At 48.9% G+C, this 70,707-nt stretch overlaps 1 protein-coding gene across 1 annotated transcript; it reads left to right on the top strand.

The window, feature by feature from the left end:
- Positions 1-42,795: 42,795 nt before the first annotated feature.
- Positions 42,796-48,419, top strand: CDKN1B (cyclin dependent kinase inhibitor 1B). Its single transcript, XM_074589788.1, has 3 exons — positions 42,796-45,291; positions 45,907-46,037; positions 47,442-48,419. Exons 1-2 carry the CDS (start codon positions 44,817-44,819, stop codon positions 46,026-46,028), a joined length of 597 nt encoding a protein of 198 aa, XP_074445889.1. The 5' UTR covers positions 42,796-44,816; the 3' UTR covers positions 46,029-46,037; positions 47,442-48,419.
- Positions 48,420-70,707: the final 22,288 nt, after the last annotated feature.

The raw sequence follows: 70,707 nt of genomic DNA, 5'->3' as shown, positions 1-70,707 counted from the left end.
TGTGATCCTACTTTTTGACCAAAGGTACTGTGTGTCTATGTTGCCTTATCGTTTCTTACATATTACTCTTCAGCCCTTCTTACAATGCTCCTGTCTGATTGGGATCTCCCCTGACTTGATCTTGGCTTCAAAAAAACACCATACTGAAAGCTGCTGAGGTTTCAAAATAAACAGCAAAAGGGAGGAGTTAATCTCTGAGCGGCAAAATTTGCCATTGGGTTTTGGTTATCTTGGAATGGGTCATCCCTGCTGCTGGTTAGCACCACCATAGTTTTCCATGTTTTCCCCTACGTTGCCAGGCTTCTCCCTGCTCTGCATCCTCCCTCATTTTCTTGTATTTTCTGCCCTCCCTGGCTCCCTTTCGGTCACCAAGGTGTGAGCAGGCGGTGCCACCCGGTCGTGACAGCAGGCTGGAAGCTGGGCAGGAGTGGGTCAGGGGAGAGGAGGGTGCTGAGATCTGGTGTTGCTTGCTCAGCCCATCCAAGGGGTTGCAGTACATTAGGGGAGCCAAGTCCTGTCTGTTTTCATGCCTGTGCTCCCCTCGCACTGGCCGGGCTGTATTTGGGGTATGGAAGCCTATATAGCTGTGTTCATGCTGCACTGTGCCCCAGGGACGGCTTGCTTGGCCTGGTGTTAGCTCACTAAATCCCTGCAGAGCACTGCTGGGGTGTCTGCGTCCTTTTGGTTTTTCGTTGCCCCCTCCCTGGATGTTTGCAGCTCTTGTAGGCTTGGTATAACCATGGCTTTCCCTTTTCCAGGTTTTTATTTATGGAAAGATTTCATAAAGTGGCTCAACCGTTGCCTTTATCCCCTCTTTGGGTGACAGACGCGTGCTATTTATGATAGGAGGGTGGTGGCCCCACTGTGAAGGTGTTTCTCTTCAGCCTCACCACAGCACCGCGTTAGCTCCACTGTACCCTTTCATTGCCCGCGTGATTGAGTGGGGACTGTGTCGCAGGGGTGAAGGCGCTCATGGTCGCCTGAAATGGGGCATATTGTAAGGGGAAAGAGGGACAGAAAACCAGCGGTACTTACCTCCTCACCCTGCTAAGCCATGACACCACAAAATACTCAGCAGGAAATTCCCCATTAAACACTTGCAATCACGCAGGGATTTATGCAGTTGTTGCAGGAAATGAATGGCAGAGGAGCGTGTCTCAGCAGGATACCCGGCTGGTTGGTGTAATGTAAGGACAGAACACAAAGAGGAGTCCCAGCCCTCACCGATTTCTCCTTAGAAATATGCCCAGGAGGGAAAACCAGCCATCCCCGTGGTGCGGCTTTTTCGCTGTAGAATTCCTTTCTCCTCCTTTGAGGTGTCTGCTTAGCAATCACAGTATGTTTGAGCACGCGCAACTTGGTATTTCCAAACCAAGTCTCTCGTGTTAGGCTCTGAAATCCATCCCTCAACACTTGTGAAAAAAGTCATCTCCTTTCTGCCTGCAGTTTGGGAACAGATAGGGCAGGGGTGGAAGGAGAGGTAATTCAATACCTCAATTCAATAAGTTTGTTGTGTTTTTTTTTTTTAATTTACGGTATTTTAAAGGTATTTTTAGAAATGCAGATTTCTACATCCCTGCACGTATGGCTTTGCCCAGTCCCGGCTTCCCTGTGAGCTGCTGGTTGGCTGTGCCTGTGGCGCCTGGCGTCCCTCCCTGTGCCGTGCACGCGCTGTGGGTATCTCCAGGTGTCCTGGGGTAGAGCCCTTTCCACTTGTGGTAACAGCCCAAGGACAGGCTCATCTGCTTGGCCATGCAAAACCTCCTCCTTCCCTGGCCCGGGAGAGGTTATTTCAGGCTGCTGCAGGTGCTGGAGTGCTTTGGAGGCAGGGCGGTCGCCCGGGGAAGACAGGGAGCTGTGCCTGGACCTTGTCCACATGATGCCCGGCAGAGCAGGCAAGCGTGTGGCAGCACACAGCTAGCTGGTGCGCCAGCCTGCCTGCATGCCCACTGCCTGTGCCAGTTCTGGATCCTTCCTGCGGTTAACCAGTTCCTCACCAGTGACGCCAAACCGCTGCTGGATCCCCTCATCTCCTGTCCTCCTACCCAGGACAAGACTTGGTGCCAGGTTACTCTGCGTGTGCATTAGAAACTTGGATATGAATGTGCATATGGACAGGAATTACCTGTATCTTCAGAGGCTCATATGAATCTTATTGTAAGCACAAAATTAGTCAAGATAAAAAGCAGTTAACCTCCAAGAAATAAATGGGGCTTCCGAACGTCACATTACTTTGGCCATAAGCCTGCAATAAATTGGCTGCTAGTTTAGGACTTGTTCCTGAAGGAGTATGTAATTTCTCTGTAGCCCATGTGGCTTCCCTAGAAAGACAGCTGACTTCTACAGCATACCAGCAAGGCAACAGCAGCTGGCTTTTCTCTCCCTTCTGTGTAGCAAAAAACAATAAAACAGCCCTGTCCCTCCCCCAGCTCCCAACGGGTGAGCACTAGGAATTGGTACAAAAGCCTCTGGGCTTGTTATTTGGCAAGGCCATCCCTCTGCTCCTTTAGGTTTTGTGGGAATGGGAAGGAGGAGGGAGGCTTTGCTGATTTTGCTGAGACGGGTCCCTGAGGACGGGTGCCTGCCGTGCACCCCGTGGCACTCAGCTCCGAGAGGTCTGGTGCCCCAAGCGCCCAGCTACCCCGTCACATCTAGCAGAGCCCCAACCTTGCAAAGCATTCCTACAAATACGTCGACTGGGTAGTCCCCCTGACTTTGAGGAGACTGTGCACGTTTAAACACAGGCAAGCTGCTAACGTGCCGGATGGTGTTGGGGCCCAAACAGTAAGCTGTGTCCTGCAGGACACTGTGCGGTGGTGACTCCCGCTGGAGCCAGGGGCATTTGAGGGAGCTTAGCGCTCTGGAGGACGCGGTCTCTTTTCCTGTGGAAAGTCTAGAGGTTGCTTCCCCACTGCTGGCTTCACTCGAGAGACCCTGTTCAGACCCACTTCCACTTCCCTGAAGCCCATAGGCTTACACCGCACTGACCGTCCAGCCTAGCTGGAGCAACGCAATGGGGACTCATGGCCAGGGTCTACAAAGCAATGGGAAGTCCCTACGTATTTTGGCTCTAAGCACCAATTACTATACCATCATTAGGGATACATTATGGTAAGCTGAAGCCTTTACATGACTCAGTGGTAAAACATTTATGATCCGATGCCTTGGGAAAAGAAGGAAGACAATTTCAAAGTCTGAAAAGAAAGCTAACTTTTTATTAACACCCATTTTCAGGCTAGAATTGTATTTATTATCATTTTATACTACTGTGTACTACTGTAGCTGCCTAGAAATAGCTTTAAAGAAAAAAGGAGAATGAGTTGCACGCCCAAGGTATAAATGTTCAGCCATCAGAAATCATCTTTCCTACGTGGAAGCCCATTGAGTTCAACACTTTTACATCTGCTGACCTTCTGACTGTCTAAATTCACAGGCAGAGAATTAAATCATAACAATACATTAGAATACTTAGCAGATATTCAGCTACACTTTAATTATTGTTAGAAATCTGTGGTGGAAAGTGGTCTAGAACCAGACCCTGTTGCCTGAAATTGGTATGGCAGCTTTGGTTGCCAACAAGGTTTTTGAGATTTAGGCACTCAGCTGTAATTCCGTGTGGTCTGTGCCTCTGGCTCCCAGGATTTGTGGGCTTTAAATATTTCATGTGTTATGTAGTGAAGCTATAACAGCATTTGAATTCTAGGGACTACACTTTAATGGCCAGCAGCAAGTACAATCACAGCAATGGTGAGAACTTTAATAGACCTGCAAAGATAAGTGCATATTATTCACTAGAGACACATTATACACGGATGTACTATTTTATTGCTATGGGGATTTTAAGAAAAAGAAAAGTATATTGGCATAACTTTTTCCATTGAAGTCCGGAGACTGTTTTCCGGGACATGGAAGAGAGCAGCTTTTGGCCAGTGCCGATTGCTGCTGAAAATCCTACCAAAGAAAACACTTGTGCACACCCGTGTCCAGCCACCCGTCTTTGTACGGGTACCGAAGGCTTCGCTCCGCACGAGGCCGTCGCAGCTGCAGCAAGAGCGTACCACGTGCCGCTCCGGAGTTACCCGATGGGTGACAGAAGTTAATGGGGGTTTCAGCACAGCGCCCGCTCGGCTGCAATTGCATGCATGACTTTAAAAAAAGCACCGAGGGGCTTTGAAGTTGCAGGAATTGGCTTTTTATGCAACGTGGCTGGATTTCCTCACGCTCAGTCGAAAAAGAGAGGAGAGCACAGTGGATAGATGCACAGGCTGGTTTCCTCTTCAATCCTGATTTTGAGAAAATCTAATTTCTTCTCGAAATTAGACCATCTCATTCGGTATATCAGATGGTTTCATAGTGCCTGGTAACTGTTCCGTGCTAGGGGCTGACCCATGCTTATCATTTAACACTTCAGTTCTATCTGAGCCCTATTCTTTAGCAGTCTGAGTTTGTCTTTTAAGCTCTGCTGCATAAACAGCGAGCTTTGCAGGTAGGGACAGAAGGTCTAAATTTGCTGCAGTTGTTGGTGGGGAGCCCGTGGAGGAAGCCACTGTGGGTTATATCCTCTCAGCTCTACAGAAAAGGGCCCAAATTCGTCAGCCATGTTAGTGATGCTGAGGGGAGTGGTGTGCAGGTGCCAGATCAAGATGCTCCCCGTACTGGCACAGAAGATGGTGGTTTAGGGATAGCTCTTCTGCTCTTGCAACAACAGAGACGAGGCTGAATTTTGTATGTGCTATGGAAGACGCATTTGAAAAATGGAGGAAAAGCAGGGAGGAGGAATCTGTTAGCTCCTGGATAATGAATTTGCATGACAGAGAAGGGGTTGGGGTAGTCAGCTGCAATGGAGAGAGGAGGGAGAATAAAGACAGGAGGGTTTCAGAGGAATGAAAACATGTTTGGTCTTAGCTATATTAAACCTGATTTGTCAAGGGAAAGCGTACGAAGGGCAGGTGGAGGCACGGGGCTGTCACTGAGGGATAGAGATGGGATGGGGAGACCCGTGCATCTGTGGCCCATCAGCACCCGGAGGGCAGTTAAAGCTGGGAGAGTGAGGGGGGCCGAGGGCAGATCTGTGCTCTTCCAATTGTCCTTCTCCAGCCCTCCTCTTTCTACCCCTGTGTCCATCCCCTCCAGCCGGGGGAAGCAGGGGGGGAAGTTCACTCCTGGTGCCCTCTCCACAGCATTTGGCTGGGTCTCTACCACCTCTGCCTGCTGCCCTCCCCACCACCGATGGGGCTGGAGGCGTTTGCCCCGCAGGCAGTGATGCTTTTCAGAGGACTCTGCTGCCGCATGAGGGTTCAGATCCTGGAAGCGGCCAGGCGTCTAATTCCTTGGGGGGTGCCAGGAGCTCAAATCCCTTTGAGGGTGCTGGGCCTCCCCATTTGGATGGACTACGGGTAAAGGAGAACAGCCTAGAGCAGCCTGAGTGATTTGTTCAAAATCTCTCCCAATCTGAAATTGAATTAGCAGGAGATCTGCGTTTTGTTTTGGTTCTTAAGTAGAAACAGCTGGGGCGAAGGGATTGGGGGGGGGGTGGGAATAAAAAGAAGCTGTTTAATCAGCCTTACTTTCGGGCAACTGCTTGGAGATCTCCCCGCAGGGCTGGGTTCCTGCTTCTCATACGCATCTACTAGCGTGTCTTCCCGGAGTTTTTATTTTTCAGTTTGAAAATGTAGGTCAGTGACAGAGCGTAAGTCACAGCACGCTGGAGTATGTAGGTCAGGCAAACTGTACCAAAAAAAGAAAAAAGGAAAAAAAAAAAAAAGAAAGAAATTTTACAACTGCTTCCAGCAGGAAAAGGCCACACTGGGAACAGGGCTTTTGAATGGGATATCCTCTCCCGATCCAAGTACCCGGCTGGGACGCCCAGAAGTTTGCGGCCAAGAATAACAGGAGGATCAGAGAAGGGGAAGGGGGGAGAAGGGGAGGGCAGGGGGTCTGACCAGCTCATATGACCCTCCATTAGAGACTTATAAAAAGGGCTGGTACGAGCTCATTTTTCATGAGTTTTAATCCCTCCTGCTTATGATGCTGAGCCAAGGGTTTTTCTGGAGAATCTGAGTCACAAGGCTTGCAGCTGGAAGGAGAGGATTGATAGCGGCGGCTCAGCAGGCACAACCACGTCTGGAGAGCTGGGAGGGGAGCAGCAAAGCCACCGGTTTTCAACACCACCACAGTTGCCTTTGAAGGAACGGGGGAAGAGTGGGAGGAACACACCAAAAGAGATTATAAAGGGGAAGACGGTGGTTGTCCTTTTGTCACTGTTTCTGCTGCTGCTCTCGGGAGCTCCTGGAGTAGAGGATTTTTATAAACAGGGTTGTGCATGTGTGCCTGCGTGTAGGGGAAGCCCACTTTGTGATTTCACGGTAGGCTTAGCTGGAGGCATGTTTGGGAACAAGGAGATCTCTTATGAAGTTTGGTGTCCCAGCTTGTGTTTGCCTGTCTTTGGTTTTACTTGGAAATTGAGGGAAATAAGAGGGCTTTTTTTCTTAAAAAAAAAAAAAAGTGTTATCTCCCTTATTCCCTTAAAAAAAAAGTATTTATGAAGGATGGAGTAAAGAAAGAGATTTGGGGGAGAAGAGGACTTGCCAACCACCGAGGCAGACGAGCTTCTCTCCTCATCTCCAGACCACACAGTATTTTATAGAGAGAGGTTTTTTTGCTGAAGCTTGACTGGAGTCCTGTCCCTTGTGCTGCCAAGTCTGATATCTGAGCAGGAGAAGGGAGAAGCAGGACGGATGCTTTTGCTCTGGCTCAGCCTCAGTGCATTCCCTCACGGTATGGGCTGGGCTTACTATAGGCAGGAGAGCATTAAAGCCGTTTGGTATAAAACACAAGGCTCTCTCCCTGTTCCAGTTGGGTTTTCACGTCTGTCAGTCAGCACTTCATTAGCATGTTTCGTAGCAGATGCTGATGAGGGACGAGAGGTGCCTATGTACTGTTACATCCCTCTGCCGGCTCTTTCTGTCCGACAGTCCAAAGCTTTTTTTTCTATTATCCTTTCTCCAGGATAGGTGGCTGGCAAAGGCTATTGGCATATTGAAATCTTTTTTACTCTTAACGGGAGTCTCCTGCTCTGTGAATGGGAAGAACATCTCCTTGGATGTTAAACAGAATGTGTCTCTCCTCAGTCCTCACTGCCGATTCCTTTCTAATTCATTTTTAATTAAGGGATCTGGTGAGGGATATCTCACGCTGTGCTGGGAAAGGGCAGTTGCGCACAGGCACAGGCATTTCTAGAGCCATCTTTCTGATGAGCATTGCTTACAGTAAATGAGTCCCTGACAGGTACAGCACTTGGCTCCCCTGGTCATGGTTGCAGTACTGTTACCTGAGCAGAGGAATGTACCCAGTTTAGACAGAAAGAGGAAAGCACTGGCTGCAGCTCTGTTCGAACATTTTCTGGCTGCTGCGTTCTTTTCTGCCACTTGAAGGAATTTGAATTCATGTGGAGGAAGGAATTTATCTGTCTACGCCATTGTAGCTGGTTAAACAGGGTAAAGCCCAGGCTGCAGCCTGCCTTCATTTCAGGGCAGGACCTGGGAACGCCTGTCAGTGCTTCTTGCACCCTGCTCTCCAAGCAAAGGATGCCTGGGCTGGAGGGTGCTGCTGCCTCCTCCAGGAGGTCCAGGCTGACTGAACACCTGAATGGCCAGGACTGCGAAACAGCAAGCGTCTGTGCTGCAGTGTAGACACAGTCATAATGGCTGGACTGTACATGACAGTCTCTAGGCTCTTCCCATGAGCTTGGCTTCTGCCCCTCAGCTCCTTGACATCCCATGCCTCCCTGAAGAACCCTCAGTCCTGCAATTCAGCTGTGGTGCTGTTCTTATCCTAGATCTTACTCCCCATCCATACCTTACTGTCACCTCTGAGCTTCCCTTGTAACACTCCCAGCTCTGCCCTGTAGCCTGCCCCCCCTTCCTTTTCTGTGCTTTGCATGCTGTCCCTCTCCTTCCTACTCTTCTTCCCAGCCATCCCAGTCCCGGGTTCTTCACCCGGGTTGGTCCATATCCCCAACCTGAGACCCATGCTGCTCTCCTTCCCGCACTCTCCCTGAACCCCCGCGGAGCTCTGTGTGACCCTGCAGCCCTCTTGCACACCCCGTTTTGAGCCCCCACCCCCCACCCCATCTACTAGCACCCCTCAGCCCTCACCTGCATGACATCTCCCTTGCTGTTCCCATCGGGGCTGCCCCCATGACTTGTTCAGCACAATTCATGTCCTGTCTGCTGTTACTGCCTCTTGGTTAGGTCAACACTGGGACACTATAGTTTGCCTCCCTGGCAGAGTTTCGTGGGGTAGGGAACCAGGTAGTGTTCAGATGAAGAGTGTTTTCCCAGGAGGGGAATAGTCGATGTGCTCCAGCTAGAGCTGCCAGAGCTGTTACTTGGGCTTTCCCGCTCCTTGGTTGACCTGTAGTTCCCAGTGCTAGAAAGGATAAAGCAGTATTTTTGCCAGTCTTGGAGCTTTTAAAAGCTTCAGTTGTATCCCACTCAGGATGCTGAACCAGCAGCTTGGTTCCTTTGCTCCTGGCTCCTCCTGAACCAGGAGCAAAGGCAGTTGTGGAGCTTATTGATGCATGGTTTAGACTAGCTGTCCCAAATATCAAGTCTCAAGAGCTCAAGCAGAGCTTTTACTCCTAGTTGTATCCTTACATAATTAAATCCCTTTAAAATGTGGACCCAAATCACTTCTGAAAGTAGGACACAGGCAGCTAAATCACTGAGAGATTACTTGGAAATGTTTACTTGTGGTCTTTGTTAGGAGTCTGCAGATAAGTGAATCTAAGATATGCAGACCTGATTCTCCTCTCAAGTCTGTTTTGCAAGTCAGGGGGAAAAGTGACCTGAAGGTGGTGGACTGATACTGGTGTAAAGCTGAGGTAAAATGGAGTGAATGTCCAAGCCTGCATCAATTTGCCTTGAGAGCCTGGCTTTGCATTAAGAGGCATAACAAGCAAAATATCATGGAGAAAAGAGATGCAGATTCTTAAACTCTGAAGCAGCTAAAGGCAATATGAAGGAAAAAGCCCCAAGCGCTATTATCTGAATATCCTAAAAATGCATTAAAATTGAAGCCACGATCACCAAGTAGTTTGGTGTTGTGCACATGCATTTGCATATTCGTCTGCACATACATTCCTTTCAATGCTGAGTGTGAAATGATGGTGTTGCACTGAGGCTGGACTGTCATGATACTCCCACCACTTTATTGGCAGATCATTCTGAAAGGCCTGATTTTGAACTCTTAATTTTACCCAAGTGTCTTATGAATTTCAGTGGAACCAATCATGTGCTTATAATTTAATCACAAATATATGTAAGTCTTGGCAAGCTTGGGTCTGGTCATTTACCATAAGGAATGAAATTGGTCAGGGGAATTACATTCAAACCAGAATTAATAACAAGGAACATCTATTTTACATCTGCTTCATACAAAGGTAGAAAAGTCCTACAATGCAAAGCTGTGGAGGATCAAGCTGACTTGATTTTCCTGTGTTTCACTAAATCAGACTTAAAGAATTGTAGAATCATAGAATCATAGAACGGTTAGAGTTGGAAGGGACCCTGAAGACCATCTAGTTCCAAGCCCCCTGCCCTGGCCAGGCGTACCTTCCATTAGATTAGTTTGCTCAAAGCCCCATCCAACCTGGCCTTCAACAACTCCAGGGATGGGGCATCCACAACTTCTCTGGGCGACCTGTTATGGTGCCTCACCACCATCAGAATATAGAGTTTCTTCCTATATAATGTAAATCTCCCCTCTTTCAGTTTAAAACCGTTACCCCTCATCCTATCACTGCACCCCCTGATAGAGTCCCTCCCCATCTTTCCTGTAGGACCCCTTCAGGTACTGAAAGGCTACTTACTATGAGGTCTGCCCAGAGCCTTCGCTCATCCAGGCTGAACAACCCCAACTCTCTCAGCCTGTCTTCATAGGAGAGGTGCTCCTCATCTGGACTCGCTCTAACAGGTCCACGTCCTTCTTATGTTGAGGGTCCCAGAGATGAATGCATTATTCCAGGTGGAGTCTCACCTCCTTTGACCTGCTGGCCACGCTTCTTTTGATGCAGCCCAGGATGCGGTTGGCTTTCTGGGCTGTGAGCACACATTGCTGGCTCATGTTGAGCTTCTCATCAACCAACATCCCTAAGTCCTTCTCCTCAGGGCTGCTCTCAATCCATTCTTTACCTAGCCTGTATTTGTGCTTGGGATTGCCCCGACCCAGGTGCAGGACCTTGCACTTGCCCTGGTTGAACTTCATGAGGTTTGCACAGGCCCACCTCTCAAGCCTGTCCAGGTCTCTCTGCATGGCATCCCTTCCCTCCAGCGTGTCGATTGCACCACACAGCTTGGTGTCATCGGCAAACTTGCTGAGGGTGCACTCAATCCCACTGTCCATGTCACTGACAAAGACGTTAAAAACACTTCTGAGGTATCTTCAAGTGCAGCGAGGAAATACCTACCATAAGATCACATGGCAGAGGATGTCTGGTGCCTCCAGCTGTGTGATACAAGCAGTGATGCGTCGTTAGCTGGGGATCCTACCTTCTGGTATGGCTCTTTCCAGCCCTATCTATAGCACCACCTATATGTAGTGCCGTTGTCATCCGCAGTTCATACCCGCTATAACGGTGTGGAAAGCCCCTGTCGTGCTACACTGCCTGAATGTACAAGCCGTGTCCCTGGCTGTTGGGGAACGTGTGCCAACGGGTGAATGTCATGTCTGGGATCCTGTGCGCTGTACCTAACCTCATATCCTTCAAGTGCAGTAAATACTGATTTATACCGCTGTAAAAGTGTGAAGAATTCGTTTGCTCATCTAAGGGCTGAAAATTTTAAGAAAACACGGTAATTGCAGTCAGCCTGGAAACACCATGATACAGACTTTCCTATAACATTCTAGCGTTTATAAGCGAGTTTCCAGTTTATCAGTGCAAATGGCTCTAACCTCTGTGGGTTTAAAAACAGCTTCGTTTAGCAGAGTTTAGATCAGAGGCCTGCTATTTTACACCAAGCGCTGAGGTAACTGTAAAAGTAGTAACTTTTTTCCAAATGCCAAAGAAATTCAGGTTTGGTTGGAGTCCTGAACAAAGCTTTGGGTTGATTTGACATAAACCAGGTTAACTGAAATGGTCTAAACAGCGAGTCTTTCCTGGTCCTTCTCCTTCAGGCTGGAATGCGTTTGGAACTACTCATGCCGACAGATAATCAGGCAGACCTGGGGGGCTGGCAGCTTTGGCAGGGGACTGAAGAGCAGCTGTGGACAGGCTGTCGTAATCTCTTTAACAAGCATGGCTGCAGCTACAAGAGATTGTGTGTACGCAGCCTAAGGGCTGCAGTTATTTAAGTATCCAAATACGTAGACGACAGCATTGCTATACATCTGGCTGGCCTCTTCGGATGACTAAACGATGTCAGAAAAGCGGTCTGAAATTACTCCCGACATCCGTAGGTAAGGTGCAAGTCATGCTTATTTCTGCAGACACACAGTTAGACTCCTCGGGAGGTGTTTGTGAGAAGGCAGATGTCAAGTGAGGAGAAACTTCTTCAGTGGTTTGCAACATGGTAGTTTGTAGCCTTCACCAAGAGGTCATGGAGAACCAAAAGCTAAGCCAGAGGGTGATGCTACAGCCATGAGCTGCTCTCACCAGGCTGAGGGAGAGTCAAGAGGGAGCCCACTTCTCTCTGGTTTTTTTGCCTCTTAGTACAGAGGAAACCTCAAAATAATAATATTTCCTCAAAGCAGCAGCCCATAGCCTCCCTCTCTGCGCTGCTAGGCATACCCTCTCTCTTAAACCTCTGCTGAAATTGTCTGTCAGAGGCCTTAAATCTTAACTCGTTCCTAACTCATTCACACATGAATTGTTCCATAGTAAGAATATCCTGACCCTTTTCACACTTTTTGGGGGGCTGCCCAGCCCTTCCCTTCCTGACTTTCCCAGGAGTCCTGTTACCGCCAGTCGCCTCTGTCCTGCTCCCCCTTCCTTGGGATAAACATTAATGAAAGTGGCCTCATACCTCTGTGTGAAGACCTTTGCAGAGCTCGGAGGGGCTTAGGCTAATGTGAGTCCCAAGTCTGCAGAATCAGCAATGCCATGCCATGGGAAAGACATAAAAGTGTCCTGTTATAACACCTTGCACGCCTCCCTCTCTTGTCTTCACTCCCCTCCAGGCCACGCAGTGGTCTGTGGTACAGCTAAAGTGAGAAGATAACGTGAGGTGTGTGATAGCAGCTGCCTCCTGGCTTCTGTGAATGCTCTGTTGTTAGAAACCACAGGCCAGCGTTGTGGAAGGAGTGATGCACTTCACTCATAAGAAAGAAGCTGCAATATGCTTTATTGATCTAAAACAGTGAGTTAACAAAATTCAGTGGTAAATGTGACAGTGTTTTAACAAGATTTGATGGCAAGGTACACCTGGTTATTTACTGCATAGAGGACAGGGTCAGACAAAACTGTCAGGGAGACCCTCCCATTGCTTCATGAGGTCCAGAAGGGGCCCCCTTGCTTTCTAAACTCCTTCCCAGAGGGGAGTCTAGATGCGGCTGGATGCAGTCCTAGTCCTAGACTTAGTCAATGGTTTATATCTAAAGGACTGTATGTGCACAACCCTAGTGAAGCTTCAGAGTTTAGCATGCTGTTAGTCACTTACTGAGGATCTGTTGCGGCAAGGAATCTCTGAATCTCAAGGAGTAACCTTGAGCGACGTCCCTACTCAAGGGGAGATCCTGATCTACAGCCCGCTGCCATTCAGGAGAGCTCAAAGGGCTCTTGGGCTGTTCACTATTTATGGGGGTAAGATGATTGACATACAGTCATCTTTGCATATTGACCACATATTGCTCAAGTTAGCCCTTGGCTATTGTGTTGTTATCTGTCTCCCTGAAACCACCTGTGAGCCCTGGGTGCTGCCATCATGACTAGATGCACCCATTGTGACCACCGCGGGTGGTTATCGCTTGGGCAGGGTTACAGGTGATAAAGGTCAGGTGGCAGGGAGCACACCGTCACAGCCAGTGGTGCCATCCTTCTTTGCATTTCTCTGCACTTACCTCAGTTGGATTCTTCTGATTTGGTCAGTGCTGAGTATTTCCCCACCAGGAGCTCCTGGGGGTCTAACCAGCAGCTGGAAAAGGGATTGAGCATCTGTTAGCACAGGATGCAAAGCAAAAAATTACACCCTCAACAGTGATAAGCGGAGTAGGAAAAAATACTTATTTTAGGCTTCTCATCCTGCAATGGGCTCAAGTTTGACCTTGTAAAGAGTATGTCTCTACAAACACTTTTTTTGACAACAGGAAGGCATGAGAACTCAAATTCATTTGTTGTCAGCTCTCAGACAAGGAATTTCTTTATTTCCTTCTATTTTCCCAACTCTGAAAGGAGTGAGCTTGCTGAGAAGATACAGACCCAGCTGCCTGCAGTGGAAGAGGGCTGCAATGTAGGTGAGAATGGCCTGAAGCAATCTGCATGACTTCAGCTTGCATTTCTAGCCAGGGAGGTGGGGTAAAGTCTCCTTTCATGTTACTGCGATGAGATCAGTGGGTATGCAGGGTGTTCATTAACAGCCACCTTAAACAATTTTGACATTTTTCCTTTATAGGGCAACAGTCTTGAGACCTCATGGGTCTAATATTTCTCATTAGCATGAAAATTAGCTAAAAATGGGCATCTATTTTTTCTCTGCTGGCAGGTGGAATAACAGGTGGAAAGTGTAGCTGACAGGATGATGCCTAAATATCACTGCAAACCAAATTTTCCTTGGAAGTGAGTTCAGGCTGTTATGCATGAGATTTTTTAGTACTGTCCTATGGGAAACAGCCTAACCCCATTTCAGGGAGAGTGGGGCAGTAAGGTGATGAAAGGATGTCCCCAGCAAACATGCTAGTGCCCCGGGAAGCTGGGAGCTGGGTGGGGAACCCAGCTGGGAAATGAGTCTTTGGATTAGAGCTAAGCCGTCCTCTGTTTGCCTAAAGGAGCTTGGAGGAAGATCCGGCCCTTCCATGTTATGTGTAAATTCAGTAATCGGCAGCTTGTTTGGGAGTTGAAGGGATTTCTTGGTACCAGTGAAGGAAGTTATTACATGGTATTTCGTATTTTCAAAACAATTACCCGTCCTCTTTGCACTCACAATTTGTAATATATATTGTGTTGTTTACAGCTCATCATTCAAAAGAGAGCAAGTCCCTGAGGGATGGAAGCAGAGGCGGAAGGAAAGAGGAGAACGATGTAAATAACTAAGTATCTGCTTATTCCCAATATCTAGAAGGATAATCCTGAACTACTTGGGGTAGGGATCCCATGAAGCGAGGGGGAGTTTTGCTTCAGCAAAGAAAAGAGAGTTCGGATCTTTGATTTTGTGTAAATAAATATATGGGGAAACTTCCAGAATCAGCAGTAGCGGGCATTGTGGAGCTGAGCAATTTTCTCAGTTAGGAAGATAATATCTAAATGGTCTAATTATAGCTACAGTTCAGCATACAAGGGAAATCCCCACCATTACTCTTTAGTAGCTCCTGCTGCAGAGTTTCAGGGTCTGAACCATGACCTGCTTGTTAATTTATGTTTACTACAAGCCTGTCAACCTACGAACTTTTCTGTTGGTGAAAAAAATCCTCCTTTGCTGACCCATCCCTTCTCTATCTCATATTGAGAAAAGTCGGCATTAGGAGCAGACGGAAGCTAGCCATTTCCAGGAGCACACCGATGGCCTCGGGAAGCTAAGGATCACAGAAATACTGATGATTTTGTTTGTCCGCTTGACATATGGAAATCCTTGAGCGCTTCTTGGGGCACACTGACTTCTAGGCCACGTGTATGGCAACCCATTCAATGCCTCCATCGATCTTTTCTTGCCTTCCTCAGCTCGTCTTCCATGGACGGGTCACTTCAGTGGTAATGCCTGAGAAGTTCCAAAGTGGGGTGAGCCACCTTACAAAGATGCCCAACTGCATCTTTCCTTCTCATACAAAAGAACGAGCAGAAGCTGGGACGTAGGGCATGAGGGCAGCCAAGACACTGAGTTAAGCCTGGGAGAGGCTGTGGCTGTGGCTGAATGCATAACTCTGCCAAAACCATGACCCAGGAGGTGCAGCCCAGCCCAGCTACCCCATCTCCTGCATCTGGCCTCCACCAGGTCTTTCTGCTGCTCTTCAGGATCTGCCTTTGGCACCTGTGCCGGAGGTGGCTGACTCACTGTTGAAAAAGAGCCTTGGTTTCAGATAGTTTGCAAATAGGGCCTCTTCAGCTGACTTCAGTGGGGTGCTGGTTGTGTCTGGAAGGTTAATTCTCTTCTTCCTGTTGCTGTTCCTGTTTGGTGGATACCACAACACTGGAGTTAGAGTGAGCACCATAGGACTAGAATGTGAACTTCATATGCAATATGTGTATATGAAGCATGGTGTCCTGGTAAATCATCAAAGTAGGTTCTGCTGCTGTCCTGTAATCACATGGGATGGGTTCCTAGCTAACCAGGTCCTTAGCAATAGGTCTGATGCAACTTAGGACATCCATTTAGAAGCCATGTTCGTCTTGTAGAGAAGTCTTGTTACAAAAGAATTAACCATTTGGCTGGTCTAGCAAAGAAAACAAATGTCACTTTTTGGTCACACATATAAACCCTTACCAAGGGCTTTAAATGAAGTGAATTGATTCCTTCCCCCAGTTGAGAAGTTTGCATGGAAAGGATTACAAAACTGGGAAAGGAAATACGTGCCAGACCCCCAAATGGTTTAGGAGATTGTTCATGCATACAATTCAATTTCTTATATCTTTGATTTTGATCTAAACTCCTCCACCCTATAGCCATCTTGTCCTGGATGCAAACATCTTTATTTGTTCAGCAAATACAGGTATTGCTTGTCCACCTTTCCCCAGAAATGCCCTCCTTTTGCAGCTGAAACACTTCCTTAGATGAAATCTGAGGACTTTGGACTAAAATCTCCAGATGCCTCTGAGCTTGGTTGGAGCTGTTTGCTGCGCCTCTGCTGGTCATTTGCGTGGTGCATATTCAGGCAGTGTGTCAGAGATCTTCTGGGTGTGCTGCTCACAATACGTGCACACATATCTCTCAGCACAAATGTCCGAAAGCTCCCTAAGCGCTTGCCTTAATCTGAGCTGCTTAATGGCTAACTCCTGCCCGAGCTCCAGCAGATCCAAACATGAAGCAGAGTGGCATGGATATCTCACAAAATACAGTACACCTTGATTTCAAGCCCATCACCAATGAGAGCCTCCTCCGATAGTTCAGTGATCAGTACACTGGACACCAAACTAGTTCAGATTTGCCTTAAGTCCAGAGAAACATTAAGTTTCAGGAGGACAACCTCTTGTTAGAGCGATGCTACTGTGCACCAGAGGATGCCAGATTCCTGCAGAGAGAAAAAGAACAGGTAGAGCTGGTTTCTGTAGCCTAATCCTCAGGGGAGTTGCTGGGGAGGGAAAGCCCTTGATCTGGTCTCTGCTCCTGTGTGTGACTTCTACTCTACCCCTTATGTACTTTCCAATATGTTTTTGGTGGATAAAAATCAGTGATAAGCTTGGTGCTGGGACAAAGAGCATAGGATTCACCAGTCACTACCCCAGAGCACTATTTCAATTCTTGGCTCTTTGATGGTTAAGTGAACGTTTTGTGTTGACACGGCTGTTTCAGAGAGGAGAAGATGCATGTCCGGAAAAGCCTACAGAGGCTGGTGATTAGAGCATTTCTGAGGGTGCAATAGTTTTATCTAGCAATGATATCTGGGAAGTGCTCCTACCACTCATGTTAAGGTCTACTATCCTCCCTGTTAGAAAAGGCAGTGGTGGCAGATGCCACACTGAGTGGGGATCCCAACCTCGTGTGCGGGCGTCACGTCCCCGCTGAGCAGTTGCGGCAGGTCAGCCTTCCAGCCCAGGCTCTGGAGCTTGGCTGGAGTTCAGGCAGGCTCAGACGCCTGTCAGGTCCTGGGATCTCCACATCCCAGCCAGAGCCAGAAATGTAGATCGCTGAGTAGCTCAGCTGGTAGATAGCGGGGTTGGGCAAAGGGAGGATTCAGTGTTTGAAAGTCCCAGTGCCTAAATTCTGTAAGCATTTTGGGCTACCTTGTCTTTTCTGGTATAGAGATTCTACCATAGCTTTCATCTATAGCATAGGCAATGTAGAATATTTCCTGTACGAATTATTGTATGTCATTTCAAAGTACTTGTCCTACTTATTTGTTCTAGGTTCATTTATCAAATGCCTTGTCTAAGCATATATATGCATATGCATGTACAAAGATGCATACAGCCATGCATATATATATTTGCATGTACATTAGTGCAAACACATGTGTGTATATATATTTGCATGTACATTAGTGCCAACACGCATGCATGTACACATGTCCATGCACGTTTACCTATACAGGAATAACTAGGAGTTACCGATTTAGGTTGAAGCTTTTATTACTCATGAGTGGCTGATAAGCGCAGACTGAAGGCTGGGGATCTCCTCAGCTGGAGACTCAGCTTTCTGACAACAGAAATTCCCTGCACGCTGACAAACGCGATTTCCCTGGAAAGTGTCCTGCATTTTTCACCCCAGCAATCAATAACCTGTGGCCTGCTCCCACGGAGCACGTAACCATATCAGGGTTTTGTGCTTCAGTTGCATTTGTATCTCCATTGGATTTAAAGTTTGCATGACCATGTGTAATATCCCAGCAAAGACAAAAGTTAATGGTATAAGCCCCACCTGGCCAGATTCAATATTCAATGCCTGTGCGAATAATGGCATTATTGTGTCAAGCGGAGTGTACAATGGAAATTCAGACTGGCTACAGGTGGTTTGAAATCAAACAAAGGAAAGTCCGTTTACTCAGCGAGCTTACTAAAACACGGTTGCAATTCAGTATCAGCTGATGATCGGTTCTATTAGATAAGCAGCCATCTGTCACCCACCATGTGCTTTCAGTAAATAAGAGTCCTCTGTGGGCAGCCCGTGTGCCTTGGGATTCTCCCTGGACGTCTGCACTGCTCTTCTCTTGAGGTTTGGCTGGTAGGTAGGCTGCCGTTGTGCCCCTGCTTTCAGGCTTCCCGGAGAAGACCCCCACAACACGTGCTGTGTGAGGAGTCAAGAGGATGGGGACTCCCTGACCGAATTGCGTCAGTAGTGGAGAAGAAATTATTTGACACGGTTGATGCAGGACTCCCTGCCCTCGTTTCACTGGTATACGAGTATCTACACTCCTGCACAGCAAAAGCACAGCGTGGTTTATCAGACATGTATACATCGGACCTAAACATCAGAACTAGAGCTCCTTCTTCAAACCATGACCTGGTCGTGATGCGCTGTTGCGACTTCATGCGGGTGCGATGGCTCAGGATCTTCAGCCAAGTCCACACTGCTGTGCCGCTGCTGAGCCATGCCCACCGCCCCGGACACGGTGGTGGAGGACCTTTAGCTAGAGGCAGCAGCAGTGCCTGTGGCAGTGCCTTGACTCAAAGCGAAAGTGACAGCAATATGAGGAGCTGCTGATACCGCTGCAGTATGCCTGATAAGGAGCAGGGCTGTGCTCTGCAAGGCACATGTTGGGGCAGTGTGCTGCCCAGCTCCTCCAAGCCTTTTCCTCCAGCCCTGCCCCCTCTCTGCAGGTCCCAGCTCTCTACAAGTCTTCTCTGTGTCAGTGCCGGCAGAGGGGGTAAGCCTGGAGACAAGCCATGCTCCCCTTGCTGCCCCCCTGCCTGGCAATGTTCTTCGCTCCCTCTCTCCACCTAACGAGGTGCCAAAGTGGGGCAGACCTGGGGGCACAAAGTGCTGGGGGCTGGGTATGACCAGCAGTTCGAGGGTGGTGATTCTACCCCTCTGCTCCACTCTGGTGAGACCCCACCTGGAGTACCGTGTCCAGCTCTGGAGTCCTCAGCACAAGAGGGACATGGACCTGTTGGAGTGGGTCCAGAGAGGGGCCACAAAGATGATCAGAGGGCGGGAGCACCTGTGCTATGAGGACAGGCTGAGAGAGTTGGGGTTGTTCAGCCTGGAGAAGAGAAGGCTCCAGGGAGACCTTATAGCAGCCTTCCAGTACCTAAAGGGGACCTACAGGAAAGATGGGGAGGGACTCTTTATCAGGGAAAAGAGCAATAGGACGAGGGGTAATAGTTTTAAACTGAAAGAGGGGAGATTTAGGTTAGATATTAGGAAGAAATTCTTTACTGTGAGGGTGGTGAGGCACTGGAACAGGTTGCCCAGAGAAGTTGTGGATGCCCCATCCCTGGAAGTGCTCAAGGCCAGGCTGGATGGGGCTTTGAGCAACCTGGTCTAGTGGGAGGTGTCCCTGCCCATGGTAGGGGCGTTCAAACTAGACGATTTGATCCCTTCCAACCCAAACCATTCTATGATTCTATGATTCTATGTTGTGGGGCTGGCAAAGTACTTGTTTGTCCGAGAGATTATTCAAGATCATCTCGCACCAAGGTCCAGCTTCCACCATGAAATGAAGTCTCCCAGGCACAGATCCTGACCTCGTGGAGAGCAGACTAAATAGGGACCAGAGGCTTAACTGAGAGAGGGGAAAGACTGACCACCCCTTTCGGAGCCCCCTCCAGGTCCCATTGACATTTCCTCCAGAAATCCTAACAGTATTCCTGTCCTTGGGGGTCACAGTGCTTTCCGAGTCTTCCTGTCCTGGAGAAGTTGAAAGCTACGGACCACTTTCTACTGCTCAGCTTTACCAGGTAATGGGATATTTGTTCCATGTTGAAAGATGTGCTACTAATTTCACCGGTTAAACAATTCAGGATTGAGCAGAATGCCTCTGCGGTAGCTGATAATGTACTAAAGATTGCTTAACTATATCTCATTTTCAGCTTTTACATTTACATTTTTACATGCTTGTTATGGGCATTTTTAGGAACACAAGAGGAAGGTGCTGCCCATCCCCTGAGCTGCCTGCAGGTAGCCCCACCACCTGCAGCCCCTCAGACCTGCCTGCAACAAGCTCCTCTTGGATGGCGAGCAAGGCGCTCTGCACAGCTGTGCTGCCACCGTGCAGCAGTAGAGCTCAGGGGATCGTGACCAAAGGGTCTTGCTTAGTACTGGTGGATTAGGAAATGATGGTTGGTTTTCTGGCCTGAGATAACAGCTCTAGGGAAATGTCTTCTCCCTGGGCTGCCTGTGGCTAGTAGCTGCTCGAGGCAGAAACGAGATCTCTCCAGTTGCCAAAGGCCTTTGAATGGCACTTGCCTTATACCTCCTATCATAGAATCATAGGATCATAGAATCATAGAATCGCAGAATGGTTCGATTTAGAAGGGACCTTAAAGATCAGCTAGTTCCAACCCCCTGCCCTGGGCAGGGACACCTCCCACTAGACCAGGCTGCTCAAAGCCCCATCCAGCCTGGCCTTGAACACCTCCAGGGATGAGGCATCCACAGCTTCTCTGGGCAACCTGTTCCAGTGCCTCACCACCCTCACAGTAAAGAATTTCTTCCTAATATCCAGTCTAAATCTACCCTCCTTCAGTTTGAAACCGTTGTATCCTCTCAGTCCACTGGGGATCCCTTAGGAGTAGCAAGCCCAGTAATAATAAATGCAAATCCAGAAGAACCTTTCAGCAAGGCACAAGTTCTGAGACAAGCCAACTCTGTTCAGGAAGACTGGCTTTACGCTGATGAGTGCCTCAGTCTGCACACAGCCCTGTACTTTGCCCCTGTTACCACCTATTTGGTGTAAAACAGAAGTTTAAAACCTGAATGAGATGCAAGGAGATAAGAGAGCCAGCGTGCAGTCCTGTATGAACTGGTTGATATAAAGAGTCAGTATCTACACTGGGAATCTCCACTGGTAAAGTCACTGAGGTCCTATGACTTGTACGGTGACACGAAAGAAGCCTCTCTGCTTGCCTGCATTTGAAACTTGGCCTAACGCAGCTGCAGTGGGCATGGGGGAGGCAAATCTCTTGCGTAGGCAAGAGGAAGGAAAGCTTAGTTGCGAGAGCAGTAGAAGTGGAGAGTCACTGTGTGACCTTGGACACCTCACTTGGACATCTGATTTCCAGTTCCCCACGAGTTAATGGGTAAACAGGACTGCCCTGCCTCACGGGACTGTTGTCAGGATAAATACGGCAGAGATGTGGGGGTGGCACAGCATCATGTAGAAAGGCCTAAAATCCAGTTGCCACACAAACCCGCGGTGCATCACAGCGCTTAGCGCTCTTACAGCATCCTTCTTGTGTGAATTCCAAATGACCTACCAAACATCACTTACTTTAACCTTCAAAATATTTCTGGGAGTTGCTTATTAGGTCCCTTGTGTAGTGAAGATAACAGCAGGGCAGTGACTTTCCAAAGAAAGCAGGAGTGGATTCAGTTTTCCTGACTTTCAGTACTGTCCCGTAAACACAGGAATTGCCGTTCTTAAGCTTCAAACTCTTTGGCATTTGGGGTTTGTGTTTTTTGTTTGGTTTTTTTTTTGTTGGTTGGGTTCTTTTTTTCCTTATACCTTTTGAGGAGGGGGAAATAGCCCAGGTAGAAGGGTTAGGCTCAAAGATTTTGTAAAGCTTTTCACCCTTAGGACTTTATTGCAGAGCTATCTCAGGCTCAAACCTAGATGTCCTTAACCCTAAGGTATCCCCACATGAAGTGTCTCCCACTAAGTGTGGTAGTACCTTCAGCCCTGCCTGGCAGGTTCGGAGAGACTGAGTTGTTGCTCTCATTTGCATGTGTCCTACGTATATGGAAGATGAAGATTTAATTACTAAAATCCTTATAGTCCCGCACTGCCTTCTGCTGCACGTGCAGAAAAGCAGGCACATTCCCTTCCCAAATGCCTTGTAAAAAATAACAGAATGGCTTACTGCCTTGTAGCTTGCAAAACCACAAGCCAAACCCATAAAACCTGATTGACCCATAGAGGAGAAAGAGATTTGGGGGACCCACAAGCCTTGGAAGGCTGTTGGAGGGAACATGGTCCTGGGAGAGGCCATGCACTGCCACAGAAACACAGAATCAGAGGGTTTATGAGATTGAAAGGCACCTCTGGAGATCATTTGGTCCAACCATCCTTCTCAGAGCAGGGTCAGGTTGCTCAAGGCCACATTCAGTCAGGCTTTGAATATGTCAAAAGGATAAAGACTTTTGACTTTTTGTCTTTGAAAGTTTAAACTTTTGTGCTTGAGCAAAACTGAATCAGATCACTTGAGCTACTTCTGCTGTCAAGCCCTATCTTAATTTAGATTCAGCACAGGGTGGTAGTGGGCAAAGTAGATTTGAATCTGGCAGCTGCTAAGAGACTACAAAGGGAATGTTGTTTGGCTTAGCGTGGTGTCCAGTGGATAACTGACTAGGTAGGGTGACAATGCATGGACTAGATGGGCAAGGAAAATAAGTTATAAATTCATCCTAGACCAAAGCCCCGCAGAGAAGATGGCAGTGGGATGGTGAGGTGAGCAGCGTTGCATTCTCCCTTGGTGCTTACCTGGGGAAGGCGAAACAGACCCTAATGATGCTCCTCACTGGCAGCTCTCTCCAGGGTTGCAGTTACACAACATGTCACAAGGAAAAGAAAAACAAGCACTTTTTATGTCTCCTCACCCATCTGCACTTCCTCCTTCTGGACCAGCACTGCAAACAAAATTATCAGAAGCATCACGTTGGCAGTATTTTTAGCAAACAGCAAGAGACTCATGTGAACTTGTTCCTCCTTCTCCTTGCCCTTGGCCCCTGTACATACAGCAGCCTGGAGAGTTTTCTGAGCAGAACCTTTTGAGGTTCCCCTATTTCTGCCTTCCAGACAAAACAGTTTGACTATAACACCGCGGGCCTGGAGCTGACTGAAGAGACAACTGCTCCTTAGGTCCAGGGAGTGATTTCCTCCTTGCGTGCTAAGTGCTTCGCCAGGTTAGGATTCCTGGAGTTCCAGGGATTGCCTTGCTGTTGGGTCATGAATGGCTCAATACACAATAGCTGGCAAAGGAAGATGAAGAAATTCACAGGGGAATACAGGAAAAAAATAGAAAGTGTGTTTATTAATAAGGAATGTTCCCAAAGGTTTCCAAATGGTCCAAAAATAGGCGCATGCATTCCTAAGGACAGTGCAAATGTGGGTGGCAAGATCCTCCTGCTACTGTTTGGGGAGAAATGGGGAGGGGAGGTGGAAAATAAATTGGAAAATGTATTTTCATTCACTTCTCTGGTTTGGCTCGAGCAAGGAAATAACTACGACTTTTATCCTGCAACATCTCAAGAGCATTGCTGCAGACATCTGTGTTCAAAGACTGGTTTGCACTTTGCCATCAGCTGAGGTCTTTCTTCCCCTAAGCCCCACTGAAGGGAAAAGCTGGCTGGGACGGTTCCTGACCGATGCGTCAGGAATACAGACTGTATCGGTCACTGTAACCTCTCCCTTCTCTGTTTCCCAAAATCCCTTTTTGGGTTTTTTTTTTCGGTTTGAGTTGCCGCTTAAACAGCATCTCTGGTTTTATAATCGCATCTGCACACCCAGTCATGAGGTTCCTGATGTGGAGGGTCACTGCTCGCCTTCGTCCCACTTTTAAGATGGGAAATCTCATCTTCCTGGTCTTCATTTTCCCCATCTTGTGCTGCCCGTTCCCCCACAGTTCAGAGTGACACCTAGTGCCTGGGACAACTCCTGCAGGGCTTTGCTCCCTTTCTCCTCTCTTATGCTACAGGCACATGTTTTTTATAAAGTAGTGCCATGTTTTGACACAGAAATGTGATACCCGGACAGGGCACGGCCTTGGGCTGGAGGAATTTATCAAGTGAGGCTGAAGGAGGACCTTAGCTTGCAGGCCATTCTCATCTACTGTCCTACATCCAGCTCCCTTTGAAGTCGATGGAGAGCATTCCCTGATTTCAATGCAAGTCAGGCTAGTGCTTAAATAAAATATGATTTCCTCTCCATCATAGTTTTCAAGATACATCTTCCTGCATTTCACCAGAGAATTTTTCTGGCCTGGAATCTGTCTGGTTTTTTTTGCAGAGGTGGTAGGTGTTCATAAATAATGAACTCAGTCTGGGCTAAATTCATTATTGGTGTTCCCTGCATTTTTTTTTTTTCATGTTCCCTTGTTTAATTGTTTTGAATAAAGCAAAACAAAACCAAAAAGTAATTACTGAGTATTTCCCCACATTTCACAAATTTCCTTTATGAGTCATTGTTTGTGTGCCTTCCCTGGGAGCTTGGTTCTGATCTCTTCTGCTTTCTTGCTGACGTCGTCTGAAATATTTTGAAATCTGCAGGATAATTTAACCAAGGTATGTTTCTAGCCCAGCCTTGCATTTGGTATCATAATAACTTTTAAAACACACTATCAGTGAATCTCCTAGGTAAATTCTGAAATTAATGTTCAATTACCTTTATCTATGAATTCCAGAAATGAGCACAGATTTTTCAGGAAGGGACTGTTTTCCAATTTTTTGAGATATCTTTCGTGTATGCTAATTAATTTAAAAAAAAAAGTAAAGAAAAAATACTTTTGTATGGGCAGGGGGAGCGGGGAGGGTTGTTTGGAGACTGCTGTTCTTTATGTCTTTAATCTCCAGAATTCTCAAAAGTGCTGTGCGCTATGGCCGTATGCCACACTTTTTCTTCTAATGGCAATTCTCACATCAAGGGGTCTTGCAAAGGGGTCTTCAAAGAGAAGTTATGAGTTTATAGAATCATAGAATCATTTAGGTTGGAAGAGACCTTTAAAATCATCAAGTCCGACTGTAAACCTAACACTGCCAAGTCCAGCACTAAACCATGTCCCTCAGCACTACATCTACCCGTCTTTTAAATACCTCCAGGGATGGCAACTCAACCACTTCCCTGGGCAGCCTGTTCCAATGCTTGATAACCCTTTCAGTGAAGAAATTTTTCCTAATATCCAATCTAAACCTCCCCTGACGCAACTTGAGGCTGTTTTCTCTTGTCCGATCGCCTGTTACTTGGGAGAAGAGACCAACACCCACCGCACTACACCCTCCTTTCAGGTAGTTGTAGAGAGCGATAAGGTCTCCCCTCAGCCTCCTTTTCTCCAGGCTAAACAACCCCAGCTCCCTCAGCTGCTCCTCACAGGACTTGTTCACATTATGAGGGTCTCTCTTTTCATGCTGAAGTACTCCCCCTTGGCCCAAGAAAGAATTAAAGACTGGAAAGATCTCAGCCATCCTCCCATTTGGGGACTCTACAGATTTCTTGTGAGCGGGGTGAATAGTAAACACAGGTATACTTGAAAATTATTGGTCAAACCTTGCTGAGTGAGATAGATGCAATGCTGAGAAGGGCCCAGAGTTGGAAGACAGGAAAACCCTTTGGAAAGATGTCTCTGTGGAAAGCTGGTAAGGACAGCAACCACCGGTTCCTGTCTGCAACGGATCCTGTGACCTGGTCAGCCCCACCGGCACAGAGCTGTGGGAGGACAGATGTACCAGAGGTGTCTTTATTCTGATGGCGTTGGGCCATTTGTTCTCCTCAGTGCACACTACTCTCAGTGCCTCATTTCTTTCTGTTTCTTTCCTGGGTCTGTTTCAATCATTGCAGCAGCAATTATCTTCTATATTGGCCTCACTCGCAGTACGTCCCATGTGTTGGACACCGCTCTGCTTCATGCTGTCCTCTGGACAGGGTCCTCAGTGGCTACCTCGAGCAACCACTGAGCCTCTGGAGGGCTTCACCTCTTCCTAAGGGCTTCTGACCCAACAGTTTACAGTCATTTACTGGTGTGTGTGGTTATGTTTCTGGGACATAGAGTGTTTCTTGGTTTCTTAGATTAGTTTTCTGTCATTCAAACACATATAGCACTCTGTTACATGAGTGCCTTCAAGGGATATTGTCAGCATCGGGCTAGCAATCAACCACAAGATCACTGCTCATGACTTCTGACTCTTCACAAAACTTGATGAGCCTGAATGATTGCAAGTCACATTCTGCCACCTTTTTTCTTACTGATTTCTCACCCCGTATGAAATTTCTCATAGTAAAGCGCATCTGAACTTGTATAAGGAAGGCAATCTAAGTATCTTTATGAACAGCCAAATTTTATCACTTTACTGTTAATTCCCCTCCTTCAGGCTGCCAATAAATGCATGGGAAAGTGTAGATTCTAGTCATACAAATAGACAAAAATTAGGTTAGCTTATTTTGCTCCAGTTTTTTTCATATGTATTATAGGTTGGTAGAGAGAGGACTTTAGATGACACAGCCCATGACATGCAGGCATAAAGTGATTTATATTCCTGTCTTAAATTCCTTGGTATTAACCTATGAGGCTTTAAGAAACAAGAGTGATATTTGGTCCCAGTGAAGTCAATGAGAGTTTGCTATTCGCAGCTGCATTTTTTTTTATCCTGAGTTTAGCAATAAACTGATTTTCCAAGCTTACATTTTTTCCCTCAAATCACTTTAATGACTTCATGAGTAGGGGTGGAGGGAATGGTGGGGTGCTTTAATTTAATACAGATTTGTGTTCCGTTTGGCTTTTATCAGATTCACTTTGAAATGGTACAGATGAAATATCTTGCAATATCTGGGTTTTCTTTCATTAATCATGTTTTACATTCACATAAAAATGGATCTTGTACCAAGTAGTTCATGTTTATGTGCACTGTAAAGTTAACTGAGTAGTCACTCTACACATAAATAAAGCATGTGCCTATGACACAAATTAAAAACAAATCCCAAGTACTTCAGGTCCTATCTTAGTATCTCTTTTTGGCATGCCTAACCATGAAAGTCTTTTAAAACATGTTAGATTTGCCATATGTCTGGTTATAATTCTGGTTTCTCTATAGCTATCTAAATGGGTTAAGGGGGGCAGGTTATGCTTCAGGTCTCTTTGGTTCCTCAGCCCCTCTGGACCAGATTTGGGGAGGCAAAGGCTAGTCAGTGCCATGCCATGCCCTTCCTGGGTCTTCCCCTCTGTCCTTGGAGTTGCACTGCGTACCGGCCCTCTTCACAGGCGACTAGAGGTGTCCCCCAGCCTTAACGCTCAGGAGCAGGGGAAGGAAAATCAGCTACATCTTTCAACTGGAGTCACTGGTCCTGGGGCTGTATGTGCACTTAAAGAACGCAGCAGCAGCTGAGCGGTGCTGAGCAGGGGTTATAGGAGCCCACCCGGGAGCTGGGTGGTCTCCTGTGTGGTCAGTCTGTCTGGTTTTGATGGATTCGCTGTTTGACCAAAGGACACAAGGAGGAGTGCAAATGGCAAGAAAAATTATTAGTGTGTAATAAGAGTCATTTAAGTAAATTGGTGACCCATATAGGCAGAGTAATGGGACAAAGGTTGAAATATGAGGTTTCTAACCACTGCCGTTTGTTTCTTACAGCATGTGTCAGGGAGGAGGGAAGAGTCCATGAGCCATCAATTGCCTTTAAAATTAAGAGTACAGGCTGTGGTCAGAAGTGGTTCATTTTGGCTCAGCTGTGAGGAGCTGGGGTATGTGTAAAGGGTCAGGTAAGCGGGTGTCTGAGCCTGAGGTTCTGCCTGTACTTGACAGTTATCCGCACTCTTACCCCCGCCCCCCCGCCCAGGACTGGGCATATTGCCTCCTTGCCTCTGGCTTGATACCTAGATGAAAGCCAGCCTTTCAAGTTGCAACCCTAGCACATGCTCTGTGGGCAAAGTAAGAACAAGCTGCGCTGGGAAGAGGGTGGGTAAAAGCTGAAGAGCGTTGAGGAGCAGCTTAGGCCGAACATGCAGCGTGGGTACATTATTAGTGTCATTGTGGATAAACACAAGGTGATACATATGGGAAAAAGCGGTCTTGCCTCACAGAGAAAACAATGGGCTAAGTGCTGGCCGCTGTCGCGGAGGAATGCAGTCATGGGCTGTAATACAGGAAACCACCTCAGGGATCAGCGGAAGTCAAAGACCTCATCTCATTTTAGGGAGCAAGTCAGAAATCTTCGCTCTGCCCTTGTACAAGTCTGTGGTGTGCACACGTCGGTGAGCAGGTCTGTTCTTCCCATATCAGAAAAGACATGCAGAACTGGTTGATGTTCAAAGAAGGATAACAAAGGTCATCCAAGCCATGGGACAGCTTACTTATAAGCAACAATTAATTAAGCCAGCGCTTTTATGCTTCTCTAATTCTTCAGCCTGGGAGAGGATTGATTGAGGACATCTACGACAGATGCTTATAAACCCATGTATATCTTGGAGGGGGTCGTTATTCACTGTTTCTTCCAGTACAAAGCAAAGAAGATGTCAAGGTGAAGGTTATTCTAAAGAATAACCCAGGGTGAGCAGTTCTTCCCATCAGGCGTAGTGAAGCCCTGGGACTCCTTGCCAGCAGATGTGGGTGTTGAGAGTTTACATAGGCTCAAGGGGTGATTGAACAAGTTTGCGGAAGGGAAATCCATCCTGGGTTATTAAACACAAAACCACCAGGAAATTCCTGAGTTTCAAACTATTAGAGTTTGGGAGAATACTCCTGGGAAATAGTGTTATACACTTGCTCTGTTCATACGTTATTCACTAGGCATTTGCTTTTAGCCGGTGTCAGAGACAGGAAATTGAGCTAGATGGACCTTTCAACTGACTGGTACACTCTTAGCCTCGCTACAGCCATCATCAGCATGCCAGTGTATAAATGTTTGCTAGGAATAGGAACATTCATCATAGACAACTCTACCAGCCTTTAAAAATCAAAGTCCTCTGTGAAACTGGCGTAGGTGGTCTCTGCAGTCCTCACCACCCTGCGTCAGGAGGGTGCATGCCAGCGTTTAACCTAAGTGAAATTATGGCAGAAGGTGAGCATCAGGGTTGGCAGTGGGTTTTGAAACAAAAGAACAGTTTTTCCTTTGCATATTTAGGTGTTTGTTTAACTGGTCCCTTTAGGATACAAGAGGGCTCGGTGGTATGATCTCAGTACCCAAACTTACATGTTCTCAGTGGCAAAAACCCTGATTTATCTGAGGTACTGTACAAAAAAACCCCACAAACCAAAAACAATGTAAAGAGAATAAAAGATGGCATGGAAAGTGATCTCCCGGGTCGAGATGAATCATCTTCCCTTAGAAAAGTTTTCTGCTATTAGACTTATAGTCGACACATTTGGTCAATTTGAATGAGTTCAGACCCAAATGAGTTCAGACTCATTCTTTCCAAGCGAGGGCTTTTCATCTGCACTGGCAAATCCCATTGGAAAGCATGGGAATTTAGTGGCCTCGTAGCAGCCTTGTTCCCTCAGTGAATCTTTCTAGCCACTCTTTAGCTAGATATCCTTGGCTCCTAAAAGGGGAAATGGAAAAGATCTAATAGGTGAGTTAAGTCTTCCTGATGTGGGATGTCCAAGAAGATGGCTGTATCAATTCCACACTGACACCAATGATGGCCCCAACTTTTGCCCATTGCCACCATTTCTCTTTTACTCCTTCAAGCTTTCTGAAGTCAGTGTTAAGCACATACATCCTTCAAATATAATATTGTAAGTCAGTGGAAAGTCAAGAAAGGTGAGCATATGCACAATTGTTTTTCTTGATACAGAATTGAAAGCCTTTATTCTGGGCCCGGGTATGGGTCACAGCCCATTATACAGTTTTGTCACAAATCAGGAGCAGAAATTTGCTTTCTTTCCATTACAGGAAATCTAACCTATGTGAAAGTGCTGAATACTTATAAATGGAGAAAGCCTGTGAGCTTGGTCCAACACCCTTAACCCCTGGCAAAACTTTGATTTCGTAATGGGCGTCAGAGGAGAGATTACTCTAATAGGAGGTACGAAGGTAAATTAAAATAGGGACGTTAATTTGGAGTGGGTGTAAATGGGCGCGACTCTTTTGAAATGGGTGGAACTGCCCTCCCTTTCGCCAAGCCTGGATTTGCTCCCTTCTCCCTCCCTGCGCCTGTGGAAGAGCAGGTGTCCTGCTCAGCGACGAGCCTGGGTGTGTGTCCTCGGCTGTCAGGCCTGCCTTTACCGTTCCCTTGCACCAAAACAAAAACAAGCCCAGAGGAATTTAAACCTGCTCGGTTTGTTCTGTTAATAAATACCAACTGCAAACCCGTTTTTCTTGCTCTCTTGGTGGGGAGGGTATACGGACGGGGATGGGGAACCGAAGATAAGGGGCCACATCAAACTGATATTTGTGCTTGTGGAAGTGGGGAAGGACTGTTGGAAGGGTTAAACTGGCCTGATTTTGAAAGCAGTGGAGAAAAGGAACATGATGGCAAAAATATATTAAAAATAAAACCAAAACATAAAAAAACGGCTGCAGAGGACTTGGGCAAAAGCATTTCATGCAAAGAGTCATGCACGCATATGGGATAAATTACCGAGAAAGGGCATGGAAACAAAGCATCTTCAATGTATATTTAAAAGCAAAAGAGCAAGGGGGAGAAGAGGCGGCACGGGATGTCACTAAAGAAACATGATGCGAGAGATGGCGTAGGAGCCAGCAGGAAATGGTAGCAAAATAGCTGCCAGCAAGAGGGCCGGTGGGGCCGATGGCGTTCTGCTCCTCTTGTTTGTCGAAGGCCTTTGTAGAAACTTTCCTGCTGGATTTGACATGGATGCACAGTGCGGTGTGCAGGACATACGCACCTGAGGACACAGGGAAGGAGGAGCATGGGGGAAATGAGGTTGGAAAAACGGAAAAGAGGAGCGAAACACCTGGTCCCTCGTTCGGGGAATCCCTGTGGACTGCAGGGCAGGAGGAAGAAGTAAGAGGAAGGGAGTGGGTACTCTTTGCAAAATATTCCCCTTGGCTGCCACCCAAGAACTCCTATGGGAACCTGAGGTGCTTTTGACATGTGTGGTGCTAGAACAAACCTTATCTACACCACAAAAATTAGAGCTGCGCTGGTTATCTGCACGCATTGGCAAGGGTACCTGTAGTCGGGAATGTTCTGGTTCATATCTGCTCTGCTTGCCATGTTCCTCCATCTTTCCAGCGAGGTCTTCAGCGTGGCTGCAGGAACAGCGCTGAAGGTAGTTTGTCCTTGTCTACACTTGCAGCTAATTCACATTCAGCCCTGCTTCAGCTGCTTCTGTTGCTGACACCTGTTGTCAGCAGTCGGTAATTTCTTTTTTTAGGACAAGCCTACATTGCCCTGGAGCTCAGAAAGGGCCTTAAATTAGACTTAATTCTATTCAGATGTAGTTAGTGGTGTCTAATTAGCACAGTCCTGAAGCAAAAGTCAGTCTATTCCTTGGATCACTGGAATACATTCTGGATACTTTCCATATTGCTGCAGGAGTCTGACCTTTATTTTTTTTATCTTTAGCCCAAGAAATGTGCTGGGGCTTTTCAAGCACTTTCAGAGTAGGGGCCACATCTTAATAGACAGATTCCTTTGCAGATGGCTTCCTGCTCGTTTGCAATTGCAAAACTTCACTGAGGCAATTACCATGATTGCAGACGTGGGAATGTGACATTAGGAAAGCATTTAATGTATTCTCAGCGTCTGTTACAGTACTGCTGCAAATGGAAGCCATGGGGAGATGCCAGCACTATGGGTAGGGCTCAACTTGCTTAACTTTGACTGACTAGAAGTTCGCATCCAGACTGAACTAGACATACAGGTGCTCTCTGTAGACAGTGAACAGACACAAGCATATCCAGAGGGTGATTCACCTATCCTGAGCTGGTGTCCAAGGGAAGAGGGACGACTTGTCCTCCGATGGTGCTCCATTTTCTGGGGAAGTGAGTAGTTTGGACTAGCAATCCCATATTAGGTAGCTAAAATTAGGCGGCTTGAATCCCGTCCTCTGTGACCATTGTGATTTTCACTGGACCACTGGAAACTGCCCCAGAAATGATGAGCCGACGCTAATTGCACCCCCACGGACTGTTAGCTGGCAAACTATGAGATCTTCCGCTTGCCAGAAGAATTCAGCTTATTCCCAGAAAGTGATGCAGGAGCTGGCAAGAAGATACTCCACAGGAATAAGAAGAAAGGGAGGCGGTGTATCAGCAGTAACAGAGACAAACCCCAGCCTTCAGATTAAAAGCCTTAGCTGTGTAAAACAAGTGGAGAAGGATGCTCTAGGAGCTATTTGTTTTAACTCCGCTGCTTTTTCATTCAGTTTCTTGCCCATTATCTTCCTTGTTTCTATGGAAATGCCTACACCACGTGCCTAGAACATCATCCGCCTTGAATCCATTTTTAAATGGAGGTTCAGACAAGACTACTGAGCTGCTTATCTTAGAATCTTAGTCCTCCTCTGGTGAAGTATTTTCATTTTGCATGGCATGATTAAGTATGAGAATGAAGAAATAGACAGAGATAACTAATAACATTTATATCATTTAAAAAATACCTAAATTTCAGGCCCTGAACACGAAACAACCTCAAAGGACAATGAGGAAGGCCCAGGGTGGGTGATCCAGGACAGCACGTTGGGTGGGGTGCAGGTGGGATCTGAAATGGAGGTGCTGTTTAAGCTCCCCCTGCAGGAGAGGATACAGCCATGATTTGAAAGGATTGATTCCTCCTCATTCCTGGAAAGGAAGAGTTTGGGTACCTTCATGGCTGTGGGTTTTGAGAGGAAATAAGCATCTATCTCCCCTGAAACCCAGAGCCGGCTGCCGAAATGGCACAGACTCACCCAACCGAGCTGGGCATACTGAATAGGCTAGCTACCGCAACGTAGGGAGGTTTCACCTCCTTCAGCTCCTCCTCCAGCGGGTTTTGTGGCTTGTGCAGAGCTTGGCACGTGTTGCAGGTTCATGGTTACCAGGAGAGCTTGCAGCAGCCACGAGTGGCGACTGCCGCAGGCCCTGACAGCGGCAGGTCTCAGCCCAGCGGTTTTCACCTCGACTTTTCCTATTACCTTCCTAGTTGGATCCTTGTTCCGAGCGCTGGCTTCAGCAGACCTCCTCCTTACACGTCCGCACACATTGTGGAGGGCAGTGGGATCCAGCAACCTTGCAGCTAGAGAAAACAGCTCATTTGCTTGCCTTGCATGGAAATACCAGCTCGACCGCTGTCTGCAACGTGGTCTGCGGGGCAGGGACCCATGGAGGCCAGCTGGGCTGTGAAGCACTGGCCGGGGACTGGGCGACCCCCTCTGTGGTAGGGCACCTGGGGCCATGCATGGGTGCTGCAGCGGCCAAAAGAGTCGGTGCCTTCCCCTACTCCACCATCTATTAACTTGTGGGTCCTGCCAATGCAGTTGTTGGTGGGGCTGTGCTGTGAAACACACCTGGGAGCTACGCTGCGTGTTAAAAACCCCCTCTCTGTCCTCTTTTATTGCTAATTCAACCTGGGACACTTCAGTGACCTAGCTGAAACCACGGCTTGCCAAACAGCAGCATCCACTCCACTGAGGGGGAAGGTGAAATCAAGGTGAAAACACCCAGCTGGAAGTGGTGATGGTGGAGAAAATATAACATTGAAGGAGATCCTAAGACTGTGTTTTCAAAAAAATAGCTTAATAGCTTAGGCGGAGTTTTTAAAGAAGTTAGCCTAAAGCTTGAACTGATGAGATTTGTTTCAAATCAGCTGTTAGGGACAAACATGATTGTGAAGTAGCTTTGAGTACTCAACGTACTCTAAGTACTTTTGAGCCTTTGGGTACCTCCATCTGTCTGGCAGCGGGAATTGGGCCCCTACAAACACTCCGATGGGGGGCACTGCCACAGAAATCATCCTGCTCGCCTTCCTTCTTCTCCAAACCCTTGTTCCCCTTCGCTATCACAAGCATTAGCACAGCTGTATGCTGAGACGGGTTGGTCCTGGGGCTGCTCCTGAGTTTAGTACGTTCTTTCCTCCCTTAGGAAAGACCACTTCTTGGCCTCCATTCCCCTCTTCCTCAGTTGTGAAAGTGCAACCAACTGTTTACATCAAAGCTGCAAAATCATCTGGATTATTCCTCCCCTGCAATCCTTTTTTTTTTCTTTCTTTCTTTTCTTACTTTTCAGTTTCATTTGAAAGACCTTGCTTAAAGTTGAGGTGGGAGCGAGTGGTCGAGGGTGGCAAAGGGTGGCAACCTCTTAAATCGGCTTTGTGACATTGTAGTGAAGTTTCGAAGGGGATCGTGCAGCGAATTGTAATGTTTAACCATGCCCTGCCGGGGGTGAGGGGGGGGCAGGAGCTCAGCTGTGGGGAGCCGGGCTTTCAGGGCTGGAGACCACCCCTTTGCAGCCCATCTTCAAACAACACCATCTTCAGACCCCACCGTGCCGTCCACCTCTCCTCCAGGTTTTGGGGGAGCTCTGTCAGGCTGCGGGGCAGGCTGGCTTGCGACAACTCGCTTATGCAATATAGGCTGTATGCGCTTGCTGCTGCCGGGTTGTGGAAATCTGCAAATAATTGCAAAGTCTGCCGGTTTAATTGGATTGCGGTGTATTTGCACAGATGCCCGAAGTCTTCTGGGCCAGTATTTTCCAGAGTGACTTAGCAGTCTCTCAGCTTTAAAGTGCCCGATATGAGACACCTTAAAAGCGATGGGTTTCCACAGATTTTTTAGAGAGAAGCACCCTTAAACAGAAGTAATCCAAACCATCAATCACCCAGAACCCCTTGCCCCAGAGACCTTGAGATGGGGGATCTTTCATAGTACTAATTCATAACATTATGAACTAAATTCATAAAATAATACAGGACATCTTAACACATCATTTGTTCAGCAGAAAAATCCAGAGTGAATGTGTATGTGTGCAGGCATTTATGCAGAAAGCATAATGAATAAACAAATATTTGTGTGTTAAGAGAAGGAGGAAAAGAAAGACATTTTATTTCATGTGAGAGTCGGCTGTTGTTGTTGTTATTTTTTTAATTAGGTACAAAATGTTACTGTGGAACAGTGTCCCTGTGTGCTCTGGCCCTTTTCCAGGCCTAGAGCTAAGTACTTGCTGGGGAAAAGAAAGCATCGTACTTGACTTTCTGAAGTATAGGCTGTTATCGCTTGTTAGAAGCTGAAAAGCAAAAGAATCAAATTACTTATTAATTAAATACAAACTCTGTAAAATTGTTCAGAAATAACCAGCCTCCAGGGCCCAAGCTACAGATGCCTGATGTTTGAATGTACAAAAAACCCCACTTTATTAGCATTATCATCAGCTTTTTCTACCAATAATTTGCACGGAGATGAGAAAGCTGTAGTAGATATTGCTGTCCTTACCAAAAGATTCCACTAAATCACCCTTGCAAAAAGAAACAATTTGTAAGAAGAAATAAATGGCTATTGTAAAATGTTGTTAGAAGTGTCCACAGAAGGCGTAGTACCGACCTAAAATCAATTCAATTAAATCAAAACACTTTCACAGGCAGAAAAATGATGTAGCTACATGATCTTGCCGAAATTATTATGGAGAACACGACCTTGGAAGTCTGCACGACTGTAGTGAAGTTCAGGTGCCCTAATGGCAAAGTCACTCTTGAAAACAGGACTTCAGCAGCTAGTTGGCTTTGTAGGGTCTTCCCAAATCCTTCTCGCAGATGGTAAGTTCAGAGCTGAAGACAACCCTTATGCTTGTGTAGCCAAAGTGGACCTTGGTTCACAGTGTGGTCACTTCTCACTATTTTGCTGTGTTGATTAGTTTTTTGTCTTAAAGCTCATGGCCCTGAAGCCATGCTACTGCTTGAGAGTTCCTTTCCTTTCCAGTAAAATGAGTTCCTGGTACCCGTGGATACGGAAGAAGTCTCTAAAAGAAAAAGACATTAAAAAGAACCCCAACACATATTCTTCTGGAAAGTTCATCACTTTTAAAATCCTGGAGCGACCTCACACCCTCAGAGCCATGTACGCGTTAGAGCCCAGCCTCCACCTCCCCACCAGCATCCTGAGAAGGCTTATTGCCAACCATCTTCTAGAGCATTAGAGACAGGTTTTCAAAGGTGTTTAGACACCTGAATGCCTTTGAGGAGTTGGCCCTGAGCTCTCAGCAGGCTTAATTTGGCCTGGTGGGTGGCTGACTAGCCTCTTTTGATTGCCGAGTGCTGAGAGTTGGAGTTTTTGTTTCTAACTCTGGGGCTGAGGGAACCAACCACAGCAGCGTGAGGCAACCCAAAGGAAGGGTCTAGCAAGGTCTAACGGTTTGCTCTGAAGACTTGCAAGGAGTGTGCTAGAAAGGGCTCCCCACTGACCCGAGAAACTTGGGCTGCTCTCAGGTACTTAAAGGTCTCTTGAAAATGTTGGGGTGCCGTGGGCTCAAAAAGTGTTCAGACACCCACAAGGCCAGGTGAGGGCTTGGATTTTTTTTTTTTTTGGGGTAGTTTTGGTTGCTTTGGAAAGGCAAAGGAGTTCTGAGAGGTTGCACATGGCTGGCAAATACTGGAGACTGGTAGAACAGAGGAACTTACTTATTTTAGGACCTTGTTACAGAGGTCCAAAGAGCAGTTGTCGAGTGAGACCATACCTTTTGCTGCTTCTGTGATTTCTCACCTGTCTGTTGCAGACTTGGGGTGAGGGGCAACAGCAAAAAAGGAGAATTGCCTGGGCCTGGGTCTCTCATAGTATCAGCTATGTTTTGTTGCTGTCATTCAAGTAAGCTATTAAATATAAACAACAATATTTGCAATGCTAACTTTGTCCTTTGCCAACGCTTTTAGTGAAAGTTGTCCTCAAAAGCTTTTCAAACTAGAGATAACAAGGTGACAAATCCTTTAAAGTGATGCTTTCAGGTACTTGTATTCAAATAGATGTCCCAGTTTAGCTGCTGGCATCCAGAACAAAGGGAGTAACCAGGCAGCTTGTTAGAGTCAAAAAACACAGCAGATTAGCCCTCTGCTCCGAGAAATGTTTAACTCCTTAGGAGGCAAACCCAGAACACATGCTGGTAAATACAAGGGCTCTCTTTCCCATCTTTCCCACAAGCAACTGAAATCATGACCCCAGTGCATTTTGCAATAGACTGGCTTCAGTGAAATAGTTTTTGCCTTTTGGCTTGACAGCTTACTCTACTATTTTAGGCATGGTTTGTTTAGATCAGCCATGAGCGGCGTTGGGAGCACTGATGGCAGCCCCTTGGCAATTGGGCTCAGCAAGCTGTTGCAGGACTGTCAGTGGTGGGGACGGACAGTAGTAGAGCACTCCTGGGGAGGAGCAAGGAGTTGTAACTGTGGCTGGTGGCAACTGGGCAGCAAATTCTTAGGGGGCTGAGAAAAGGGGAAGAATCCCTTTGAATCTGATATGCAGATCAACTTAGAGACAGTTCTTGGTTGTGGGTCTTTTTGTTCCCTAGGTGGTATCCCCCAAAAGACAACGTTTGGTCCCAGTGTGGGGTCACTGGGGTGACAAGGTTTCTTTTGTCTTGAAGTGCCTGTCACCTGTCTCATAACGTTTTTCGTGTTGCCAGACACTTGCAGAATACACTTCCAATTTTTCTGTGTAATGATCACCTTAACTGAAGGTTAATACCCTGGCTTTTGCATCCTGGAGCTGTAATATTCCCTTGCTGGGTTGATTAACGCGAACAAGATGTGGTAAGCTTGAAATATAATGGGTACTGTTACATTTGTAATTACCCTGGCACCTAGAGACCTTGACTGAGATTGAAGCCCCGTTGTGCCCGGTACTGTACAAACAGAGCGTTTCCAACAGCTTAAAGTCTAAACAGATTAGGAAAAGCGTGAGGGGAGAAACATAGGTGCCAAGAGTTGCGGCAAAGTGGATAACATGACCCAGGGAAGCCAGAACCAGAACTCGGATCTCAAGTCCTGATAGTAATCAGTTACTTAATGCCATCATTTTGCTGTGTGAGATGGGTCATCTCCCTTGAAGGGTTTAGAAAGTAGCCAGACCAGTTCCTCTGTTTATATAAGGAAGATGTTTGTAGACCTCTTGATCCTAAGGCAATTAATATAGCGCATAGGACAAAAAAAAAAAAAAAAAAAAAAAAAGAAAAAAGAAAAAAGAAAAACCTGGGCTAGATTCTCATGTAAATGGCACCCAGAATGCCTAAAATTGTTACAGATGCAGATGTTTTTGTGTCGGGTTATTTTTTTGGTGAGCGGCCTCTTTGTGGTCAGTTGTAAGCATTACATTTGCATAGTTCTGTATTTCTGAAAAAGCCTATTGCATAAAGTTGGGATCCTACCAAATGAAAACAAAACACAACACCAGCGAAAAATAACAAGCTCTTCCAACAATGTTCAGTAACTGAGTTAGAGGTTAGTGCTGCATTCTGGAAAAAAAAAAAATAAAAAAAATCCAGGCACCAGATGATTTCATGCACTAAAAACCTTAAACATTTCAGAGGAACATAACATATGACATAGGGTGTTTTTATTTAATGAATGGCTTTAAGAAACGGGGCCAGTGTCCCTTCTCACAGATGAACGTCTTGTGCCAAGAGCGTTGCTGTACAATGTGTCATCACTTGGGAACCTAAAGAATTGTACTTGAGAAAACATTGCTACAAAATATCAGCCCCTTCCCAGAAAGGTTCACTTCAGGCTTTGTAGAAAAACAGAGCAACTCATTTCCACTGAATATAATTCATCTGTTGAGAAACTTTCTTAAAGGCGTAGATCGCTGAGCAAGTGGCTGGAAAACTGTTTAATCTCATAGTAACAATAATAGTTCATCATTATTATTACTACTTAGCGCTCGCGTCGCACTTTCTGTACTCAGCGGGCCTTACAAACGCGAAGCAGTTAATCCTCGCCGTGCCCTGGGGAGGGGGTCAAGTGTTGTTGGAGGCTTTATGGGGACGGCACAGGGGTCCCTGAAGCCTTTCACCTGAGCGGGGCTGGTCTTCAGCCTGAGATACAGCTGCCACCGAGGCAAGGGCCTTTCCTTTTATCATAAAGGCCAACCACACAGTGAAATAGGGGGCTTTGTCCAATTTATTTGTAGCTGAGAATATTTTATGTGTTTTGCATTGTGACTGGGGGAAAAGAAAGGGAAGAAACGAAAGGGAAAGGGTAAAGGGAGCAGAGGGGCAAGGGATATGTGGTGTATTAAATGGGATGTCTTACACAGATGGAGTTATACTTGTTTGAAAACGCTTTTTTTTCTACGGTGTGTTTTGTTTGGGGAAATTAGGCCAGTTCACAGCAAGTGATCCTTTACTGATTTAAGCCCCATCTCCACAATCGTGTTGTTTGCTGGGATAGCTCAACAGAAGTGTGTGCGTGTTGATTTTTTGAGACCGCATATGAACATCTTCTTCCTTGTTCCCGGTGTGAAAATTGAAGAGTTGAGTACCCAGAAGGCTGAATCCTTGCTGGCTGTAGGACACTCCCAGCCTCACCTGCTTCAAGAGCAGTTTAAGCTCTCCCTCATTTTGCACTTCAGGCAAAAAGGAAAAAAAAAAAAAAAAGGCAAAAAGAAAAAAAAAAGTGGTCTGAGCTATACTAGGAGATTCTTCCCTGAGATAAAATCAGGGTTGTTTAGAAGAACTGCTCCTTTAGCAAGTCAAGGGAAGAGAGGTGACATGCAGAGAGCTCCAGCCAGAGAGAAGAATGAGTAACTTTGAGTGCTAATAATTTAACCTGCATCTTCTGCAGACATAACTATCTGTGTAACTTGCCCTACGGCACGATGAGATGGTCCAACCCCTTGCACTAGTGCCGAGAAGGCAGTTCTGACAAGATTACCCACTCTTTAAAACAAATCCCATTAAGGACCCCCCTAAGGTGTACCCCCAGCCGGCACCCTCTCAAGGGCTCAGAATCCCCTGAACCTGTCCTCACATCCCGACCCCAGCCAAGGCTTCTGCAGGTGTGTGACGGGGCCCACATCCCTGGGCACAACTGCTCTCCTCCTGCAGCAAAGGAAACAGAAAGCAGAGCCCCAAAAAGTGCGGGGCGGCAGGGATGAGAGCCGGGACCCTGCTTGTGGCGGGGGGGCCGGGGGAAGGCAGACCGGGGCTGGGGGGATGCCGTCGGGAGGGAGGCGCTGGCCTGATCTCTGTCCTTAGGCTCCCTCTAGAGTTTACATCAAATGAGCAAAAGGTCTTAAACTCCGCTTGGCCGTACCCTCTCGGGGCGGCGTGGGCAGCACACCTGCCTCCTGCCCACCCTGTGCCCTCCTGCCTGCAGCAAGGGGGTCGCCGGCAGGGCGGGCAGGGGGAGCCGCTCCCTGGCAGGGATGCTGCCTGCTGAGATGATGCACCCTGACCTGAGGGATGCGGGGACGCGGGGACACCCTGTCTGCATCTCTTACCACCCCCCCTGGCTACTGCTGGGTAATATCGTAATATTCGTAAACTAAAATGGCTCTTTCCTCCTTGACGGCCTCTGCTGATGAACATCCCTGGGCCCTAATCCTGCCCCAGAGGGAAGGGCTCCTTTTAAGCATGTTACAAACATCCCCAGTGCACTCAAGTGAATCCTTGGGGCCTCCCCCTTGGATGTCATGGTAGTCTCACCCCACATCTCTCGAGGAACTTCACAGAATCACTGAATGGTAAGGGGTTGGAAGGGACCTTTGGAGATCACCTAGTCCAACCCTGCTGCCAAAGCAGGCTCACAGGTTGCACAGGAACGCGTCCAGACGGGTTTTGAATGTCTCCAGAGACGGAGACTCCACCACCTCTCTGGGCAGCCTGTTCCAGTGCTCTGCCACCCTCAGAGTAAAGAAGTTCCTCCTCATGTTTGGATGGAACTTCCTATGCTCAAGTTTGTGCCCATTACCTCTTGTCCTGTCACCGGGCACCACTGAAAAGAGCCTGGCCCCATCCTCCTGACACCCACCCTTTAAGTATTTATAAACATTGATAAGGTCCCCCCTCAGCCATCTTTTTTCCAGACTGAAGAGACCCAAATCCCTCAGCCTTTCTTCATAAGAGAGATGTTCCAGTCCCCTAATCATCCTGGTAGCCCTTTGCTGTACCCTCTCCAGCAGTTCCCTGTCCTTCTTGAACTGGGGACCCCAGAACTGGACAACTTAGTGTTTCACCTGAAAAACTGGAGGTGCGGGGAAGCAGCATCAGCTCAGTAACAGCTGAGATGGGCAAGAAGCAAACTCCCTCAAGCCTCCAGCTTTCAAATGGGTCATGGCGTGCCCCTGCCTCCTTCATCCTCAACTCTGGAAGACGCATTCTGCGGAGCAGCTCAGGTATTATTCCCAATTTCCCTGCTATTTGCAAGGCAATATTGAAAATCCCAAACAACCCAGCTGCTTTACATGTATGGTTCAGATGTGCTTTGCCGGTTCACTTGACAACCTTATAAAGTGCTGGGGAAGGAGGGTGGCTAAAATGAGGACGGGAAGCTTACCTAAGTGGTTCTGGAGGAAAGAAAAACAGCGAGCAGCTCTGCCAGTGGAAAAGCCCAAACAAGAGAGAGGAGCAGGGTACGGGGAAGAGAGGGGACAGGGTATTCAGAGGCTGTTAGAGGAGCCAGGACATTCCTCGCACAGACCTCCCTGTAAACACTCCTCCCTCCTTCCCGGTTCACTCCTCCAAGTTTTGGTTGGGGTTGGGGTGGTTTTTCTTCTTGTCGTTTGTTTTCCTTTCTTTCCCTAATGCTCTCTTCCGATCTTTGACCGGCTGCAGCATCTTCAGCCTAAACGGCGAGAGCCGCCACGAAAAACCGGCTAGTAGCAGGCCAGAGCTTTGGGGTGTCTCTCAGAGCTCGCCCCCCTCCTCATCCCCGCCCCCCCCCCCCTCCCCCCCGACCCCGCTGCGCGGCCGCGCAAACCCTCCGCCTCCCCAGCCCCGCTGCTGTGCCCTTCTTTTGCAAGACGATGGCGCTCTCATCTTTCCAGATCCTTACTCCGGAGCTCTCTAGTATTATTTATTTATTTTTTTTTTGTTAATTTTTTTTTTTTTTTCACGCTTCGCTGCTACTACGGGCGGGCGCCTGCCTCTCTCACGATTTGCTGCGGCCATCGGGGGTGCCTGACTGTAAACAAAACACTTTAGATCATGGCAAGGTCGCTGCAGACACAGCCTTTTTCTCCTTTGCAGCCGCAGCGATTTAAGGTGGATTGCCCAGACCGCACCGCAGGGCGGTGGGGGGGTGGGGGGGAGAAGCCGAAAGGGTCGCGCTGGGTCCCCGCGGCCGCGGATGCTCCGGGGATGCGGATGCTCCAGGGATGCGGACGCTTCGTTAGTCCCAGGCCCTTGTGCCAGGGGAGGTATAAACAGAAGAAAAACAACAATAAAAAAGAGAAGGTTCTTGTCCTGCAGTAACTCGGCTCTTCTTTTCCGAAGGCTGCAGATAAATCAGTGCTCTTTCCCACTGCACTCCTGTTCCTGGTTGTTTACCTGTGGGGCACACAGCCTTTTCCAATATTCAGACCCCATTTCCACCCCCCCACCCCCCCAGTATGTGTTTCCGCTCTGGTACAATGTTGTAATCCTCCTGACAAGGGGTTTGCCTTTCTTTGGTGGACCCAAGAGACAAGCAGTGACTCCCAGGGAGCAGAGATTGGGAACTCCTCATCTAAGGAGCCATCGGTGGGACATTCAGCAGGTTACCAAGCAGGCAGGCCCCCATTAGCAGGGTGAGCCCTGGGCATCTTCAGGGAGCCCCCGGTCGTGTTTTGCAGATCACTTTCTTAGCCTACAATGAGTCTCTTGTGTAGAGGAACAAAACAAGCCAAGTCTCCCACACCTGACAGAGAAAGTGAAGAGAAATTTGAAATGGTACTTCCTTGCTGGTGGCTATGGAAGTCAAAGACAGGAAAGCCTTGAGAAACGAAGATGAAATCCTGCAAATAAAGCGGATGAATAGGCCCTGCTTTGCCAGCTGATGCAGTTTTATCATGGACTTGCAACTTCAAAAATATGTCTCAGCTCCTGCAGACATGAGAATGTCAGCTTTGATTTTCTGTAAGTGAATTGCTAGAGCTTGCGGTTGCTGAGAGGAGTTGGAAAACAACTTCTGAGTGCAAAAACCCCCGGCAAACAAATAAAATAACATGGCTAATATTTTATTTCAACCTCGTGGTTTTTAAACCAATCTCATTTGTATTTTTTTTTTTTTGCCTGTGCACGTTGTTTTTTTGAACTTGGGTCTGGCAATACTGTGATTACTTGGGCAAGTGGTGTGAGCAGAGGCCAGGGGCTGCTACCTCGGGGGTGATGAAGGCAAGCAGATTGCTGTGGCCTGGGCTTGAGCACTGTGTAATGGTTTTTTACCCTCTGTGGTGTATGCAGTTTTGCATACCAGTTCACAAGAGCAACTGCAGCGAGGGTTTTGGTGACCCATCAAAACTGTAGACCTTGAACCAGAGTGAGAGAGTGTGTGTACAGGTCCAGCACAGGGTGAAAGCTCAATGTCTTCAAGGCCAAGTCAGTTGACTCTTCTCTCAGCCAGTTAAACCTAGTTGTGTTGACCTCTGTCTTGTTGAGATAGCCTGACACTGGTGTGCCTTCCCACCCCCCTCCCCGAAGCAAAATTTGGAGAGGGTTGCTCTGCTTGCAGAGGAGACCTGGCCAGATGGATTGGTGTGAAGAGCCTCCAGCCCTCCAAAGATCCAGACCCTGGATCTGGGCCCCTGGAAAACTCAAAACCTTCAGCACCTGAGAGCACCCGCAGGGTCCTGCAACACATCGAGGGGGCTGCCCTGCCTAGCGAGGGAAGATGGCTGTGAAAGGGGCTGGAGACAAGGAGGGCAGGACACTGTGCTGCTCTTATCTCCACTGTACCTGCTGTGGCTACCCGAGGAAGTCACTTAGACAATCCCTGGCTGTGACTCTTGGCTCATCTAATCTTCCGAGCACACAAAATAGAACAAAACCGACCGCTTTTGTTTTCTTCCCCTGCTTGCAGAGATCTGAAATCCCTGCAGAGGTTTGGCGTTTTTTTGTTTTCTGGGTTTTTTTTGAGACATTTCTTCACCTAGTCCTTTCTCTGCTGAGAAGGCAGCAAGAGGTGATCCTGCCCTCCCACCACCAGCCCCCTCCCCTCCCCTGGGAGCCCCCACTGTGCTGCCGGTGGGGTTGGGGTGCCGTGGGGTCAGGGTTCTGCTCTCCCCAGCATGTCCCGATGGAGGACAGCCCCCCCGCTAGCCCTGAGCTCGCCCCCAACCCTGGACCCCGGGGGTGGTGTGGGGGAGGGGGGCTGCGTCGCCGGAGCCTATCCCGGGAAAAATCAGAGCGGTGGGAGACTCGTGTCACAGGAATGAGTCACAAACGTAACCAGCCGCCACCATTCCTCAGGCCTCCCGGGCGAGCAACGGGACGGGGTGGGTTTGTTTGGGAGGGGGGCCGGGGACAACACACACAAATCCCGCCGGGCCCAGGCTTTGCGGAGGGAGGTGGCGGGGAGGGGGGAAGCACGGTGCCTTCCCACCCCTCTCCCCTCCACCGCCGGGGCTCGGCGGGGCCGCAGCCCGTCCCGTCCCGTCCCGTCCCGGCCGGTGCCACCTTTAGAGCCGGCGGCGGCGGCGGGGCAGGGCCGGGCCGACGGGGCGGCGCCCGCCGCCGTAACCAATGGCGCGGCCGGGCTGTTTAAATAGACTCGTCCTGTCAATCATTTTCTTCTTCGTCAGCCTCCCTTCAATCGCCATATTGGGCAACCGAGAAAAGGGCTCGTCTCGCCTTGTTTTTTTCCGTCTCGCTTTTACTACGCGGCGGCGGTGCGAGCGGCGGGGGCATCACCACCACCACCACCAGCAGCACCGCCACCACCACCAGCAGCACCGGCGGCGGGGCAGCGCGGAGCCGGGGCCGCGGAGGGCAGCGCCGCTGCCCGCTCCCCGCCGCGCACCGCGCCTCTCCACCCGCCCGCGGCTCCCCGCCGGCGGCGGCGGCAGCAGCGGGCGGCTCTCGGGGCTCATCCCCGGGCCGGCGCTTAATGCTCGGGCACCTCTTCGCCCCTTCTCCGCGGGCCGAGGGCGAGCGGGGCCGAGGCGGGGCCGGCGAGCGGGACAGCGGGGAGAGGAGGCGCGGAGCGAAGCCGCCGAGCGCCGAGGAATAAAAGGCGGAGGAGAAGAGGAGGAGGAGGCGGCTGGGGGGGAGAGCAGCGAGCAAAACAACCGCCGCCAGAAGAAAGAGGGTGGGGGGAGATGTCAAACGTCCGTATTTCTAATGGGAGCCCTACCCTGGAGCGCATGGAAGCCAGGCAGTCGGAGTACCCGAAGCCGTCAGCTTGCAGGAACCTCTTCGGGCCGGTGAATCACGAAGAGTTAAACAGGGACTTGAAGAAGCACCGCCAGGAGATGGAGGAGGCATGCCAGAGGAAGTGGAATTTCGATTTCCAGAATCACAAGCCGCTGGAAGGCAGGTACGAGTGGCAAGCCGTGGAGAAGGGGAGCTCGCCCGACTTCTACTTCAGACCCCCCAGGCTACTGAAAGCTGTCTGCAAGTCCGCTGGTCGCCAGAGCTTGGATGTAAACGGGAATTGCCAAACCGTGGTTTTTGTCGGTTCTCAGGGAATCTCAGAGGACACTCACTGTGTAGATCAAAAGACTGATGTTTCTGAAAATCAGACGGACTTTGCAGAGCAGTGCACTGGGCAGAGGAAAAGACCTGCCACCGATGGTAACGTACCCTTGCGAAAGCGGCAGCGCTTTTCTCCGCCAGCCCTGCCGGTCTCGGCGCCGGGGCTCTCGGCCCCTTCGCCGCTGCCACGCGTGGCCTGACTGCCGTGGGCCGTGCCCCGCCGGGCCACCGGCTCGCTGTACGCCACCCTCCCGCCTCCTTTCGCCTAAAAAAGCCCAGGTGCTGTTCGCAGTCCCGGGGCGGGGGGTCCCGCGTTAAATGGGAGCCGGTAGATGATTTGCAAGGAAGAGCACTTAGACGCGGATTATCTCCCCCCCCCTCCCTTCCCCCCCACGCCCCCGTCCCCTCTGCGGGGACCCGGCCTCCTGCCCAGGTGGGAGGAGGTTCGTAGTGCTCACGCGAAGCAAAAGAGCGACAGGGATTTTAGCCGAAAACAGGAAACTTGGATGTCTTACCTAGAGAGAAGCCCATGTCCCCTCCCCCTGCCCGCTTTCACGTAGCCGATGGCTGACATGGGGATCCGGGAATATTCCCCCCCCGGCTCCATTTACCCCTTCCCCCCCCCCCGCCCCCCAATGCCGAGCAAACATCTGGCAGGAAAATATTTTAATATCACTTCCCCCCTCCCCCTTGTTTTTAATTTTCCCCTCCTAGATTCCTCTCCTCAAAATAAAAGAGCCAACACAACAGAAGAAGAGGTTTCAGAAGACTCCCCCAGTGCCAGTTCAGTGGAGCAAACACCCAAGAAATCAAGCCCGAGAAGACATCAAACGTAAACCGTTTAGGTAGGTTCCCTTTAGGGTCTGGCGTTAGGATGCGACTAAAGCAAAGAAAGGGTGACCGAGTGGGTATCCCTCGTCTGTAAAGGCGGGGGGGAGGGGAGGGGGGGCTTAGAGCCGCTCTGGGCTGTCTGCGGGGTCTTTTCCCCGAGGAAGGGTGGCTTTTCCCAAGCGCTCGGGGATGGGTGTGTGGTGGAGGGTGGGGGTGGGACGCGCAGGGTTTGAAAAAGAACAAGGGCGAAGCGCCGAGCCTGGCTCCGCAGCGTCGCTGGGGCTGGGGCGGCGGCGGGAGCCCCCTCTGCGGTGGGACCGGCCCTGACATCCCTCCACCGGGACCGGAGGCAGGGAGGGCCCTGTCGCAAAGACCGTGCGGATGGAGGGACGGAGTTTCAAACGCGGCTGGTGGATCGTGTCAGATGATAAGGGATTTCGGGGGGGCTTCCCGTGTGTGTGTGTCCCGGTGCTTTTTCACCTACCATGTCAGCGTTGCCGTCGCACGTCGCGGCGACCTCCCAGCCCGGGAGATACAAGTGGAGAAGTTGGGTCTGAGGGGAATCCGGGCATTTTGCTTGAAGTCCGAGCTAGGCAAGGTCGTGGGTTTTTTTTTCTTTTTTTTGTTCCTTTTTTTTTTCTTTTCTTCCCTCTCCCGGTTGTTTTGGTTTGGTTTTAGGCGCTGGCAAAGGGAAGAGAGCGGGTTAATGGGAGCTGGGCTGTGCTCCCCCCCTCCTTCCCCCCCCCCTTCTTGTTGTTGTTTTGTTTTAAGGCGAGGGCTGGGGCGGAGGGACTTGGTAAATTGCGCCGGCGGTTTCGCAGCCGAGGTTAAGGAGCGGGGTTTACAAACAGGAGATTTTATTTTTTTAATTTTTTTAAATTTTTTGCGATCGTGCAGGGGAAGGAAAAAAAAAAAAAAAGATTAAGCTGTAAAGCAGAAGTTGCAACAAATTAGTCCCTCTGGGGTGAGCCGTGGCGGAGCACGTCAGCAATGCGTGGCTATGCAAATGCCCCTACTACCGCCCGATTGTTTGGGGGGGGGGGGGGGAGGGGAAGAGCCTCCGGGCGATGGAGGGGGGGAATTGCGGGGCCGAGCCCCGGGCCGAGGAGGAGGCATCCCGCAGCCCTCATTTTCTTTCGCCGAGGGGTGAAATGGGCCGAGGACCGGCTTGGCAAGGGGGCACCGGCAGCGCGGCCCTGGGTTTTGAGTTGGGGAGGGCGTCGGTCGGGCAGCGCCGGGGCCGCGCCCGGGCAGGGCCCGCCCGCCCCGGGGATGCGGCGTCGGTTTGAACCGGCTGCGCGGCGGATCGCGTTTCTTTTTTTTTTTTTTTTTTTTTTTTGACGTTTTCTAATCGTCTTCTCCCTTCCCGTCTTTTTCTTTCTCCCCCCCCCCCCCCCCCCCCCCCCTCCCCGTTGCAGAGCGGAGGATGTGCGCGTCCTCCTTCATCGGGGCGATGAAGCGAGGAAGATGTAAAGTTGTAGTGGAAACGAAAATGCATATCGCCGATCTCCGTGGGATGGAGGTCCTGTACAAGCACTGAAAAAAAGAAAAACCAACAAAAAACAAAAAAACAACAAACAACAAACCAACAGCAGCAAAACAAAAACAACCACAAAAAAAAAAAGGCAAACAATAACACTAAAATTTTAGGCACTCTTAAAAGACCTGCCTCTAAAAGCATTGGATGTAGCATTGTGCAATTAGGTGTTTCCTTATTTGCTTCATTGTACTACCTGTGTATATAGTTTTTACCTTATGTAGCACATAAACCTTGTTGGGAGGGGGGAGGGAGTGGAAGAGGGTGACCGATTGGAACTTGCTTTCACAATCTAGCAAGCAAAGAAATGTATGAAGAGAAGCAGTGTAGGTTCTTTATTACTTAAAGATGTATTGTCCCTTTAAGTGGGTCCACCATGTTTTTCTCCTTTTTTTTTGGGTTGTTTTTTTTTTTTTGGATCTACCATCGTGGTAACCCCTGCTCAGAGCAGATTATTACAGGCCACTTGTGAAATTTCTTCCTACTGCATTAAGCTGAAGAGGTGGGAGCTGTGATGATTCCGTTATGTAGTAGCAAAAGTTCCCCCCCCCCCTTCCCCCCGACCTCAGATCCATATAGCAAATTCAAATGCCTGTAAAAGTCATGCGAAATCATCCTGTTGTTCCATTGCCTGATTTCCTCTTTGTGGTTTTTTTTTTGTGTGTGTGTTTTGATTTTATTTTTTTTTAATTAATATGGAGGGCTTTTGCTCTGAATCTTGAAGATTGTTGTTTTCTGATCTGACCCGCTTCCCCGAAGTGTTTGTGTGTGAGGGAAAAGGGATACTACATCTTTAAACAGTATTTCTACATTGCCTGTGTACCTGTATGTAAAAATAAAAAAAAAAGTTTGAAGTGTACCTGTGTACATAACTCTGTAAAGACACTGAGAAATTATACTAACTTATTTATGTTAAAAGATTTTTTTTAATCTAGAAGACAATATTTTTCCCCATAAAGCCAAAGTGGCATGTTTTTGTGCATTTGTAAATGCTCTATTTGGTAGACTTTTTAGTTTTTTTTTTTTGTTTGGGTTTTTTTTTTTCCTTTTTCTGATAATTAATATGGCTGTGCTTAAAGGATTGCAGACTGAGCCAATTTAATATTTTTTTTTTTTGTAATGTGTGGGAAAAAAAATCCAGATTGATATTGTTTCACATCAAGCAATCAATAAAGAAAACTGCCATATATAAGAAATATGTTCTTCATTAGTGTGTGTTTCAACCTCCCTCAGCCTGGCACAGGAGGAAATAAGGCTCCTTCAAGAAATACCCGAAGGAAACTTGCTGTATCTCTTCCTCTGTCTCCAGCGCAGGTGAAAGTAAGGAATGCAGCTTGCTCTCTTCATCCTATCATTTCTCCTCCGCGATAATTGGGAATGATGTGCCCTCTTAATACAAGAGAGTGGAATTTTCTCTGTCACAATTTTTTTTTTTTTTTTTTTTTTGGAGAAAAATACGTAGCTCGAGGGGGATTTATCGCGCTTCGTTGGTTGACTCGTAACGCTTAAAACCCGAGCCCAAATTAGCACCTTCCTGGGCCAGACTGCTGCTCGTTCTGGATCAAGAGAGCCACCAAATCTCTGGGTTTGCCCCCCCACAACTCCCTCCGGGGGAGCCCGGGGGCAAGGTGCCGGTAACGATTCCCCCACCCGACGGCTTTGCGGGGAAACCCGGTGTTATCTTCTCCCACGGCAGCCTTTATTGGTAACAAAGATGGCGCCTCGCACACCCCTGTCCCAGCAGATGCTGGTGCAGGCACCGGCGCGGCAGCAGCCTCCTTCCCCCCCCCCCCGCCCCCTCCATCGCCACCATCCCGGCTGCTCCGCCCGCCCTCGCCACCGGGGATCTCCCGGGAGGGACCGCACCGCCGCCGCGTTATCCCCCGGTGGGCAGCAGCCGGGCGGGGATGCGCGGGGGTCGGTCACCGACGGAGACGGCGATGGCACCGGGGAAGAGGGGGGACGACGACGACGATCCCCGTGCTGCGGAGAGCCCGGGGTGGGGTGGGGGGGCTACCCGGCCCCGCAGCTTCCCCATCGCCGCGCCCGGCCGGCCTGAGACGCTCCCCTTCGCCCCCTCCCCGGGGCGATGCGGAGGACGGGCGTTTTCATCCCTAGGGCTTGCGAGAAATAAATAAATACGTAAATGAATAAAAAAAAAAAGGGCGGAGGGGGACACACACACACAACCCTGTGCGAGTCTCACCCGGCGCTCGCCCGGGTCCCCCCCTCCTCCCCGCCCCGGTGCAACGCGATCCTGTTGTTTATCCCGGCCGCGCCTGGGCTCGCCCTCGCTCTGAACCCCCCTTCCCCCGAAAACACGGGTTTGTGCTGCCCTTGCGCGGGGGAGGGACGGGGGAAAGGGAGCGACCCCCCGCCGCCTGACTCCCGGCACCCCGGCTCGGGCAGATGGCAGTCCGGGCTCGTCCCGGGGCCGAGGAGAAGGAACGGGCAGGGCCAGTGTTTGCCATGGACTTTTCCTCCTCCGGCTGCAAAGGATCGCTGAACACCCTGCCCTCCGCCCTCCCCCAGTTATCCCGGCCTCTCCCCCCTCCCCTTCCCCCAGTTTGACTCCAGGACGCCCCATGGGGGGGGTGGGGGGTGCGGGAGGTGTGTGCAATTCAGGCCGGTTAAACGTGAAAAACCCTCGCGAAATTTTAATTTTTTTTATTTTTTTTTTTAAAAAGTTGGGTTTTCTTTTTTTCCAGCGCGAACAAAGTGATCATGATGGAAAATAAACAGCGGCGCCTCCCCGAGCCGGCCTATCCCCGCGGCCGCCGCAAGCCAAACCTCCCCTTGTGCAGCCGCCGCCGAGGCGGGGGGGGGACGCGGGAAGGGAACAGGGGGAGCCGCCCGCGGCGCTGGGTGGGGGGGTCGGGGCAAGGTCGGCGCCGTCGTTGGAGCCCCCAGGACGGGGTAGAGGGGGGGGCTGGGTGGGGGTGAGCGGCCGGGGTCCAGCCTGCAGGTCCATCACGGAGGGTTTGGATTTGCCCTCCCAGCGCTCCCTCCAACCCCCCTCCGGCCCCGCCCCACGAGAGCCGCTGCAAAATCAACCACGTTATTTTTTTTTTTTATTTTATTTTTTGGTGGCGGCCGATGGATGGGATGGGGCTTCTCTCCTCGCTCCGCAGCCGAAGGGCCGCCCCCGCCGCGATCGCACCACCCCGGGGGAGCGGCACCGCCCGCCCCCCAACACCCACCCACGCCCCCCCCCCCGCCACGGGTGATCCCCGGAGGGATGCGCGGAGTCGGCAGCGGAGGGAGACGGGAGAAACGCCCCCGCACCGCCCCTCCCGGTGGGGCACACAACCCCCGCCCCTTTTCCCGGGACCGGAGTAGGGGGGTGCGTTATCCTCCCCCCGGGCTCGGGGGCTTGTTATTGCGGCGGGGGCCTGGAGTCGGCGGAGCCTCCGCGGGTGGAAGCGGCCGTGGGGGGGGGACGGGGGGGGGGAACACTTAAGGTGGCGCGGGTCCGGGCTTCCAGCCTGCGCAGCGGGATGAATTTTTTTAAATTTTATTCCACACCCCACACCCCCCCCGTCTTCTTCCACTTCCTCCTCCTCCTCCTCGTCGCAGCGCTTCCTCCTCCGGCGGCTGGAGGCAACCTTGCCTCGCAGCTCCCCTCTGCCCGGCGGCGACGGGGAAGGGAAGAGCAGGGCGGGGCGGGGAGGGGGGGGAGGGAAAGAGCTGTGAGGACGGGACGGCGACCGCGCTCTTTGCGCGGCGAACGGGCTGTGCGGGTCGGACCCCGCCCCGGCCCCGCCCCTGCACGTCGGGGCCCGCCCCGACTGATGCAATAGGCGCGGCCGCCCCCCCCCCCCCCCCCCCCACCTCATCCCTCCCTCCCTCCCTCCTGCCGCCGGTCACACGTACGCGGCGATGTGCGGCCGCCTGCACGCACACCCACCCCACCCCCCACACACACCCCGTGTCCCCCCCCCACGCCGGGCAGACCCACCCGCCGGCGTTCCCTCTGCAGCCCCTGTTTTGCCGCCTGGCGCGTTCTTTTTGTTTTGGTTTTTTTTTTTTTGTTTTTTTGTTTTTTTGTTTTTGTTTTTTAAGTTACACGTTTATTTCCTTCCTTCCTTCCTTCCTTCCTTCCTCCCTTCCTCCCTCCCTCCTTCCTTCCCTCCCTCCTTCCTTCCTCCCTCCCTTCCTTCCATCCTCCCTCCCGCCCTCCTTCCCTCCTTCCTTCCTTCCCTCCTTCCTTCCCTCCTTCCTTCCTTCCCTCCTTCCTTCCCTCCTTCCTTCCCTCCCTCCTTCCTTCCTTCCCTCCTTCCTTCCTTCTTTCCTTCCTCCCTCCCTTCTTCCTTCCTTCCTCCCTCCTTCCTTCCTCCCTTCCTTCCTTCCATCCTCCCTCCCTCCTTCCTTCCCTCCTTCCTTCCTTCCCTCCCTCCTTCCTTCTTTCCCTCCTTCCCTCCCTCCTTCCTTCCTTCCTCCCTCCCTCCTTCCTTCCCTCCTTCCTTCCCTCCTTCCTTCCTTCTTTCCTTCCTCCCTCCCTCCTTCCTTCCTCCCTCCCTCCTTCCTCCCTCCCTCCTTCCTCCCTCCCTCCTTCCTCCCTCCCTCCTTCCTTCCCTCCTTCCTTCCCTCCTTCCTTCCTTCCTTCCTTCCTTCCTTCCCTTCCCTCCTTTCCCTCCCTCCTTCCCCCTTCAGTTTCGCGTCGGGATTTCCCCGCTCGGTGCGCGGGGGGAGAGGGGGGGCACGGCCTGCCGCTGCCACACCCCCCACACCCCGCCATTACCCCGGGGGGCGTGGGGGGGCGGCCGTGGGCGGCTTTGGCCCGCGTGGAGCCGCGCGTTCCCACGCCGGGGGAGGGATGAGCGGTTCTCCCGCAGCAGGGATGTGTTGGATGCGGGTCTGACCGTTGTTCTTCAGGGACGCTTGGCTGGAGGAGAAAAGCCCTAAACGTGTGTCCTTAAAAGCCGGTGTGAGCGCCCAGCGCTTTTCAGGCGCGGGGCTGAGCCCGCCCTTCCGCGAACGGGGAAGTCACCTGGAAAATGAAGTTTTCCGACGTCCATGCCCGTCTGTACAGCTGTAGTAGCTTCAGCTGAAAAAACCCTGAGGAAACACTGAGTTTCACCACTTGCAAAAGAAAACATTCCGCTTCAGAAATGTCAGCATGTTTTGTTTCGACACCTTCTTATGGTATTTTGATATTTTCAGCTTTTAGTTTTAAAATAACTTTTTTTTTCTTTTCATTTACGAAGTAGTTCACTGTTATCTTGTTTATTACTTCTATTTTTTTAATAGTCACCAAAAAAAAATGTTCACGGTGTAACGGCTTTAACAAAATGTCTGATCTGCAGTAAAATAATCTGGTCATATTGCACGAAATGTTTTGCTCTGTCCCCAAATGCGATCTTTTCTGTTTTGATTTTACTGGAAAAACCTTGAAGACTTTCTGTTCTTTTTTAATACTGATTTATTTTTTTTTCTCCACCTCTGATGTTTCGTTTACTTACCGAGCTGAAAAAAAGGCATTTTTCACACTGGGTGGGTAGTATCTGCACTTGTGGTTTCCCATGTTTCACCCAGGCTTGGCCACCTCCTCCATCCAGGGAGCTTGTGTGCCTTTCTTCTCCCCGCCTGCTTTCTGCCTTGCCTGCATCAATCAATCATTGCAAGACTCAAAATTAGGCAAAAAATAGAGGGGAATGTGTTTTTCTTCTCTGTTGGTTTCTTTTTCTTCTTCTTTTTCATGAAAAAAAAAAAATTCCTAAATCGCTTTATTTAAATCACTAGCAAATGCATCTTTTCTTACAATATAAAATTAATAATGATAATATGTAATGATAGTATAAAAAGTGCAACCGCCTAAACCCAAACCAGCATCGGACTATCTGGTCTTTATCTGCTTCCGCCTGAAGAAAACAACTGAAAACTGACAGCAGCTACAAAAATCCCCCCAAAGGAGGTTACTAGGGATGCGAAACAAGCACTAGTAAGTGCCAGGCGAAGGAGCCCGGCTCCCCGCAGAGCTTTGCCCCCTCTCCTCTCTCGCCGCCTTCTCCTGGCTCCTCGGGTGCGGTGGCACAGGGGCAGCAGCCCGGATGCGGCGAGGTGCTTGGGCGACCCCCGCAAGTCCTGGGGGGATGAAAACAAGAGGGAAAAAGTCTCGGTTTAGCAATGTGGACAAAAATTATTGCTGAGGTGAAAATAGAGTCGGGAGCTGCCCCTGCTCTCAGGCCTCCTGTGACAGACGGAGACCTTTGTGGCTTGTGACAGCGTCAGCTTCCAGTCCCAAGCTGCCACCGCAGCAGGTGAACAGCATCCCGGCCTCAGAGGGTTTGGAGCCTGCAGCTCCCTGCGGGGAAAAGCGGTCTGGAGAGGCGGTAGGTTCGAAGGAATGGATGGGTGGAGAAGAGCAGGGTGAAATACAGATTTTGCAGGGCACCTCCAGCCTCTCCAGGCCTAATCCGCAGTCAAGATGTGATCTCACTGAACTTGCCTTCTTTCGCAAGGAGCCAACACGTGTTCACATACGTCTGTCTCCAATTGGGATATACTCGAGTTAAACAGATACAGATGGTGTGCCTTTTTTTTTTTTGACTCCACCCCCCACCCCCCCCAAAACCAGGGGTGCAGCTGTGCATCAGCGGAGTGCGGTTGTCCCATTTGTTGCTGCTGGGGAGGGGACGGCTCTGCCTCCCGCCCGTTCCTGCTGCTCCCGTGCTGTGCTGTCACTGGGGAACAGGGTTTTGGGGTAAACCCCCCTGGACTCCCCCCACTCCCCATCTGGGCCTGGCTGCCTGCACCCTCCCTGTCTTAATACACCTTGCTAATCCACAGTTTCTCTGCAAGCAAAGGGCACGACGCTCCTTCTCCAATGGCAAAGAACTCCCTCCCTGGAGCGTTGTGGCTGCAGCTAACACATTACGTGGTGGGCTGCCGCCCACCAGTACCACCACCGGTACTGGTGCCACCGCAGCAGAAGACGCCGGTTTGTGTCCTGGCCAAGCTGGGCAGACCCGAGTGGGTGCTGGTGGCAGGCTGTGATGGCAGGGGGGTGCCCCGCTGCGTCTCAGCAGCTTGGCACCTGCCAGCCGGCGCTGGGTGGAAGCGCGGAGCAACACACCTTGTGGTTTAGCGTTCCCTATCCACAAGACAGGCTGTGCCAGTTCAGGCTTTTATACCTGGCCATCCTACTGCGCCTGCGGCTCTTTGGAGGAGCCAGCAGGCAGGAACATTAGTTTCATTCCAATTTTATCCTTGGCCTCACTTCTGAGACTTCCAGCAAGGATTCCAGTCGTGGGCAGACGCCCCATTTTGTGTGCTCCAGACGCTACTCCCACAAAGACCAAGCAGTCCTTTACGTGGAGGCCAAAAAAACAACCGTTGCCTGATAAAGCCTTTCTGTCATGGCTGGCTCTACCCAGATTGAAACCAGGGACCTAGAAGTGCAGAAAGGGCTCCCTCTCACCCTACTACCTGGGCAGGCTGGAAGAGCCCGGCAAGTAGTCGGCTGTGTCCCAGTAAGCACAGCCGCAGCTGTGGTCCTCGCTTTCTTTGGGGAGAGAACCTGGAGGTCTGTGTGACTGACCATACCATAAATTTTTCCTGCCAGATGCAAAGCCTGGAGTCGATGCCATAAGCTTGGTAACCTGGTAGACCACAAACTTTCTTTTTTATTTTTTTCTGGAGCGAAGTGACAAATTGTTCCCATCTGAGCTGCTGGCTTACTGCTGTATTTATTTTATTCTAGTTGGGGACCAGGGATCAGAAGGGAAGGCACATGCGCACGCAGACAAATATAGATAGATATTTATTTATTTTTATTAGTGGATTAGTGGAAGAGAGACCTCTACTGGCTCACCTCGAAGAGCCGCTGCCGTATCTCGGCCGTGTGGCCGGCCGCAGCTGAAGTCTGCTGCCGGTGGGATTTCTTGCTCGCCTTCACTTCACCTACTTTGGAAATTTCCTCCTGGGTCACAGCCATTTTCCAAGGAAAGCTAAGCCGCAACCTTTCACGTTTTCCCTTCTTTTTAAAAAATCCAGCATGTAGGGAGCCACTCAGTTGTGACTGCTGGCAAATGAATTTGTGGCAGTGCTTGGTGTAGTAAGTAAAGTACCTTATTTTCCTCTAGGAGGGGATGAACCTTGGGCACTGAAGCGTGGCAGAGAATTAGAGGCTTATTGGTACTGGAGGACGAAGCAGCAGGGTGTTTTTCATCCACTCCGTCGATTTCAGTTGCCTTTTACTCTCTTTCTGTTCTTCCTCCCAGATGGTTGTGTAGTACTGCAATGAGGATGGCTTCAGAAACCATCTCGGTCGGTGCTGTTAAGCATCTTCCTCTGCTGTCAGGCAGTTGGATAGATGTTGACTCCTACCTGGGGTCAATAACCAGTGGATGCTTATCTTCTTGAGTTGTGGAAAAGTTAATATATAGGTTTGGGGTTTTTTCTAGCAAAGCTATCTTTAGCTGAGCACAAGTAATGCAAAAGAGGGCTTGGTGTTTGCAAACAGGTGGAGCTGGGTGAGCCATGGCTGTTCGCGGAATGTAAGGCCTTTAAGTCCTGAGCTGCCAGTCTGGCTGAATGCAACGGAGGCAGCAGTTTCACAGCTGAGTCTGTACTGCTCAAACGCTGGCTTAGGCATCCCCTTCCTTCCTCATCCAGCCCACTCATTCCTGCCCCTGGCATTGCTGGTGAAGTTACATGAGTAACTGCATCAGGGAATGGATCTGGCAGAGATTTCCCACCTTCCCTTCTTTGTTGTTGGTTTTTGTTGTGTTCTTTTTTTTTTTCTCCTCCACCTGGATCCATTTCTGATCTAGTTCATCACGCGGCTGCACTAACAACCCGACCAGCGCAGTGGGTGGCAATGAGCAAGCTGGCAGCACTACCATGAAATCGCAGCCTGTGAGCTGGTAGTGTCTTCCTTGTGCTTTGCAGTAAAGCAAAAACTAAAGCCTTGTGTGGGACAACTGCCGTCTGTGCTAAAGTGATGAAGCTTGCTAGAAGATGCTGGGAAATCTCTGGTACTACAGCCCAGGGATCTGCCGTCCAGCTTTCATCTCACATCTCTGGCCATCAAAATCTGCTCCACAAATGACCTGAGAGCTGCTTAGCTAGGGAAATAGAGGTTACTGCCAATGGCCTGAAGTTTCTGTATTGTCTGCCAGGGGATCTCCATCACGGAGGTATTATAGAGAGATCTGCTGAGTCACATTTCTTCATTTTTTGTAGGAAAGTAACCTGGTGCAGTGGATGCAAAGAGAAAGAAAGGTAACAGTGGCTTGTGGAACTGCAGGCCCTGTTTTCTTCATTGCTGTCCCAGTGAAATCCTAACTGGCAGTTTGAAGCTCCTGTGATGGCTCCTGTCCCATGGCCAGGCCCGTGCCTTGCTTGCGTACCCCACGGATTGCTGTCAGTCCTTCTCCAGGGGTTGCCCTGGCCTGTGGTCTGTGCGTGGTGTTGGATCATGGTAAAGGGGAGAGGGCACAGCAGCCAGGCAGCCTTTTAGAGGCCCCTGAGCTGACGGACCTGTGAGAAGGTACAAGCTCTAGCTGTCACCTGGTGGACAGCCCTTCCACCTGCATGTCTTGGACAGCTCGGTGTAGTAAGTGCTCTCACTGTACCTTTCCTGACAGAACTCTGTAGCAAAAGCACTTGCTTTCTTTCAAAAGACACTGGAAGAAGAAGTTGCTCTGCAGCCACCTCTTATGCCCTTTCCTTCCACCCTTCCTGGCTGTTCCCCTTTTACCAGTCACCGAGTGGTGGGAGCACCCACTATTTTGCAGACATCGATTACCTCTTCTGCCTGGGGGGACCAAAGTTTCTTTTCTCTCTGGAGAGTGTTCTGGGTACTGGATTCTTGGCTTGCCCGGGTCCTGCTGTCCTTGTGAGCAGCTCCATCCTCCAAAAATGAGTGAAAATTCACTGTGTGTTGTCCAGAAGTCTTTTGGGCAGGAGCTGGAACATAGGACTCCTTGTTCTGAGATGAGTGCCCCAGATGCTAAGTACAGAAGCCCATCTTTTCTTTCTTTCTTTCTTTCTTTCTTTCTTTCTTTCTTTCTTTCTTTCTTTCTTTCTTTCTTTCTTTCTTTCTTTCTTTCTTTCTTTCTTTCTTTCTTTCTTTCTTTCTTTCTTTCTTTCTTTCTTTCTTTCTTTCTTTCTTTCTTTCTTTCTTTCTTTCTTTCTTTCTTTCTTTCTTTCTTTCTTTCTTTCTTTCTTTCTTTCTTTCTTTCTCTTTCTTTCTTTCTCTCTTTCTTTCTCTCTTTCTTTCTCTCTTTCTTTCTCTCTTTCTTTCTCTCTTTCCTTCTTTCCTTCTTTCCTTCTTTCCTTCTTTCTTTCCTTCTTTCTTTCCTTCTTTCTTTCTCTTGTTCTCTCTTTCTCTCTCTCTTTCTCTCTCTCTTTTTTCGTTCTGTCTCTTTCTCTCTCTCTTTCTTTCTCTCTTTCTCTTTTTCTCTCTTTCTCTCTCTCTTTGTCTCTCTCTTTCTCTCTCCTCCTTCCTTCTGTCCTTCCTTCCTTCTCCTCCCTTCTTCCCTTTCTTTCTTTTTATCTGTCCTCTCTCTTTCCAGATCTTTGAGGTCCCAGTGGAAACAAAAGCTTGACAGACCTGATCAGTTCAGGTACTAGGAACTCCAAGCCCAGCTAACCTCTCCGTAGGAAATTAAGCTCTCTGCTATGCTCATTTAAAATCTAACCTAAAAGCATTCCCCTTCTTTGTAGAGCTTGCTGCACATCACTCCCTCTCAATGTCATTTACTGCCCTGTCTAATCTACATTTGTCCTGCCTCATTTATTTGACATAGCTCTCAGTGCCACCACATCATGTCCTACCTGTCACTCTCACCTTAAAGTGTGGCTCTGGTCTGAAAACAATGGAAAAAATGGCTATGTTTACTTAGCTAATCTGTTCAGCACAAATAAGAAAGACGAGAAAGAAAGAGAGAAGGCTTTCTTATTCTTTTCTTGGCCACCAATGGAGCACTTTTCATCTCCCTCATTCAATCCTAGTGTTTAGTGAGGGTGTCACAGGAGGCTTTGCTGGCTGACCAGGTTCTATGGGTGGTTTAATGGGCTTTAAGGAATCACTGCTGCTTCTGACAGAAACCTGTCCCATGTTTCTGATCTGAATGGCTTTGAATAGGAGAACTGCATCAAGTTCATGGTTTTGTCTTTATGTTCCAGGTGCTCAGTGGCTGGAACATCTCCTGTCTGTAAAAAAATCTGAATTCCAGTCTGAGGATCATATTCAACCCCCCTGCTTTTCAGATAGAATCATAGAGTCACAGAATGGTTTGGGTTGGAAAGGACCTTTAAAGGTCATCTAGTCCAACCCCCCTGCCATGGGCAGGGACATCTTTCACTAGATCAGGTTGCTCAGAGTCCCCCCATCCAATCTGACCTTCAATGTTTTCAGAGATGGGGCATCTACAACCTCTCTGGGCAGCCTGTTCCAGTGTTTCACCACCCTCATCTTAAAAATTTTCAGATCCAGGGAAACTAGTAATCTTGTTTGTCCAGGAGACAGAGGGGTTGTCAAGGGCCAGTCCAAGACCAAGTGGCAGAAATTCCTCCAGGGAGACTCACAGACTCACTTCCTTCTGCCCTCCATTTAAGGTTTGCTTCCTGGTGCTGATTTCTCTAGCAAACATCCTTAAAAATAAAACCCCAAATGAAACAAGCCCCTGAGCACACAGACCTTCACCGGGCAAGAGGATGAGAGCGAGCAAGGAAACCACGTGTGACAGATGTTAGGCGTGTAATTCTGGAAGCTGCTCAGACGCTGTGGTCAGGTGGGTGGTATTACAAACCTATCTGGGCTAGAAAAGAGAAACATTTTTCTAGTAAATTAAATATATCTGGTAGAGAGAGCGCTGAGGGGTAATAAACATGCAGCAGAGAACTGCCGTTTGGGGAAATGCTTTTCGAGGTGAAGCTGCAGTGTCGTGGTGCTTTATAAGCAAGTGCCCCATCACTTCAGAGTTAGGAGGGACAAGATGCTCTCGTGGCAGCTCTACTGAGTCGGGAAACAGGCATGTGAAAGACAGAACTGCTCTACCTCAGGGTACAAACTGGGTACTACTACCACAACCACCTGCTTTTAACTGAATGGCTAGATGCTTCTGAGCGGGTTTTTTCCCCAGTCCCTGGATGTCCTGCATGGGCTTCACGTGAAGCCCCAAATGAGTGTTGTCACTTTGAGTAAGAGCGCTTTGCACTTGCCTTTCAGTTTGTCTCTTCATCTGCTAAGCAGTTCAGTGCACTGAATTCCTGTTTCTGTAGACTCTGCTCCCTTTTTAAAAGAAAAAAAAACACCCAAAAGGTGAACTAATATAGAATCAGAGAATGGTTCGGGTTAAAAGGGACCGTGAAGATCACCTAGTTCCAACCCCCTGCCATGGGCAGGGACACCTCCCACTAGACCAGGCTGCTCAAAGCCCCATCCAGCCTGGCCTTGAACACCTCCAGGGATGGGGCATCCACAGCTCCTCTGGGCAACCTGTTCCAGTGCATCACCATCCTCACTGTAAAGAATTTCTTCTTAATATCCAATCTAAACCTCCTCGTTTCAGTTTAAAACTGTTACCCCTCATCCTATCCCCCTTTAGGTACTGGAAGGCTGCTATAAGGATTTTGTAACTGTGGAGAAATTATGGAGGATAAAACTGGTACACACATTGGTATTCTGTCTGATGAGATGAAAAACTGTGACGTTCTGGAAAACCCTTGGCTGTTAGGCCTTCCCTGGTACAATCTCAGTGCTGAGGATGCTGTGATGCTTCCTGGAAAAGCTCTGTAAACCAAAAATGATCTCTGCTTCCCTTGGCCCACTGAGAGCGTGATCACAGTATTTTGAACTGAGTTTGTGGACCTCTGTGGTGATAAGGCTCTTCATTAGGGCATTTATTTGCATAACATGGGTCACAAATAATTGTATGGGAATGCTGGTGCTGGTTTAGGTACGCTGTAAGAAAGGGTAGGAGAGTACAGAGAGAGAGATGATGGGACCATATGAGTTTGAAGTCTTTAATGAAATGCAAATATATTTTTTTTTTTTTGGACAGTGAACAAAACCAGGCCAGAGAAGTTACAAAACCCACATAAAATATAAATAGGGTGGGTTTTTTGTTTGTTTTGCATTGTTTTTGAAGCCTGATAAATGTAAAATTTTCTCATATATGACAAACCCTTTTTCAGTCATGTAAGAAAACGTATAGGATTGTGGAGTTTTTCCAGGGTGCCAGAGTGTCTCTTTGTCTGGAGATAGATAATTTATTGTCACATTTGACCTTTCAGAAATACATGATGGTAACCCAATGTGTCAGTCTCAAAAGACCAAAAGAAACCGAGGCCACCTGGATTATGCTGAAGAATCTGAACATCGTTTTCTGCTTTTTTACACCAGGCACAAAGAATTACAGCATCTCTTGGGTCAAATGATGAACAAAAAAGCAGTTTTCACTTTTTCATTAGTACCCCACCAGAGACTGAGTGCCTGTAATAATACAGGGATGCTTGGAATTGACAGATGGCCATTGGTATTTTCTGTGGGATCTCAGTGGAGGTAGATTACACTCAATTTTTAATCTACACTGAAATGAACGAGAAATGACAAATGGGCTTTTCCAAAGACAGTGAAAAGGTTTTCCTTCTTAAAGAAAATTTACGAACAACCTGCTCCCCCTACCCTTCCTCAAATTTGCGTTGCTTATCTCTTCAATCTAGGTCAGGGCCCCCTCAGAAGCCTTTCAGGAGCTCTGGCCGAGGCTGGGGAGGCTGATGATTCTCCACTTCACTGCAATTTGTTGCCTCTTTGAAGAGCAGCTGTTGCCTTTGAAGTGAACTTTTCTGGATACGGGTAGGGTGAGATTTTGGCTGCAGATGGGCAGCAGCAAATTCCCTTCACAGAGGGGACTCTGCTGGCAGAAGGCTTGCAAGACGGCCGTTCAGCTGCTCCACCAGCCACTTCTCACTGGAAATACGCAACAAGTGGGGATGAAGCGGAGGCATAACAGAGCTGCTCTGTGTTAACCTCCTCCTGGCCTGAAGTCCTTGGGAAGGGTAGACCTTGCTGCCCGGCCTGGTACCGACCCCTCAGTCTTTCTGCTACCCCTCTGAGCTGATCTGGAGCTCAGGTAAAGGCAGAGTTTCAAGTCCAGGTTAATCTGCCTCCAGTGTAGGATGGGGTGGCGTGTTGTGCGGGTTTTGTCTGTGATAGAGCGAGCTTATTGGGCAGGACCGAGTCATTCCGGAGAAGCACTGAGTCCTGAAAATGCTCCAGTGTCTTTTTGTTACCCTTCTGTCACCTTTTGTTCCTGGTCTTTTTTTTTCCCCTCGTCCAGTATGTCTTTTTGCTCTCTGCAGGTATATGTCCTTATTTCCTCTACACTTTTCACTCAACCTGCAGCTGAGCTCTGCGTCCACAGCCACTCTCGCTGGTGGTTTGTGCTAACATTCAGGGCTATTGTCTGTCACTGCTGAGGATCTGGTGTGACTCCCCCCTGCACCTGAGTGGCTGCCTCTGGCCGGGGGGGAGGTGCCACCACCACTGCAGGTAAATCTACTAGAGACTGGGAGCCAGAGCCCAGATTGTCATGTTAGGTGTCTAAATCCCCACTGCCTGTCCCTTAAAACTCTGAGTCATCTGTCACCCATATCTGAAGGTGCCTTGAGTTCATCAGTACCTGCTTTATGTGTGATGGTGCCGAAATGTCCCAGAAGTACTGAGCATGGCTGACTCGGTCCCATGAGATCCTCCTGTAGGTATCCCTCCGTGTCACTCCTGGGAGGTGCTGGGCCGGGTAGGCACGCTATCTGCACCCAGCCATTGGAGGCTCGCAGGGTGCTGCCACTGCTGTCCTCCTCCTCAGAGAGAGCAGGCAGGGCTGCCTGCCTGCCTGCCTGCAAGGGGATGTCTTTCTACAGGACTAAATGCTGAGGCAGGCAGGGTGACAAGCATACCATTCTCATGAGGATTCCTCTTTTGCCCAGGTCAGGCAGCTTCACCCCCCTCCCTGTGTTTGGGCTTTGCAGCTGCCACTGTAGGCGTATAATTCCCCTTATGAATTACCATGAGAATCTAGGTACCTGGTTCAGGCATTGCGAATACTGCTGGGGGGCCAAAGAATGAGGATGTGGACATTCGGGCAGGGAAAGCGTCACTCTGTTATTTAGTTTGGTAGGATCATAAATTACTGAAAACATGGCTCTACAATATAAGCTTTCAGGCAGGTTTGGGTATGGATGTATGTGGCTGTATGTCGTACGCTTTGCTGTCTAGGACAGCCCTTTGGAAAGTGAAACCTGGAACCTGCCGGCTGGCTTTAATGACTTTTTGGGTTTGCTTTGTATGGGGCGATTGCTAAAACAGACTTGTTCATGGATGTCAGGTGGTTCACACTTCTGTGTTTCTACACAGCGTTTCACAAGCACTGGTCTAATAGAGAAACAAAGCAGTCTTCATGACCACTCGAATTTGTCTTGACTGAGCACACCATTGCTGAATAAAGTATATACGTATTGTTTTCAGGCAGCTGTAATCCCTTTGCAGGCTTTAGGGTAATTTAATCTCTTGACATGACTGCGCAACTCCTGTTATTTTTAGGCACATACATTAAGAGAAGAAAAGGTCCATTTAATCTGAAAACATATTAGCAAGTTTTCCTGCTTTCACAAATCTGAACCAGGTACCACAGGGAATAAACTGAAAGTCGTTAACATATGATTGCTATTTGATGGCCAGAACGAAGCAGTTTCATACCCACTCCTTACCAGCAGATACTGCAAAGCCAGTTGCTACTCTTGAAGATAGCATCAGCAAAGATTAAAAACTCATTGCAAATTGTGTGAAATCATACCCAGATTCTTTGCTGATACCAGCTGTCTGCAATCTGTATGTGCAGTGGGCCTCTGCACATGTGGGTGAGCTGGTGGGGATGAGGGAAGGGCCTGAAGTCCTCTCACGTTGATGACAAAGGTGGTGTGTTAGTGCCCTCCCTGATGATCCCTGAGGATGCTGAACTCGGCTGTCTCCCATACCTGGTGTTGCAGCCCAGTAGATTGTTACTGCTTGCTCTCCTGCTCTCCTCCTCCTCTTCCTCTCAGCCTCCCGAGTCACTTAGAAAAAGCGTCAATGGCACCTGTCAGGCTACAGGATGAAACTGGCGCCTGTGAAAGCGGCCCAGATGCTGGAGCACAGGCTCTAAGTCTCCTCTTTGGCACAGCAGGGAGTTCCTGTATCGCTCACCATGGTCCCCTTGCAAAGCTGTTTCCCTCCCCACCTCTAAAGGGGAGACAGCGTTACTAAAATCAAAACAGTTTCCTGAAAGAGGTGTGGATTTAGTTTCCTTCTGTATATTCCTAGCAGGGTTATCCAACAGGCGTTGGGACACGTGATGAAAACCAGGAAGGATGTTGTTCAGGCCTTCACAGACCCATCCAGTCTTAGCTTGGGTGGGAAGGTGAGGTTACGCGTGGCAGGCTTTGCTCATGACTGTTCTCTTTGAGAATGAATGGGGGAAGGCAAAGGCGAGGGACAAAGTGAGAAAAAAATCTTAAACTGCTGCGTTTCATGGGGCGGACTGTTGCAGCTAGGAGGAGATTGTTGATTGTTTGCTGAAAAGCCTCGCTAGCTGTGTTTGCTTTGGATACCACAAGTCACTGGGTCATGACGGGGACTGTGAGTCACGCGCCTCCTGGCAATGGAAAGCACAGATTCATCACTGTGGTGCTGCGATCCTTGCTCAGGCGCATGGCAGGGTGGGATGCCCCTTGGGAAAACGGGAAGGTGGCACAAGGCAGAAAGCGTGGAGGGCTTCCCCTTCAAAGAGTGTAGGAAAGTGTTTCTGAAGTGCATTTTGCTCTTCACGTATCCATCCATGGTTCTGGGGAGAGCTTTGCTGGAGCCTCAAAAATGTGGCATGCCAGAGTTTTCAACTTCTCGTGTGCTTGTGTTGCTGTGGATACGGCGCTGTATTTTTGTGCCTCTTGCCTAAGTTTTGGCTGCATCTTGCAGTGCCTTCCATGCATTTGTAGGATTTGGGGTCATGGGTGGCTCAAAGGATTGAAGTCACATGTTCTGCGGTCTCAGAAGGAGTTTAGAGCGGGCCGGTTGTGACGACATTCCCTCCGCTGTCTCTTCCTTTGGCAGAACGAAATCAGGTGGTGGTTTCATTCAGTTTATAGAGGAGTGATGCCTTTGTCAGCGAGAGATGTTGCAGCTCCCTTTCTTTGGCTCACATGGAGAAGCCCTTGGTAGAAGTGAAGAATAATGCCAATAGCCATTGGAGGCACTGGAGGACTAGCACGCAGGGCAGCACGGACCTGCACTGCCAGGATGCTAGCACTGGTTTTGGCCCTGAATGCACAGAGCACACAAACCACCTTTGTCTCTCGGTTTTCCTTGGACCACTGCAGATTTGATCCTTCATTTTCTTTCTGCTGGAAGCATAGAGACGCGAGCATGTGCAAAGGCTGTCACTGGGCATACCTAGCAGGGGAGAAGGACCTCTGCGTTAGGTGGTGGTAAGCCATTAACTCCTTCCTTTTCATAAGGGACAAGAAATTCTTTCCTTGCTGAGGGACAAATAAGCCTTTTGAGCACCTTTGGTCTGCCACACATTAACACATGCGTTAGTGTTACCCAGTAAATGGTGGAATAATAACAATGTGGTTAAAGGCCATCTGAAATGAAGTTGTGGGCTGTACCTGTCCCCATGGGCTGCAGGCTCCTGCCTCCTGTGAAAAAGCATGGGGCTAGTTAAGAGGCTGCGTGTGGTAAGAGAATAGGTGTATTTAAGGAAATGGGGTTTAAATGAGAATTTAATTACTCATTTTTGGCCTCATATCTGAGCAAGAACAACATGAAAACCTGAAATTAAGCACTTGTTGCATTCCAATACAGGGAAGAATGCCTCCAGTATTTGAAAATAATTCGAAGATAAATAGAATTAATACTTAACATATAAAAGAGGCAGCTAATGTTTTGACAGACAAGCCTCCTCCTCAGAGCCAAGAACATGCATTACCTAAAGCAGGAAAATCCTCATTTGTACTCAAGGTTGCCAGGAGTCATAATTAAAGAACAAAATTAGTCAAGGCGAGGATGGAATGAAGAGTAAAAAGATTGCTGCTTCTTAGATAACCATGCAGGCGTTGCAGAAGGAGCACACGCAGTTTCAATGATTCTTTTTTTTCTTCCTGATCTGTCCCTGTGTCCATCAGAACATTCACTGCAGGTTCCCTTACATGAAAAATAAAAATAGAAATGTCTCACTGAGCAAGTTGTTCTGCTATAGGTGGCAAGAGGCCCGCTTGCCCTCTGTCGCGTAGAGTCTCTGATGTCTAATTAGGGGCAAGCTGGTCTCTTGTTATTTCAGGGAGCCCATCACTAGGGGCATCATTAAAGTTTCTTTCCTTTGCCACCCGCTCGCATGAAGTGCGAGGGGTTGTAGTAACTCGGACACAAGTTACCCCTCTGTCACGTTTGATGGAAGTTTCCTAAGCAGTCGAAAAGCTCCTGGGAGGGCGAAGGGGAAGGGCAGATAGCCGGAGACATGCGGACCCACCCGCAGGCTGTGTGGTTGCATAAGGTTGCAGGAAACTAGCCTGAAATTTTGCAGAGGATTGGACCCGTTTGTAGGAGATTTGTTATTCTGGTACTATTAACGCAGCACACTGGCCACAGCGTGTTCCTGATGTTCCCGAATGTTCCTGATGTTCCCGAAAGGCAGGGAAGAGTAGATAACAGCAGTGCCATGGCCAGAGAAATGGTTAACTGGAAAGGAAAAACTGAGGTATTTTTCTGTCTGAGGAAAACAGTGCCTCGCTTGGATATATAAAACACACAGCCTTCTCCACCTTATGCATCTTTCAAAGCGGCAAACGTGTAAATCTTTTCTTCCAGAAAGGAATCCAGATGCTCGTTTACTTTAATTCGAGGGTAGATAAAATGGCCAAATTTTCCCTGCCTGGAACATCTGCAGAAATGCCACTGAGGGATTTTGGCTTGTTGTTTCAGTTAGAAAATTGCAGAAGTCCTCCCATTTTTTCCTTTTTCGAGGTTGGACCAAAAATAAATTCAGCAGTCATAAGCTGTGGCATATTAATATAATTTTCTCTATAAAATGCCCACTACTCCTAGATGCAAATTTATACTATATAATCCACCGTTTCAAAGGCTAAGGTCACCACCAAACATGTCAGCCCACCGGGATGTCATAACACATAAATTACATAATCAATAGCACACGTTTTACTCCTTTCTTTACCAATTAATGGCTTTTTAAAGTAGAGAGCTTGGCTTGTATTGTTCCAATCATGTTGGTCAGGGAAACCTGTTAGAAGGAGGATTAAGCAAAAAAAAAACAGCTTTCCAATAATCAGTAAAAAGCTGGTGTTTAAGACGCTCACATCAATTCTTTCTTGCGCAGCGTTCAGCACAGGAGCATCAGCTGTACTTCCAGTTCTGCTTCATGCCTTCTGACAATTTTATTAATTCTCTAGAAAAATGAATGTATGTACTACCAGAAGATATTCCAGCTTTTTTTTTTTTTTGCTTCATCTCAGATCGTAACGTGTTTCCATGCCAACGTACTTCTCCTCATAAAACCATCTCATTATCCTTTACCTCCTCCGTTCTTCTTGCAGATTCTGATTAGAGCATTCTTCTAATTTTGAATGGGATTCGGGCCAGAGGATGAGATAGTGAGTGATTTATATCAGTTGATGGGATATTTCCTGCTCTTACCACGATGTTTTTGTATAAATTAGGTACTTCTTTGTCAAAGTAATGGGAGTTTGCGCCTGGCTCAGCCCTTTACCCTAATTATTCTTCCTATCTATTTACTTACTAAAGTGTAGGTATTTTGGGCTGAATTGTGAAACTCAGTGGTCACTTGTAACGATAGTCCCGTTGAATTAGAAGGCATACTTACTTGAATAGGGGCTTATCAGTGCAGCTTGGTTTAATTTCTGTTTGCTTGCAATAAATATCCAGAGCAGGGTAAGCAATATTTCATTATGTTGATACCTGATCACATCACATGAAAACACATTCCTTTTGTGTTCTTGTAACAATGGTTGACCATCATTAATGGAAGGTATGCTGTACAATGCTTGACAAAAGCAGTGGCTAAGCGTATGAGTAGGAAGGAGGTTGGTGGTCTTGGAGGTATTGCTTCTCTAGCAATGGCTGGTTGGTAGCGATTAACTTTTTTTGAGGTAGAAGCTTTTGAAGAGCCCAGAGCTTGGGAAGACCTTCCCCTCATAGTTTGTCCATTGTTTCCTCATCATCCCCTGCTTCAAATGAGACTTCTCCCTTCTTTCCATCGAGGTCCAGGCTCATGGATGAAGCACACAGGTGGAGTTTTCAAACCCTAAAAATTTTCCCCTGAGCCTGCACACACTGAGGTTTCTGGGAAGCTTATAACGTGGCTGATTTGGACAAAATCACACAGGGGCAGCAGGAAGCCTGGTTTTGACTGCACAAATGCTGTATTCCTTTTCCAGTGTGTGGAGCCATTACAGGAGCCCCCAAACAAGCTCTTTTCATATGTGTAGTCTGTAACTGGGGCAAAACGTGTTTTTCCCCTAGCCTCGTGCTGAGAAGCGACTAAACCACTTTGCTGAAGCTTTCCCAAAAACCACTTAGCCTGGGGCAGACGGCATGCATGGAAAAAATCCAGCCCAAACAGCTTTAAATTTGGCAAAGTTGAGCGCAAACTGAAACACATTCTTCTCATGTAAAAGTGACCTCTGATAGGCAGAGCTCCTCGCTCCACCTACCTGAGACACACAGGCAAAGTATCCAGCTCACCATCTGCACTCGTCAGCTTGGGTGTATGTACTCCGAACAGCAAATTTTATGTATAAAAATATACACCCTTCTCCGTATACATGCTGCATAGCTCCCTGCTATGCAGGATTCCTGGCTGCAGATCAGTTGCATCACTCCCCTGATGTCATCCTGGCATATACCACCTCCAGCATTCTTCTCTGCCCAGGCAAACGGTATAGTCCAAGACTGTTTTTTCTTGGTTTTTTTTTTTTTTTTTCTTCCTTTTTTCACCGCCTGGTTGGTTGCTGCCACTGCAGAAAATCAAAGGCAGCCTCACACACTTGTCTCTGTTTTTCATTTTGTTTTGCTACAGAAGTTAAAAAGAAAAGCTTTGGAAGGACTTTCTTCAGCACAAGTGAGGAAGCAGCTGTTTACCATGAAAAAAGCCCATAAGTTTGTGCTTCCTGAGCTAGGAAATAGCTGCCGTCGCCACCACTATGATTTCTTTAGACGCTTCTTGTGGCCTGCGAGACGACTCGCTCTGACACTGTGGCACACAAGGCTGGAGGACGACACCAGGGTGGGGATGGGAGACTAGGCAAAGGCATGCGGCTGTAACTCACTGGAAGTTATTTTTCAAAACCTTTACTGAGACCGTATGTCCAAGAGTCCATGCCAAACCCTGTAAGAAATCTACCCTGTATTACAGTTTCCTTGAAAGAAGAGTAGAAGGAGCAAATGCTGTGGGAACGTTGGTCAGCAAAGCCTGTGAAACTGGTGGCTGTGCCACGAGGCGTGGGACGTTTTGCTGGTTGTGCAAAAGTCAAGAGAGCAAAACCACCGTGGTCCACTATCAGTGTTGACACACAGTTAAAAACTGTTTGTGTCCTTTTTCTAGACAAACGTCACTCGGCAAAGGCGCCACGGGTGACCCTTTCACTGCAGATGTGCAGGCAGAAGGTCCCTGCGGGAGGTTTGGCAGGACCTCCTGCAGTCAGAGGCAAGTCGTTCTGGGAAATGGGCTTTACAAACATTTCCTCCTCTTTGCACAAGCAGAAACACAACAACACAGGAAGGGTTGCTCTCGTTTCCCAATTTATGCCCGCTTGCTTCCCCATCTGGGCATCAGCGCTGACGGGCTCCCACGCCTCTCTGCCAGCCCTCAGTGGGCTGTGGCAGCATTACGTGGGGCGGTGGTGAGCAGGCACCGACAGAAGGGTACATAAGAAGGTTGATTGGAGCAGTAACTGGATCTCTTGGTGTTAGCCCATGATAGCGAGAGACAGGCACATCAGTAGTGACCGATAAATCAGACCTTTTTGGTGCCTGCGGCATTCAGTCGCTGTGATTTTGCAACAGGCATTGCCTCGCTTCATGTGCTCATCCTCATGATAGTCTTTTGAGGTCTTTATTTGTAATGCAGGAGTACCACCAAACATAACCATTTGCCCCAGGTGGTTGGGAGCCAGTTGCCTGCAATACTGCCCAGTCTGGAGAGGACGATTGTCCCCTTCCCTCACTGTAGTCAGAGAGTGCTCTGCAGTGTGGGCTCCCCACAGCTGCCCAGGTTGGTCCTGTCAGCCCTGACTAGGATGGCATGGCCTCTTTCCTTGTCCTGGTCCAGTGCCACTGCAGAAGTGTGACTGTTGGAGAAGACTGGGCAGGGAGGCTGGGGCAGGAGGTACATGCCTGCTCTTGGCATGTATGACCTAGTGTCATGGGTCTCCAAGTGTGCGTGGGGCTGTGAAACCCAGGTCAAGAACTGTGTAGGCATTTAAGGTGTCTCCATATATCATGTTTGGTGTGTGACTTCCATTCAGTGATGCTTTGTGGCCCAGTATGGTGAAGGGGAAGGCGGTCACCTGCCACAGCGGTGTGGGACCTGCTCTGAGGGCCAAAGACCTGTTGCCTGTAGGTTATTTTTGAGGCTGTGGAAGAAGTGTGTTGCTGGACAAGGATTTGAGGGCCAGTCTCACCTGCTCTAGGCTGGTGTTTTACCTATAGCCTATTCTTCCTTCTTTCTTAAAACCAAGAAGCCTCTGCATGCAGTAGGGTATGACCGAAAGGGGGATACGAGCACACCTCTCAGAGACATGCTTTGGTGTAGTCTGATTTAGTAATGCCACTGCTGCCACACCTGGAAGCAGGAAAGCAAAGAGAACTAGCTGTTGTTTTATGTCGCTTTTCTTCTGCTTTGCCCACGGGACCTGACTTTCCTCAGAAGACGGTCCCTGCACGTCAGGCTCAGCAGGGGCAGCAGGCGCATTTCACCTGGAGGTCCCGTGACCCAGCTGGTGGCAAAAACACTTGCCACTTTCCATGGAAAATGAGGTAGCAGAGCCAGGCAGTGGCTGCCACAAAAGTGTCATGGAGGGGGGTGGGTGTCCCTGCCGCGCTAGGGTGGTGCACAGCAGTGAAGACC

This window comes from Larus michahellis, chromosome 1 (assembly GCF_964199755.1).
Source record: "Larus michahellis chromosome 1, bLarMic1.1, whole genome shotgun sequence".
In the NCBI taxonomy this organism is placed as follows: domain Eukaryota; kingdom Metazoa; phylum Chordata; class Aves; order Charadriiformes; family Laridae; genus Larus; species Larus michahellis.
Note: the sequence above shows the minus strand (reverse complement) of the source record. Positions and strands in the feature narration are given on the sequence as shown.

Coding starts and splice junctions, on each gene's coding strand:
- CDKN1B (XM_074589788.1), top strand. CDS start 44,817: ATGTCAAACGTCCGTATTTCTAATGGGAGCCCTACCCTGGAGCGCATG. Junction 45,292..45,906: donor GAAAAGACCTGCCACCGATG/GTAACGTACCCT, acceptor TTCCCCTCCTAG/ATTCCTCTCCTCAAAATAAA.